Here is a 72089-nt window from a genome sequence, read left to right as displayed (position 1 = left end):
ACCGGTGCTAAAGGCTTTGCCTCGGCCCGTGGCGCTGGCCGGTGCTAAAGGGGACCCTTTAGCACTGGTTTGTAACACGAACCGGTGCTAAACGGTCCCTGCCCCGATAGCACCTGTCAGTAGCCGTTGGGCAGGACCTTTTAGCACCGGTTCGTGTTACGAACCGGTGTTAAAGGGGCCTTTAACCCCGGGCCACAAAAAGGCCGAGGTTTTTGGCTATTTTGGGCATCGACCAATGCCTCATTCTGTAGTAGTGTGTTGGGAAAGTGGTAACCTGAACAATCTATCATCTTCATTGTCTAGGAAGAAAGTGATTGAGCACTTGGGCTTTCTAGCAAAAGAATAGATCAGGTGGCGGAATTTATCTTTTAGGACTTGTCCATCCCACAGGTCTGACCAAAACATGACTGTGTTGCCTCTGTTACTGTTAGGATAACAAACAGGTAGTTCGTGGTACTTGCTAAATAGTTTTAAGACATCCTTTCACCGGAAGGATATGATCCAGCTGGGTTTCCAGCATGTGGAGGGGTTTGAATGTTGGAGTAGAGTTTATTCCAAGTAAGACCGACCCATGGTCAGTGGCGGAGCTCGCTTGAAAATGTAGGTGGGGCGAACTATGAACAATTTTTTTAATAATGTTGCCCGGTGCCTGGAAATCAGTGGCGCTGCCTCATCCATGTGCTCACCTGCAGCCTACAGGCTAGCGCGGTGATGCCGCCACAGTGAGCTGGCAGTGGCAAGCGGGAGCTACAACGAGAACTAGGGGCGCAGGCACCCTTTGGGCTGCAGATAGGGCTGCCGGCGGCAATGACGTGCTATGACCGGCAGCGGAGCAAAATGGTGGACATCAGTGGTTCTCGTGCGACGGCGGTGATGCAGATTCGTGGGTTTGGGAGCGACCACAAAAGCTAGCTATTGAGTGCTTGCCACTTGAGCTACCCAATTGATGGGCTATTGGGCCTTAGCCTTGGCTCAGGCCTTGCTCAAGCCCTATCTTTATTTCTTCTCCACATGAACACGTTCCCTGGCTCTATGGTTCGGCCGCGCCGTCGGACACCGTGGCTTGGAGATGCCGGAGGTGATGAAGAACAGAGGAGTACTAGAGGCTCTCGGCTAGCAGTAGGTGGGGCAGCTGCCCCACCCTATCGTCTGGGGAGCTCTGCCTCTGCCCATGGTACATCTGTATTGTTGACAAAATTATCGAGAAAAATCATCAGTAAAGCATCATTTTGTCTTTGGATGTCTACCATTCCTAATCCTCCATGATCTTTGGGTTTACAAGAAATCTCCCAAGCAGCTAGGCACTCTCCTTTTCTGTGGATATCACCTTTACTCCACAAGCAATGTTTTCTGAACACATAATTTGTTTTATAATCTGTGTGGGGATTTTCAAGTTACACATGAAGGAAGACATAATATGTCAGAAAAGATAAATTTGATACTTTGATATTTATATGAGGGACCTCCATTTTTAGTTTCTCTCTGGGTCAAAGGACTGACCTGGTCCACTAATATCCTCAACAAATGAAAAAAAAGGCTTCGATGATAAAGAAAAATATGGCCCACAAAAGGCCCACTGCAACGAACTACGACGTGATCGTAACAGAACTTAAAAGCCCGCAGCTCTTATTAACAACATAAACGTATTTTTCAGCTAACACAAGCAGCAGAGGTCATAAAAGACATCCTATCTTAAGAATCAGGTGAAGCTCTCTCTAAAGTCTAAGCACCCTGGCTATACTTTACCTTTCCCAACTTACAAAAGTTTAGCGTTCATGAACCGGTAACGCTCCTTCTCGAGCGTCCGTCCGGACGGACCGAAGCTATCGCTTCCGACTCCACGAACCAAATTCGATTGAAGCGACCGCTCCCACCTCTTTATCTATTCGTTCGCTATTTCGACCCTGTGAACCTTGCATCTACTTTCTACTGCTCGCTCGTTCCCCCTCTCCGCTCCTCCACGCCGTTGTGCTCGCCGCTGCTCTCCGAGATGGTTGCCACACTCATATCTAGCTCGCTGCCGCCTTGTCTGTTCGCGCTCCCTTTCTCCTTCCATCCCTCTCTCCCTTCTGTGACCTCCATGCCACTGGAGAGGAGGTCGACGGCGACGGGTTCCGGCGAGTCACTGCTACCTCACTCCCTACCTTCGTGACCTCCGTGCAGCCAGAGAGGAGGATGGCGATGGCAGCTTCCGGCGAGGTAGATCTAGATCTGAGCCGTCCCTCCCCCCCTCTTTCACCCCTTCATCTAGATCCGAGGTCGTGGCTAGAGTTTCGTCGAGCTATGTTTGGAGTAGACTTGTTTTTCTGTTTCAACAAGCAATATTATTTTGTTGCACTAGTTTTTTTGTGATGTTGCGTCTGGCATTTCTTTTTTGTTTTTGTTGTTGCAGTAGTGTTGTTTTCCTATTGCAACAAGTACTTTTCTTTGTTCCATTACTCTATATTTTGATGTTGCATCTCGCATTTGCCCTTTTGTTGTTGCAGTTTCTTTTTTTGCTGTTGCAATAAGTATTTTTTTTGTTGCATTAATCTTTTTTTTTGATGTTGTTCTCATTTTGCATTTGCTTTTTTGTTCTATTTTGTGTTGCACTAGTCTTTGTTATAGTGTTGCAACAAGCAATGTTCCTTTGTTGCATTAGTTTTTTTTCTCGCATCTTGTGTTGCAATAGCTTTTGTTCCGTTGTTATAGTCGTTTTTTCTGATTTTGTAGTAGAATTTGTTCCATTATGAGAATGCAATGCACCTAGTGGGGCACGGTGGGGGAATGGAGCAACGCGATGGAATGGCGTTCGATGGACGGCAGGGTGTGATGGTGGGATGGACGTGTGCTTGCCTTGTAAGTTAAACTATAAAAAAACCTATACTCTCCCTTTGTCTCCCTAGAACAGTTGACGTTTATTAAAAAGCAGAGTTCAAGGTGCTACAAAAATTGTATTGCAAGACAGCAGCTACTTGTGAAGAAGCAGCTTCTGATTCTTACCTGTTTGATTGATTTTCTACTTTTCTGCAACATAAGCTCTTTTCGGAAGCTAAACCAAACTAAATCTGATTATATTTGTACGCCTTAGCTCACTATTCGCGAGACTGTTCACTCATGGTCACTTATCTATGTTACACGGATACTCCAAGGGGGGTGACGTATCTGTATCCGATGAGTATCGGATACGCGGATACGGATACTCGGATACATCATTTTAGTGGGTTTTTTTTTGAGAAAGTGTGTATCCGCGTATCCGATACGTATTGTATCGGATACTCGTACCCGTACTCATGTAATGTAGTCACTTACTCCTTCCGTAATAAATTATAAATACTTTTAGTTTTATTCTAAGATAAACTTATCTAGTTCTAATTAAATTTATATAAAAATATATGAACAACTACAATATAAAATAAATTCAAGATATATCTAATGAATCTTGTTTGATATTATATGTTTATAATTTTTCTATAAACCTAATCAAAATTAGAGTGACATAACTTAGAACAAAACTAAATCAGCTGAACGGACAATTATATAATATATTCAACATCTGTCACTCACATTTCCAGTTTTTGAACCCTCTCGTAGTGTTATACACCCTCCATCAATTACAAGTCATTCAATATTTCTGGAGAGTCGAAACATGTCAAGTTTAACTAAATTTATGCAATAAAAATAATAGCATCTACAATATCAACTAAGTATTATTAGATTTTTTATTATATATATATTTATATAGTAGCGAACTAATCATAGATCAGCTAGTTGGGTTTCTTATGGTAGAACCTGCCCACCAATGTTGAACATGGGTGGTCGTATTTTTCTAGATTTATTGCATGATTTAATGGCGTATGCTTTTAGTGGTAGATGGCGTGCCCGTCGATAGCAAGACGCCTGTGGTGACTTCATCAATTTCAAGATTTATCGGTCCAAGTTAGTTCTTCGGAGGTGCTCATAGAGATAGGATGTGTGCGCGTGTGTTTATTGGAGTGAGTATGCGCTTATATATGTGAGCGTCCGCGTTTGTAACCGAATCTCGCAAAAAAAATATATTTATGTAGTATACTTATTTGATGTGATAAATCGTTGTAATTTTCTTTATAACCTGCGAAAATGAATTTTCTCTATAACCTACGTAAATGAAATACTTATAATTAGAATGGAGGAAGTTCTTTTGTACTTGTTCGTGAAAGAATTAGAACCTGTCGGCACCTGGCACTGGCAGCTAGTGAGTTTATTTACACATGCTTCGTTTCAATGGTATTGGACTCGAAGTAAGCCGCTCACATTGAGATGCTTTCTCTGCATCCCTCCCGGATGTTTATTCTTTTCCCTCACTAAGGTCTTGTTTAGATGCAAAATGTTTTTAGATTTTGACACTGTAGCATTTTCGTTTTTATTCGACAAATATTGTCTAATTATGGAGTAACTAGGCTTAAAAGATTCGTCTCGTGATTTACAGATAAACTGTGCAGTTAGTTATTCTTTTTATCTATATTTAATACCTCATACATGTGCCGCAAGATTCGATGTGACAAGGAATCTTGTAAAGTTTTGAGTTTTTGAGTGTATCTAAACAAGGCGTGGATCGTCGTCGGGAGCCCCTTGAAGTAACAAATTGTAGTATGGTACAGAAGCGACGTCGTGTTTGGACAAACAGCAGGTTTTCTGAAATCTATTACCAATCCTTACTTCAGCAAAATCATTTCAGATATGTTTCGGCGTAATGATATCACATCGACCTTCTTAGCTGGTTGATGTGTGTCTCTATAGTGACCAATATCATAATCCTCTGTAGTTTGGTCCATGAACTGTCATCGCTTGCACGCAGTGGTTGACATCAAACTAACTACTACTACTACTATGAAGCTAAGCAATATCATAAGCAGGCGAGTATAGACCCTTTAGTTGGCACACAAGTATTATATATATATACATATACATCCTGCTCTAGATCACACGAAAACTACAAAACTGCCTGCCCGGATAAGCAACTCTCCAAGGTCTCGAATGCGGCCTGTCTAGTTGCAGCTGCCTGATGCCTACGCTGTCCAAGAATTGGACGGCGTTATCCGCTATTCCAGCAGACAGCTTAAAATCCCTCGCAGATGGCGCCAATACTCGTCGCGCACGCGCCTCACGAAAGCCGCCAGCCAGACAAGCGAGCTGAGAGATGTCGTCGGCGGCGGCAGCGGAGTACCCGTGGCGCTCGCAGGTCCTCGGCGAAGCCGTGGCGGCGCAGCGCAGCCGCAGCCGCAGCGCGCTGGTGCTGGCGTCGTATCCGCTGCTGCTGCTCCTCGTCATCCTGGCCGCGTTCGTCAGGTACCTGTGGGTCGCGCTCACCATGTACTGCGCGCTCCTCTTCGCGCTCTCGTGCGCCGCTCGCAGCCTCTCCGTCCGGTCTGCCGCCGCCTCGGCGGCGAGGGTCAGCCGCGGCGGGCTCTCGGCCACGGCCATCGCCGCGGTCGCGCCGGCGTTCCCGTACAAGGACGACGCCGCCGCGGCGCAGTGCGCTGTGTGCCTCGAGGGGATGAAAGACGGGGAGGCGGCGCGGCGGCTGCCGGCGTGCTCGCACGCGTTCCACGCCGGCTGCATCGACATGTGGCTCGACTCGCACGCGACGTGCCCGGTGTGCAGGTCCCACGTAGTGCCGCTGCCGCGCAAGGCCGGCAAACAACCGCCGCCCGAACTGCTGCTCGTGCATCCGTCGCCGGAGCCGCCACTGCCGCCGGTTTAGTTCAATAGTTCCGCGTGGATTCCGGCCAGGGTGCGTCATGTACCGGCTGCAGTGTAGTTTCGACTTACGTTTACACTGTTTTTTTGGTATATTAGTATGTATATGTATGGAAATATCTATAGTTGTGCCAGGATGTTTTCTACTGGTTGTATATATGCAATGCAGCGTAGTTATCAATGATTGTCTGCTAGAAACGTTGCAGCCTGTCAAATCATCGCGTGTTTTTCTACAAAGTGAATTGCGATTGGAAACAACCTCTGAACTGTGATTCAGGTCGCCGGACGATAACAGCAGTAGTGACTGAGACAAGTTGTAAATATCTACCGACGGACACTGACAGCACAAATCGGCTTTGATTTAGCCTGCAGTTGCTTTCGGTATACTCCCTACGTTTCAAGAATACTTCTAACACCTCATTCCAAAATAACTACTGAGTCAAAGCTTTTAAATTTAACTAATAAGTTTATAAAAGTATCAATTTATTACTAGATTTGTCATTAAATATAGTCCATCTATTTCGGTGTAATAAAGTTTTGTCTTTTCTGGATGTAGGTATAGTATATATACCAATTCAAACATGGTCATACAATTGGCGATTCAACTTCAAGCACCTGTTTTCTACGTTCCGTCCAAGTCTCTCAACAGATTGCTTTCTTCTACGGTATAATAAATTCATGCACCAAGACGCCACCGCACCTGGAACCGTTCCTGCCCTAAATCCTTGTGCAATTTACATAGCAAATTTTGACCAGGAATCAGTGGCGAAGTCAGAAACTTTCGGAAGCCCGCGCATTTTTTATTGTACACAAATATTTATCTAAAAATATATAATATTTCTCTATAAATAAAGATAATTTTCCTTTGCGCTTTGCCGATGAGCCCGGCCGGCTGAACGGGGTCGCCGGGCGGTGGCTCCGCCGGTGCCAGGAATGATTCCTGATAGAAATCGGCACTAATTAAGGCGTTGTTCGGTTACCATATTCCCGGCCTGGTTTGACCAGGAATAGTTCGAGCGCTATTCAAAATCCTGAAGAAAAGACAGGCCAGGATGATTCTGGGGCTGGATCGGTGATAACCGAACTAGGCCTAAACGAACGCAGCCTTAATGTTTTTGCATAAATACTCTAGAATTAGGGAAATGGCTTGTTCAAATTCTATAGCTAGCATAACTTAACTTATACTCGATCTGCTCACTCGTTTACTCCCGTATCTCACCTAGTGCATCTATATATGAACTTAGTGGTGCTCAAACATTACAATTTGCACGCTATAAATTGCTTTTTAGTGGTGAAGGACAGAATAAAATTCAGATATGGCAAAGTAGATAAACAATGAGAGCAAAGAAAGATATATTAAAACTAAAGTAGTTTACAGATATGCAAAATGCAGTGATCACCAACTCATCAAAGTGTGTACAAGAACACAAATGACAAATAATTTTACTCCTCTGTCAAGAAATGTAAGGATAGTTGTCCGAAGCAAAACAATCCTAACTTTGACAAAGCCTGTAAGGAAGAGTATGAATAACATCTACCATATCAAATAGTAAGTTATTGAAACATATTTGATAGTTTAACGATCATTTTATATATAAGAACATATTATATTCCTTTCTATGATCTTGGTCAAACTTATGATCATTTGACTTAAAGCTAACTGAAAAACATTAAATTTCAAGACAGAGGGAGTACTTCAAAATTGTTATGTAGAGAACTGCAATATATACCTCACTGAGCCCATCCATGAAAATTAATCAATTAAGCAACCAAAAATAAAGTGTTCAATATATATACAACAAATGACCTTCGCAGTTTGGACATTTGACCTTGACTGATAGATTTGACACTGGCACGACATACAGGTACATAGAGTCTTTATTTCAGTACCAGATTAGTCCGGGCACTTGGTAAAGCCCTAAATGCACTTGGCAAGAGCTTTGCCGAGTGCCACTCTCGACAAAGAGCATTTGGCACGACATACAGGTACATAGAGTCTTTATTTCAGTACCAGATTAGTCCGGGCACTTGGTAAAGCCCTAAATGCACTTGGCAAGAGCTTTGCCGAGTGCCACTCTCGACAAAGAGCATTCGCCAAAGATTTTTTAATCGAGTGTTTTTTATCGGACACTCAGCTAAATGATAATCAGCAAAAAAATACTAGCAACTTCACCATCTCCGTTAGTCATAAGTTCTGCCATTTTACTGGTGGTGAGATTTGAACTTGTGATCTCCCTCTCGCTTGTCTCCCATCCAACCACTATACCATACTATCCATTATGTTTATATTCTGTTTTGGTTCCCCACATATTATACCAAGTCAAGTATAAATTGATTGTTTGAGGCCTTGGACGAATTCAAATCAAAAGGTTGTCAACTATAAAGTTTCATAACTTTTTGAGATCTACATTTTTTGTTTAGTAAGTTTCTCCATCCAAGGTCTTTTTTACAAGATTTGAGAAATTCAAACATAATTTTGCATGCAAGATGATCTCAAATAAAAAGTTATCAACTACAAAGTTTTATAACTTTTTGAGATCTACAATTTTTATTTAGGTTGTTTTTCCATCTAAAGTCATTTGAAAAATTCAAATTTTAAAATTCAAACGTAGTTTTGTATGACAAGATGAACTCCAATGAAAAAGTTATCAACTATACAGTTTCATAACTTTTTGAGATCTACAACTTTTTCTAGTTGTTTTCCATCCGAGGTTGTTTAAGAAATTCGAATTTTAAAATTTTGAAATTCAAATATAGTTTTGTATGACAAGATGAACTCAAACGATATAATTGCCAACTACAAAATTCTATAACTTCTTAAGATCTACAATGTTCAGTTTGGTTGTTTGGTCATTTGTTCATCTAACATGGAAGTTCTAATATTGTTCATAAATCGTATATATCTTTCTTGCAGTTTCATGAAACTTATGAGAGAGTTGTAGATTTTGTGAACAACATTACTATCATTTTGTCGTGTGTGAAGAAATAACCAAAACAAAAGTTGTAAATCTTAAAAATTTATACAACTTTATAGTAGAAAACTTTTTCATTTGAATTAATTTACACTTGAAAATATGCTTTGAAGCAGCTCTTTGCCGAGTGCAAAAAAACACTCGACAAAGCAGTTGTTTGTCGAGTGCAAAAAACACTCAGCAAACAAGCTCTTTGTCGAGTGCAAAAAAAACACTCGGCAAATAAGCAAGTTTGTCAAGTGCTAAAAAACACTCGACAAAGATTTTGAAGAGTGTTTTTTACACTTGAGCTTGCTTTCTGAGTGCTCGTAATATTGCACTCGGAGAAGACAAGATTTCCAGTAGTGTTTAGCACGTCTACGTCATTATCAAAGGTGACACTCACGTGAGGACGCTGCTGAATTAGGGGAGGGAAGGGCCAGGTGGTGAGTAGCGAGGTTGGTGAGATTTGAGGTGTTGAACGAGCCGGCAAGGTGGCAACAATGGGGATTTGGGTTTAAGGTTTCATGTTTTCAAGAGGATTCCATGGCGGCGACAACTGGTCAACAGTGGTAGTTGGTTGTGGGGCATGAGCAAGATAGCGGAGTGAGAGATCACTACCGAGGTAACCAATTGGGATTAGGGAAGGGCAAAGAGGAACTCGTGGGGGGGGTCGACCGATGAAGTTGCCAAGGGTGGTGAAGAAGACTCAAGGGTAAAAAAAAGGATCGAGGAAGTTTGAACGCCGCTATTCATGCACACGTCCAGCATGAGCTCCCTTCTAACTGCTTATTGCTACATTCGGATGCAAAATCCACATCAATGGTAGATATATAAGACAAAGGGAGGGTACCATGGAAAGTTGAATGTGCAGCACGCCATACCTAATCGTAACACGTCTTTCACCTCTGTTGCTTTTATATTTTGGCTAATGCCATGATCTCAACGTACAGAGTCCACAGGAGTATGTATATCCTCTTGTATCATCAACCTTATATTGTTCTTATTGATTGATGACTTTATTCGCATTTCTTGTATCAAATATGTCAATTACTTCTTATATATTATGTTGTCTGATTAACATTATAGCCTCAAGTTGTTGGCCCAAGCTTCGTATGGAAATGGAACACATGATCCACTAATAATGATCATGGTTCCATACATATCGCTAGTAACATGAGTAATTGAACATGTCTTTTTCTCATAACACTGTCTCAATAATTCTATAGGACATGCAATCTGAGCTTTGTATATCCAAAGTTGACACCCCCGACCTTGGATTGAGTAGTCCCTTCCATTGTTATGAGGGACACTGGACACTAGGCTTGGCAAGCTAGATCCACAAACCATTTGTATCTACCAAGAATAATGTTGTGTTATTTGTTTCTCATTACACGAACGTGTATAGCTTTTTCCATAATAGACATAAATTGATTATTATCATGTATTAGATCACATCTCCTTTGATTTGTATATTGTATTCCTATTTTTATCCATCATATTAAAGTATTTTTTTCTATTTTTATTATATTTCATATCATTTTAATGTAAACTTTTTTAATAGTAAATGCATTAAAGAGATATATGTGGTTGTCTTCATGTTTTTAAAAATAGTAGGGTGGTAATAGGATGTCACACCTAAGTTTAAGGACGAAATTGAATGCATAAACTCATGTGTGCCCAAGGATCAATCACACACATAAGTCACAAATTATATATCATCATTGCAGTGTTTAAAACCAACGTAGGCATAACATCACAGAGTCCGGTACAATAGTGGAATAAAAATGAGATAACTCCTTCGGGCCTTCACATAGGAAAGGTTGACTAGTGAAGCACAAGCCTAAAAGTTCTCCAGAAAGTCCTCATAGCTACCTTCATCTGTTACCTATTCGGGATTTTTATCCAAAAAGAAATATAAACAAGTGTGAGTATATGTCGTACTCCACAAGCATAACATGAGGATTCATGAGGCTCAAAAGGTTAGACTTGGTTTACTGCATCAGTATTTTAGTAAGTCAATGTTTTAGCATTAAGTAATGTTAAGATATACTTAAGCTCCCAAATAACCCATATGATCAGTTGTCAGAACCATAATGAATCAATAAGTCACATTCCAACATGATTATTATTCACCAAGTACATCATCATTTTAAGTAACCAGTTATTCTATGAGTTTTCCAGACCGCTCGTGACCGTGAGCACGGCTGTTATAACAGTTTTACACTCTTCAGAGGTGGTGCACTTTCACCGTGAGTCGTGTTGCCCATATGCCCGAGGTCCGTCGACCCCCTAACACTTCCAAGGTGAGCGGGCAAGGTACACTATGAAGCTGTTCATAGGCCTATTCTAACCAGTTAGGGCTGCGAGGTTTTCTCAGCAGGTAGATGTAGAAAACTCTCCTTTTCTATGGCACAAATACATCGCGGCTATACTCATAAAAATAGAGGCAGCCCTACACCCAAAGTTGCAAGCCCCTCTTGTGCCCTTTCGGGTAACCTCTAACGAGTTAGAAGAGATCCTATTACTGAGCCAAAGTCAGAGCCATATGACTCTCTCGGTTGCATAGTAAATCCTAGCTTTTGACGACAGATAAGTCATTAAGGAGGATTTGGGACAACATGACCAACAGTCATTTATGCCATAGCTCTAGGTTCCATTTATTATAATCATATTATATCAGTTAATCCATTGTTCCGTAACTGAAGTATAGATCATATATGTAAGCTTAGAGCACTAGCATTTCTACCGATATGCAATAAAACCCTTAGGTATCAAGATGTTATGTCATCAACAACTAAGATGTCCTTATAGTTGACAAAATTAGACACATGCAGTATGTAATGTTTAAAGTGAGTAGGACATCAAGGTAAGCCCATGCTATACTTGCCTTGGTTCACAAAGTCTTTCTGGTCCTACTAATCATCGTAGAACTCCGGATTCCCGTAATACTCATCACCGTCTGGACTTGATCAACACGTCACAACAACAGGCATTCCAATGACAGACATGCAAGGAAATATTACTAAAGTTAAAACAGTACACTAGAAGTAAATATATTTAAATAAAAGGTTTACCAAAATCATCTACGCGCTGCAATGATCACGTCGACGCAAAATTCACAGAAAACAGAGTTACCACACGAAAGTTACACAATAAACTAGATCTCAAAAGGGATCTACCGACTTGTAGTTTTCTAGGGAATCTAACAGAGGAAAACCTATACAAAAGTGGTATCAATGCGAAGCTTATGAAAATATGAAACTAACGCAAGTTGAACGGATCAAATCAGAGCTAAGATGACGATTTTATAAACAAAACTATGCAGTGGCAAATCTGTAATTTCTGCAGTGATTAATGGATTTTAAATAAATAAAGAATTCCTAGAATTTCCGTGGCCAGAGACCGCACGCGTGAATTACCGAAACCCGGGGGTCTCTTTAGCAAAAGGATCCCATGAAGGGGTATCGGGCGCTCTCAGTAGTTGGATCGACGATTGACGACGGAGATTAGAGATGGGGGAGAGTGACGCCGATGGTCGGAACTGAAGCTCCCGCGGTGGCTCGCCATTGCCGGTGGCAAGAAGGTCACCGGCGTGGGCAGATTGGGAGCTCTGACTCACTATTGGCCAAGACGAAACCACAGGAAGAGAGAGGGGGCAAAGACGAGTCTACCCCGGGGGTTTTCGCGGCCCAGAAGCTCGGTCCACGCGGTGCTCGGTGGTGGCACCATGGCCGGCCCCGTGAGAGCTCACAGGAAAGGCTCTAGAGGCCACTGTTTCGCATGGGAGAAGGCCAGAGAGAGAGGGGAGATGCTGAGCTCCCCAGCGTGAAGAGTGGGGGCGAAGGCGGCTCGGTTTGTTGGATTGAGCGTGGCGGATCACGGCGGCTCTAGCATCCGCTCGGCGGCGTTTTCCGAGCGCTGCGAGTGGGAGAAGGAGCGGGGAAAGGAGTGGATTGGTAGGCGGGACTACGGCTCAGGCTCGGGATCGCTTCAAATGTAGCCGAGACGTGGGGGAACGTGGGGGACGGGGAACATTGGGGAAGTGGGGAGCGGGGTTGTGGTCGGTAGTTCAGCGCCTACACGAGAGAGAGAGCAGGAGGGAACGGTTGCAGGGAGGAAGGTGAAACTGACTTGCAGGCCCGCGATGTCAGCGGTTGAGGGAGAAGGGGAGGGGCGGCAGCGGTTGCCCTAGGCTGGGCCTCTGGCGCTGGACCGGCCCAGAGAAAGTAGAGAGGGGCGCGCGGGCCTCGTGGAACTCTGGGCCAGGCCGAAATCCATGTTAAGAGGAGAATTCCTTTTTCTTTTTAAACTTCATTTTCCAAACTCCTTTTCAAATTGATTTTGAATCAATTTTGACTTTTGAATTTTGAATGATCACCACAATAAAAATGCACCAGCATGCATGCACCAGAATATTTATAAACTTATAGTAAATTTTAATTTCCCAAAAATTATTATTTTTGCTATATTTTAATGCTCACAAAATTGTTTAATAAATCAAATTCAATTATTTAAAAGAAGGGAAATTTTTAGGGTGTTACATAGGAAAACATGTATAATGTCATTTTAGGTTAATTTTTTTATGTAATGGAGTGGTGAGAAATTTACCATCAGTTTTATAGGATACTTTGATTTTTATTTTCTTTGATTAATGTGGTAAATTTTAAGCTTTTAGAGCTAGTAATTTCTAGGTTTGGAGATTTAATTTTGAGCCCCTCTTGTTAGCAAAATAATAATAACATAATAGATGCCATATGGGCGAGCAAACAACAAGTTGAGAGAGAGAAGAGAAGAAAGCATTTGGCACTCTAGGAGCGATGAAAATCTGGACAGTCCATAAACTGTTCTATATTTTTAGGCTCCATTTGGTATGGCTTCAAATTATTGCTACAATGCATAGAGGAGCCAAAGCTCATGAATTTCAAAATAGTGGCTTCATTAGCTCCAAATTTATTTTGACAAGAGAAATAAAAAATGAATCGTTTCAAAAGTCCATGAAGGAGCTAGAGTAGGGACCGGCCAAAGCTCCACCTAAGGGCACTCATAATGCAAGACTCTATCACAGAGTCTAAGACAATTAATTATATATTATTTATGATATTTTGCTGATGTGGCAGCATATTTATTGAAGAAAAAGGTAGAAAAAATAAGACTCCAAGTCTTATTTAGACTCTAAGTCCACATTGTTCGAGATAATAAATAACTTTAGACTCTATGATAGAGTCTGCATTGTGAGTGCACTAAGTGGCCTTAATAATTATGGTTGTAGAAAGTTAACAAAGATATCCATCAAGAAGGATATTATACAAATTGGCTTTAAATTAAATGTTACCGAGTGCCACCTCTATCAAAAAAATACACAATTCTTATTATCTTCTTAGTCAAACTACTTAAACATTGGACGGATTTACTCTGGAGGGTATTTGGGCTAAATATTTCATGTAGGGGCAACTTGGGAAATAGCCAAGTGCCTATATATATGGGATATGGCTGGTGGTGGATACTATGTCTTGGGGATTAGCCTCTTATTTGTTAGGTCGAGAGCTTTTGGTTAGGGCTAGAAAGAGAGGGAGAGAGGAGCACTACCACAAAACAAGGATATTGTATCACTTTCTTGTAACATATTCATCAATATGTTCTAGTAAAATTTCACAGTAACACAAAATAGTGTGTTACAGACTTTGGTTGTAACACAAAGTACTTTTTTATAGAAATGTGTTACTAGCAATAATTATAGTAACACAAAATTAATGTTACAAGCAAAATGCTACAAGAGTGTACTATGTTGTAACATATAAATGGAACATATAAAATGTGTCAAAAATATATACCTTGTAGTAACACCAATAATGTTACAGTCCAAGTATTACAAAGAAATATGTACACGTGGACCTTCATATTCATAGACAACACAAACATTGCACGAAGCTATCGTCAAGGATGTTCAGCAAGCACGTCGTGGTTATCACATGAGAACCAAGTAGCAATGAGTAAGGGGGTATTTGGCAGGGTTCCTCCTGAGGGGCTTCTTTGGAGAAGTCGGAGCCATTTTGAAGGAGCTTCTATAACCATTAGATGACATTTTCATTAATATAGTAACAATAGTTCTTCTGTCAATATTTCGTGACAAGACTAAACTTGCCACAACATATTGAATATGATATCGTAAGGTGTATGGTTACATGTGAAAGGTCCTAATATGGCTAGAGGGGGGGTGAATAGCCTATTTAAAAAAATCTACAAAGCACTAGAACAAAGGATTAATATAACAAACGGCGTAAAGCAATTTTGCTCTAGCTCTACAAGAGATGCAAGCCACCTATATAATAATTCTAGTTGCTATGATCTCTAGGCACAAGCAATGGCTATGTCACTACTCTTTACAACTAGCTACAACTAACTAAAACTAGTCTACTAGTTACAACTAATTTTGCAAGAAAGTAAAGAGGTGAGAGATAATTATACCAATGTGTAGAGGATGAACTAATAACAATGTATATCAATATATTCACCGGGAGAATACAAATCACAATATTGACACCAATATTTTTCTCTCGAGGTTCACGTGCTTGCCGGCACGCTAGTCCCCGTTGTGTCGACCAACACTTGGTGGTTCGGCGGCTAAGAGGTGTTTCACAAACCTAGCCCAACAAATGGGCGCCACAAGAACCTATCCATAAGTGAGGTAGCTCAATGACACGAGTAATTCACTAAAGTGGCTTTTGGCACTCCGCCGGGGAATAAGCCCAAGAACCCCTTACAAATATCACCTTGATTGGGGGCGGACACAATCATCAAATCCCCTCACCAATCAATAAATCCACAACCGTCTAGGTGACGGCAATCACCAAGAGTAATAAAAAATCCACAACCACAACAATCACCTAGTGCCACAAGAATATGCAGTTTCAAATGTACCTAGGGTTTCCCTCAATCCTCTCTCAGATGAGCACCAAGCTATGAGAGAGAGAGGAGAGGGAGGAGATGCTCACGAGCTCACTAGATCAATCACGCAGGCCTCTCAAAAATCTCTCATAGGATTAGCACTTGGGAGAGATGGAAGAGGAGAGCTCGAGTTCTCTGTTCTCTGGAAAGAAAGAAGTGAAGCGTTCTGTTCTTAAAGTGCAAGAGACTCAGAGGGAGGAAGTGGAGCGCTCGGCCTAAAATTACTTGGCCAGCCAGCTCTCCCAACGGGCAAAACAACAATACCGTATGCCACAACGGGCAGTAGCACAGATACTGAGAGGCTCTCTGAATTCTCTCAGCAACGGGTCCCATCAAATAAATGAGTGAGCAGCAAAGAGACGGAACTTCCTAGCAGTCCACGCGCATGCACTCCTGCTACTCTCCACTCTGAATGGACAAGCAGCACCTCAAAATAATTAAGTACCTCCTTGTACTTGAGTGGACCCCACGCTATAATTAGCATAGGTCAATAGCTGCCTCCCTTTCTCAAAGCGTGTTCACATTTGCATGCATGCAAATCATTTTTCTTTTTCTCTCTCTCATTTAATGTGGCAAGAGCTCCACAACATGTAACGCATGCAAGTATGGTCTCTACCATTTTCTTCTTACGCACGAGACAGACAGCAGCCAATATTTGTAAATTCTTTCAACTGGTTCCAACTGGCTGCAACTGCTTCCAACTTTCTTTCTCCTGCTTGCTGTTGGGCTGCACACCGGATTTAACTTGTTGCGACTGGTTGTGACTGCTTCCAGCTTCTTGCAGTTTCCTTCACTTCCTTGTTGTTGAGCTGTGCATTGATTTTAACTGGTTGCAACTAGCCGCAACTGCTTCCAGCTTCTTGCACAAGTCTTCACTTGCTTGCTGTTAAAACTGTGCACTGCTTTTAACTGATTCCGACTGCTTCCAACTCGTTTCAGCAGCTTGTAGTTCTTCAGTAGTTCAACTTCTGTGAATTTTCAGCACCTTTTCAAATAGCTAATTTTACCAAAATATTCCAAAATAAATTGGACATTTAAATTAGCTTTTCACAAATATTTTTATAGGCTTTCTCATGCAGCTCACCACGTCACTAAGCCCTAGGTATATGCAAATGAGAAACATACTTAGTGGCATTAGATAACCATTATAATTATTAAAGATTTTCCCTCTTTATAGTACGGTTATCTATCCTAAATCCACTCACATCCACTAGGTGTCTTGAGTGGCAGAAACAAAATGGTCCTATTAAAAATACCTTTGCCTTGAGCCCATTTTGTTTTTCTCTTTCTTCTTTTCCAAGTTAGAGCACTTGAATATCATCTTTTGGTCACCTCCATCACCATGACCATCATCTAGCTCCATCACATGGTGTGTACCAACCTATCTTTATATTTTACTCATGACAAAGGTTAGTACACATAGGTTTCATCAATTATCCAAAACCAAACTAGGACTTTCAACATAGCACATATGACATGGCAGAGGACGTGGCGAGTGACGTGGCATTTAACATTCGGCCCATATAGCATGGGCTTTTTCTTTATTAATTTATTTTACAATCTGCACATTTGGCCCAAAATTTCTTTTGGCCCAACTACAAATTAGCAATATTATAATCGAGTCCTATATTGTGGACTAACCCAATTCTCCCACATATTTTATCAGTTTTTCAGTATACCACCTAGTTCTTCCACGTGTTGTGTTCTTATTAGTCTAGATTTCAGCTTTTCTTTTTGTATTAGTCCACGTCGTAATGAACTGGAACAACCCAATAAAAATCCATACATATAATTCTAGTTTACAGGCACATAATCACTCAAGTTAACGGAACAACCCAATAAAAATCCATACATATAATTCAAGTTTATAGGCACATAACCACTCAAGTTACAAACATGATGAGATAATTTATCACGCCACAACCATGAGGAGCATCCTAGTACGAGTATAATCTTTTTTTTGAACTGAGCATTTTATTAGTTACCGCACACTCAAAAGTCATGAGCTACACCATCCCAAGTGTTACTAATGCCAATAAAAAATTTACACCCGGCAGCTGCTAAACCATGAGCCACCCTATGACAGTCACGTTTGCACACACTAAGATTACATGATCTAAGCTTTGCACTAATAAAAAAAATCATCTTCATGACTTATAGAGTCCCCCCAACTCTGGACAACCCGTAGTTGTCGCCGTCGCCTGAGAGAGCATCTCTGACAAGCATGGCGTCGGTCTCCACAATGATCTCCTGCACTCCATGCTGATTGACACCTGAAGTCCTACATAACAAGCCAACAGTTCTCTGCAGTTACTATGCCAAATGCAAGATAAAACTCAACAGCAGCAAACCACGGCTACACTTTGCTCTCTGCAGTTACTACAGCAGCAGGTGAAGGAAGCTTTTAGTGAAAGTCCCTACATTTGGTAGAATGAAACTTAAGAATTCCTCTAGGGGAGTCTATAGCTCTTGTGTCAGAAATATGGTAGTTCATATTTTTCAATTATATCTTAGCTCATGTTAGGAGTATCATGTTGCATAAGTCATCCATCAACAACTGTGACATGTAAGAACAGAACCATTTAAAAAAAGGAGAAGAAAATGCACATAGTAATTTGACTAGATGCAAAACTGTAAACAAGCACAACTGCTAAAGTTGCTAAGCAAGCATCAACATTCCAATAGAATGCGTAGTCATTCATCCTCAATCCATTACGGGCACAACTCACCTCCAACAAAAATCGACGCATATGGTAGTAGCCAAGACGACCTGCCCAACATCTCATTCACCCCTGTAACAGCATCAAGCCAAGAATCAGGAACTTCACTAAAAGTTAACCCCATAAAATTCCAGGGTCAAAAACTGAATTAGTGAAAATATGCACCTCATGAACTATGTTTTTCCTTTTTACTAGAATAAAGAAACATGTGAGTCTGAATATAGCGATGATGACAGTCTACTTTTCTCCACCACGAGTAGAACAACAAAGAAACAAAAGGTATCTATGAACCACACTTTGTTGTAATTATAGAAGAATTTTTGTCTTAATATTACATACTTCATTTTATATGTGTAAGGGTCATCACGAAGGGCTTAGAGAGACTACGACCATTGCACACCAAGAGGTGACTCATGACAAGGCTACATGCAACAAGCGCCAAACACCTAATCAAATTCCTGTATTGAAGGTAGATGAACATAAAACACTTTTTCTAATTGTATGATCATGATGTACAACTAAGGGATGTTGGTCACTAAAGAGATCATGTCAAAATGATGTAGGTTGGATCCATGGTGCTACTAATGACTTCAAAATATCCTAATAAGGCTAATGTGGCCTATGCAACTCTCTTGAGCACTGATCCAGAAGCCATTGTTGGTACAATTAAGACCGGAAGTGTCTCACTTGCTTGGCCTTCGATGTTTGTATGTTCATGACTAACTTTCTTAACTTACATCATAGTACATATGTGGCCTAATTTGTAATCTTACAACTAACATTTTCTTTGCAGGTACAAATGATTAATGGTTGAATTCCTACATTGATGCATACAAAAAATAATGGAAGAAGAAGAAGCAATGGACTTCATGAATCTTAGCTAGTTCTTGAATTTTTCTTTCTAGTATTGACTATGTGTGTTTGCTCTCTATAGAGCTATATCATTATGTACAAATTCTATAATTTATTCTATGCAAGCACAATGTTTGAAATCATCCTACGATATGTGGATCTTGTTTTGATTATTGAAATTTGTGTTTTATGTGATTTTGCAATGTGTCATGTTTGTGTGATTCTATAATAATCCGTGTGCCATATATATAGGTGAAATAAGTATTTATTTCGTAATCTCAATATGTTACAATAGATATAAAAAGTGTTACAACCCATATGTTCCTTTGTTCCATACTATGCTCCACCATAATGTAGAAGTGTTACTAGAACTAAAAAAGTGTTACAACAAATAATGCTTGTAACACTAGTCAAATGTTTCGATACATAAATAAATGTGTTACAAACTATGCATTCTACCATAATGTCAAGTGTTACTAGAGCAAAAAAAAGTGTTACGGCAAAAACTATTGTAACACTAGACAAATGTTCCAGTAGACAAGTAGATGTGTTACAATAAACCAGTCTATAGTAACACGGCCAATTGGAACACAAAAAAAGATGTGTTACTAAGAGAGCAAGTAACACTTTCTCCAACCTATAGTAACACAAGTTGGTGTTACTATTGTAACACTCCTAGTGTTAGCTTGCATGTTAATCATGAGCATTGCATCAACATGAGCATCATCATAATTCACTCATAAGCATCATACCATGATCACATGTCATTTTGTGTATACACTATGTGATTTGATTGCTTATATGGCTTGCTATGTGTGTAAGTAATGTATGACCAATGTATACAAGTTCACATTGTCTTCCAAAATACTTTATTCATGCTTAGAATATCATTTGGAGCAATGTTCATGTTGAAGGTTTCTTCCAAAAATACCCCTAAGTCATGGATAACCCTAGGTTGATCTAGTTGACCCCCTAAACCTCTTTTCAAAGGTCCTTTATGAAACCAGTGTTAGGGACCTTGCATGTAAATGTCATCTAAAGCAAAGTTGTAGTAAATGTTATAAGCTACAAAAGTTGTTTTGGTACCTTTTCATGAAAATGCTTGGAACACATTCAAAATTTGCTCACAAGGCAAAAATGAGGTCTATTTTACACTTAGCCAAATCTGCCTAAGTCAGAATCGACTCAGTTTGCTCTTAGGGTACTTGGGAGCTCTATAGTTTGAATTCTAGGCCAAACCAGACCTCGATCCTTAAAGCAAACCTGTAGAACTCGTTTAGCTCTACCCATTGGAACAAATCTGAGAAAAAACCACCAAGTGAATCGTGAGTAAAATGTTGATGAAAATCGAGTTTCAGTCGGCCATTGGGGACTCTGATCATCGCGATTCAGTTGGATAGAGTTTCACCGCCGCCGCGTGTCTGGCCACCTGTCGGCCGTATGTCGTCGACAACCCCTCCTGTCAGCCCAGACGGCATCCTCAAGTCACCACGGAGCGCCCCATGCCTCAGACGCGTCATTCACTCCACCAGAGCTCCACATTTCCTCCCCCATCGTTCTCAGCGAGCTCCGCCGCGCTTCGACGAGCTCTCCCGGCCACGCCACCGCGTCCCAAGCCAAGCTGCTTCGCCTAGAGCTCCGCCACGATGTCCTCTACCTTGTCGTCCACTCTATTGTCCCAGCCGAGCAACGGTGAGTCTGCATTGCCCACTCCGCCGCGAGCTCCACCTCGCCAGAGTTCGCAGAGGTCACCGGCAACGTGGCCAGGCTTCTCTGGTTCACCATTTGCCCCCATTCTTGTTCCTTTAGCTTCGCCTCACTTCACTCATGCTCGTCCTCAACCTCTACTGGGTCGCCATGGCCTCAGTTCGCCGGCGTATCGCCGCGCAGCGCCGCTGCTTCGCCATTCCCGACGACGAGCACCCTAGAGGCCAGTAGAGCGTGAGCCAAGTAGGTCAATAGGTCTGCCTCGATGTGAGGAACATGTTGGTACCCTCGCCCCCAGAGGCCTCGCCGTCGTAGAGATCTCCGGCGACCGAGCTCGCCTCTGCCCTTTGTGTCACTGACACGTGGGACCCCTCTGTCAGCCACTGTCCCTCTCTCCTCCTATTTCTGTTTTTGACAGATTTCAATGCTGTTTTGCAAAATTCATGTCTTGAGTTTAGCAAGTCCAATTTGTGTGATTCAAATTTTGTCATGCTCCTGAGTAGATCTAGTTTTAATAAAAATATGAAACATGCCGTGTTTTTGTAGAAATAAACAGTTATGATTTATCTCCTTTAATCTCTAATAAAAAGTGGGTAATTATATCTTGAGATCTGTAAGTCCTATGACCATGCAAATTTAGGAGGTTGTTACTTATGCTATGTATAGGCTCTGATAAATTTCTCATGATTTGTGGATGACTTTTGATGAAGTTATAAATATCCCTTGTTCAAATAGGAGTTTCTTGTGGTATTTTTAATAAATAGGTTATAACTCCTTTTGTGATGAAACTTGCTGGGTGATACAATCTTGTGAAGCTAAAGCTCAGAAAAATCTGAAATCTGTTGTTTGACACCTTTTGATAGGGTTTCACATTTATGCCTTTAATGCCATTGGTAGCTTGTCATTTTTGTACGCTACAATCTACATGTCCAAGGGCCATGAAACTTTTACAGTAACCTTCTGGTAGCATGGGTAGCTTGCTGTAATTTTTTTGGAATTTGTGGAGCGTTGGTACTATATGCCCATTAATTCACCTTAATAATCAAATAAATAAATAAGAGGATATTAAAAATGAGTTTTGACCATGCCATGATGTTTTATGGTGTTTCTTAGACATGTTCTAGATACTGGTACTTTTAGTCTGGACCAATGTTACTTTCTTAATGTGTGCCAAAATATTATTTTTCCAATTATGCCTTGTCTAGAGCATATTCTGTGTAGCTGATAGCATTTACTTAAGAACTGCTTGAAGATGAAGTTTGCTGGGAACCTTGTCTATAACAAACTTGTAGCTAACTTACTTATCTACCTTATGTCCAAATTTAATAGCATTTGACTGAATAAATTAAAAGTTATGGCTGTTACAAGTAGCTGCTGCGAAGTGCTTGTTCTCTGGATTTTCCAGAGCAGATCTGAGAACTTGTCTGTTTTGACCTATTTCTGTTGGGAATCATTCTGTGATGTCTAAAAGTGAATTGTAGACAATTTGTTAATCTTTCCAGAAAGTGCTCACTCACTTAGTTTGACCCATATATGTTTAAGTTATAGCTAAAACTTGTGACTGCCCAGTCTGTCCCTCAACTCAGTTGCTGGGTATAAGTAGTTAAGGTTGAATAGCTTGTCTAGTTAGCCTCTCTACCGGAGAAGAAGTATGCACTTACTTGTTAATCTGTTGTTTACTCAATCTTAGAAGCTTGTGATCATGTTTGCACCCTGTTACATGTTCTTTTGGCTCCTCATCATGACATATTGCATCCTATGTGCATTCTCTATGTTTATCACCTTGTCATACATACTTAGGTGTACCCAAAGGCGTGACGGTTTTGGAGTTCACACCGCCCGAACCAGAGGAGCAGCAAAGGGAGCCACCTCAAGAAGAAGGAGCTGAGGAGGAGGACTTACCAGAGTGTCCTGACCATCGTCCTTCTACTTACATCGAAGGCAAGCCCGGAGCACTCTAAGTCTCCTACCCTCTCTTTTTATAAAAGCACAAGAATATAACTTTGTATAATGCATTAGGTGATAGGAGTTGAATGAAACCGTTGGTGTATATTTCTTACCTTGTCCACTATATGTAACTACCCGAACCCTTACTAGTATAAGAAAGACGTTCTATGCTTAGCTATGCTTAGCTCGGTAGAAGCCAGGTGATTTCCTGTCACCTGCGAGACATAGGTGGATACCTGATCACGGTTGGCTATATTTGCTATCGTGGAAATAACCATGTGTTAATAATGAATGGAGACCGGGCGGGATGACGATAGTGAAACAACAAGGCATGGAGGTCTTAGGTGTGGATCTATCCCCATCTGTGTCGTTTAAGGACCAATACGTTGTACGTCCTCTCGTCATATTGAACGCATACCTAACACTTAGTTGGCCGGATAAGTCGTTCCGACCGCAAAGCCTATGAGTCAACTCAGGCCGGATACCCCGTTTTGTTTGAGTGCGCACCCCGGTTGGTAATAAGTATGTGCGGGGAGTCAAAGGCGTAAGACTGAGGTGTCAGGTTAGAGTCCCGACCCTGGCAGATTGTCGTCCCTGGGGGTGCGGCGCTGATCGGACCCGCGACTTAGTCCTGAGTTGTGCTAAAGGTGACCTAAAGCTGCCTTCGCGAGGTATGCTTGGGTGAGTGCTAGGAATACCCCTCCAGCTGGATAGGAATCGATTCGAATCGTCGTCTCTCCCAGATAGTGAGAACTTGACTTGAGCAGCGGCAATGTAGATACACTAAATGAAACTTAATGGTTATGATGATGATGATGGCTACATGATAAACTAGATATGGTTATTAATGTGATGCTTTTTAATCAAGTGATTGCTATAGAATAGGAGCAAAATATAGCTATGTTAGCTTAACTGAACTTGATGCTAAAATATTGATTAAAAGACTGAAAGTAAGGACTCATGATAGTAATGCTCTTTTTGGCAAAGTTATGCTATCCAACTAACTCCACCAAATAGCCTTGCATGTCCTTGAGAGTCTTTTATTTTTCTCTCCTGTCGGGTAAGTCTAGTTGAGTACATTCGAGTACTCAGGGTTTATTCCACCATTTTGTAGGTGAAGTTTTCAGTCTGCTAAAGATGGTGGCTAACCGCTGGTGGGCTCGGTGACTCTATAGAGTGTTCTCATCTACATGCTTTTATCATAGGATGTCACTTATGCTAGCAATGTATTTGGAACTTATGTTATTGTAATCATTTGAAAGCTATGTTGTTTTCTAATCAATTTGGAAAATTTAAACTTGTATTATTATTTGTGAACTCTTTGTAATATTATTTCCGCTGCAAATCTCTGTGTATGTGATGTGTATTTGCATAATCATGTGATCTTGGTTTAACGTTGATTTACCGAGGTCCTTCGTGACACTCGGCAGACTACCGGGTTTATATAAGTGAGAGTATGCGCGTGTCAACGTGTTAAATGGGGACAGTCGTACTTAAACTTGTATAAATTGGGTAGTTCTGTCACAACTATATCTCTACGTTGTAGTAGTGCAGTGCTTCTTTGATTAAGCTTTCGGTTATAAAAGCTTTAAGATCTGCTAGGAGTGGCTTGTAATTTGACATGGTAGTATTTAGGAGATCAAGTTCGTGCTTCACTTTTTATCCTCTCCCAAATATGAAATTAAATTTCTCAGTATCATTGATTTTCGTAGTTATTTTTGGGTGATTTCCCTGTTGCTTATTTTACTTATTGTTAGGCACATCTTTGGAAGTCTTTGAGATCCTTGCAACATATCTAAACCATGGCTTGAAGCTCAATATCTTGTTCCAAGGCCCAAAATCACTCTTTGTTGCCTCGTTTTAGTGAAAATAGTGGACATGCATGTGCGACATGCACGTGTATTAAAAATTGTATTTACAGTATAAGGATTATATACACACATTTATTGAAATTATTTTTCATGATAAAAGAAATTTTGTCTAAACACCGAATAAACGGAATTAGTAACAAACTTTAGCAAGGAAATTCAAGATGCTAAAAACTTATTTAATATTTATTCATAGTATTTAATAATTAAGCAAATATATCAATTCTTGTTCTTCGAGAATGGGCCAAATTAATGATTTGGGCATCTTATATCTCTTGTCAAGTGTGAACATTAGAGCTCTCAATTGAATTGAAACTCTTTTTGTTCAACAAACAAATCATCAGTTCTTAAACTTTTAGCATTCTAAATTTATTTCCTCTAGGTCAACCTTATGTTAAAGAAGGCGACATTGCTACTTGGATTTATTATGGTCAACTTCCATCAGCAATAAATGATCCTTGATTCTTGCTATGAAAACACCACCTTAAGTACAACAAAAGAAACACCACCTTGAGTACAACAAAAGCAACACCGGTTGTAATTGAATTACCTATGGATTTGGTGTTCTCATTCCACCGCCATCTTATATACAAAAGAGAACTAAGGTCGAATCAGTTGGTCTTCTTTGATGAATCATCCTCCAAGAAAGTAGCATCGTTATTTTTGTTTTCTTTGTTGTTGTCACTGTTGTTTCAAGGTTCAGGAACTACTGTTGTAGACGGTTCCACATTAGATAGCTAAGATGTACTTATAACTTACTCTGAGAGCTCCTCACATGTGTTTGCCCCAAGTACTTGGGTAATAGAAAATAAATAGTCAAAAGTGAGGTCCGCATATACATAGATAGGAGAAAACCTCCCATTCATTAGTAGAGATGGCGATAAATTTTTTGATACTAGATAGAGTATGGGCTATTCTTAGCAACACTGAATAGAATTTTGTAGTTTTTAAAGAAATAGAAACTATCAAGGTCACCTAAACAAAAGAGTCTCTTAATTTTAAAAAGAGGCACCAACATGTACTAGGAAATCCATATCAACTACTAATGTGTGACAACACCAAACATCAAGCCCAAAACTCTGTTTGCTACTGCATAAGAACCAATATCAACGTCCACCTACAAAACACTATAGCCTCAAATGCATTGCCTTATTCACGAATGACATTTTTCACTTGTTCCATTCGCGAACATGCAGGATAAGGGCACATCATTGTATTAATAAGTTGTTGATGCAAAAGCTAATCTGCAAACACAAAGGGCTAATACCCGATTCAAATGTTAAGGCGTGCCAACCGATTTGACCTTACAATCGACAAAGGTGGTAACTCGAACACTTTGGTCCCGACAACAGCGATGCGCCCGGATGTCACGGCCAAGAGGTGCTCACGCGGAACTTGAGAACACGCCGAGTTTGACTCGACGAATTCCTAAGAACTCTTAGTAAAAGGAAAAATATGACGAAGTCGTCGAAAAAGTAGATGCTAGAATATGTGTAAAAACTTGTGTTTGATTGATTGATAGATGTCCCTTTACATTGCCACAGGGTCTAAATTTATACCCTGTCCCAAAGAGCTACAACTAGACACGACTAGAACTCGAATTCCAAATTAAACGGAATCCGTATACAAAACAAACTCTAATAACTAAGGAAAATATTAAACTATTCTTCGCAACCGATCGGCACATGGCTACGAGTCAATCGGCAACCCCTGCGCTTTTCTTCAGAGTTATCGGCAGACCGCCTGTTACAGTCATCGGCAAACATCAGCATCGATCATCGACACGAACACATCACCACTCCTGGACTTGGTCATATCCGGCCGTTTCCCCATCGGCACCAACCTTCATCGGCAACTCCCTCTGTAGACTGGCCACAATTACTTCACCTGCCGATCCACACTTTATTAACCCTAGGTGCGTATCAAAGATACGTGTCCAAAAACGGTGTCAACACATGCCCCCCAATTTTGGAGTATAAAATCATTAATGCTCCAAAATTCTCCTTAGTAATGACGCCTTTCCACAATTACTTCTCCCAATTTGGTAACCAATCACGAAATCTAAATAACCTCAGCCCAACTCTCCTGCAGATTTCTCGAATTTCTCAACTTATCGAACTGAATCTCCCCAGAATGTGCTCATCGGCAATCAGTGGCGAAGCTAGAGCGTAACAGAGGGGGGTGCGACTACGAAGAAGTAACAAAAAAATTGGCTATAAAAACAATATCGATATGATCAAAACTATTACGATAGGCAAAATACATTATGTTACCTTTAATTGTCATCAAATCTACGTTCTCGCATTTTCATGAAACGGCGAATCACGGCCTCATTTGTGATTTTCATCATTTCTTCTTTCTCGATGTAGCAAATAAGACAATTGCTCATAAATTGATCACCGATGCGGTTGCGCAAATCCGTTTTCACAATCTTCATGCCAGAGAAAATAATCTCAACTGTAGCAGTAGCAACTGGCAATACTAGAACAAGCCTCATAAGTCGATAAACCAATGGGTAACGATCATGTTTTCTAGTCTGCACCATTTTCTGAGAAAGCTCGGCAATAGTTTCTATGCTGGAGAACCTATCATCATCTCTCACATCAGATATGTAGAGGCCAAGTTCGTTGCTAAGGTCTCTGAGATCCCCAGAATCAAAATCATGTGGATAAAGCTTTGCTAGGCTCAACAACTTGTCCACACTAAAATCACAAAACGAGTCTCTTGGACTAAAAGAGGCTGAGCATACAAGCAATTGAGAGCTTGTGTCGTTGAAGCGGCTGTCAAGCTCTTGAAGTAGCCAATCAATAATATTATTGAAACAATCTACTTGATAGTAATGCTTGTTTGTGATTCCAGATTTGTGCCTCCTCTTTTTTGGATCAATATATTCATCTTCCATTTCCAATTTGGAAATATCTTTCTTCTCACAAAACCCATACACATCATCTATTAGTTTTTCCCTTTTTTCTCTTCTAAGCTCATCCAATTGGCATCTCGTGGCTCTCACACAGTTCATAGCATTCACTATGTCCTGATCCTTGCGCTGTAGTGCTAGGCACAAGGTATTTGTGATTCCTAATATAGTCAACATGAGATGCAAATAGAAAATAGAGTCAAAAGACTGGAAATACTCTAGAAGATTTGATACTTGATCTCTAATTTTCCATTCCTTATCATGTTCTACAATCTGCAGTACCTTGACTATGGTAGAAAACATGTCAACTATACTTTTGAGAGATTTATAATGAGAACTCCAACGAGTATCTCCAGGACTTTGAATACTTTGCTCTTGATTTAACCCTGTCCCAGTTTGAAGCAGCCCACAACCAAGTGCCTTACTCATTTCTTTAAGGTTAATATCTCTAATCATTTCCCTTCTCTTAGCTGATCCACCAACAACATTTAGTAACATGGAAACCTTGGTAAAAAAATCACTGACCCCTCTATGCTTTCTCACAATAGCCACAAGGACTAATTGGAGTTGGTGAGCAAAACAATGAACATAATAAGCTGAACTATTTTCTCTCATGATTAATGATTGCAAGCCATTGAACTCACCTCTCATATTGCTCGCACCATCATATCCTTGGCCTCTGACTTGCTTGAAACTTAAGTTAAGCTCAGCAAATAATGCATCAATAGCAGACTTGAGATGGGCTGAAGATGTTTCATTCACATGAACAAGTCCAACAAATCTTTCTTTCACAACTCCACATTTATCTACATATCTCAAGACCACAGCCATTTGTTCTTTCCAAGAAACATCTCTTGACTCATCAACTAGCAAGCAAAAAAAATCATTCCCAATATCATCTAAAATAGCCTGTAGCACCTCCTTTGCAAAACAGTGCACTATATCCCTTTGTATTTCAGGAGAAACCAAAAGACTATTTTCTGATTTTCCTTTACTTGTTGCCTTTCCTAAGATTGGATTTTGTTCCGCTGCAAAATCACGAAATTCCCTGAAATTTCCTCTATTTAAAGAATCCTTCGACTCATCATGGCCACGGAAAGGCAAGCCTTGCTTTGCTAACATTCTAGCAACATCAATAGACCCATTCAGTCTAATCATGTAGTCCCTCTTAGCACTTTCATTTACACCACGGAAAGCCACATCAATGTGTTGTCTTGTTTGCATCAAATCGTCACACTTCTTCATTGCTAGATAGTGTGAGCCACCAACATCACCCACATGATCTTTGAGCCTTTGTTTTCTATGAAAACCATTCCAACCATTTTTCACAAAAGCTTCATAGCCACCATCCTTCTTTTCTCTAAATAGGAAACAAAAAAAACAGTATGCCCTGTCCTTAGATTCACTGTATTCAAGCCAGTTTCCAAACTCATCAAACCACTCTGGAATAAATCTTCTTGGCCCTCCTCCAATATTTTTCACAGGAAAACTAAATGTGCGAGGTTGACAAGTCCCTTTTTCCAAGTACTTCCTTCTCACCAGTTCTCTAAGATTAGGATGGTACTCATCAATTTGTTTCCGCAGCCCTGGATCATACTTGATCTCATCTTCCCAGTTGATGTCATCCAAACACAAATTGCGAGCATTGTTGGCACTATCTGGCTCTGGTGCCTTTCTTTTGAAATATTTTTCCATGGATTAATGAATTAATCTGCAGTATATACAATACAGTATCTAGTAAATAACTTGAGAAAGAAATAGAGACAATTATCTACAAGAAATAGAGTAGTACTACTTACGTGCCTTATAAGTAGCTTTCTGAACTTTAGGAGAAAGAAATTGACAACAGCAGTTTTCTGAACTTCGGCCTTCAGGCTTCAGGCTTCAGGAGTTCAGGCAGGCAGGCAGCGATGTTGCAAACTCAGGCACTCGTCGGCTACTCAGCTAGATCGGCAAACTCAGGCACTCGTCGGCTACTCGCGATGGCCGATGGATTGTAGAGGCGACGGGAAGAGAGACCGCCGCGGCGTCGCGATGGATGCGGCACGAGGGAAAGCAGTAGAGTTTACGTGCTGTGCTTTTCATCTTCCTGTGATGGGCTCAAGTTCATTGGGCTTCCTGCTCTCGGCTGGGCTGTGGGGGGTGCAGCATATTGGCCCAAGGGGGGTGCATACATGGCCAAAATCTGATGCTAATTACTTGTTTTTGATTTTTTGGGGGGTGCATCCGCATCCACCACCAACTACGTGGCTTCGCCACTGTCGGCAATATTACCGTTAGAGAGGACTGCCGATGGATCGACCAAGCGATCTTGCACAGTAAGATATCTTCACCGCCCACTGTCAAATCACCTGCACAATCTCTTGATTATCGTGCGAACAGTTACCATATCCACCTGAACACCCTCGGATTTCACGGATGCGGCAAAGAGATAAGTCAAATTTGCCCTTGACCTTTTGTCCTATAAATACCTCCTTCTCCGGTACTCTTTCTCCATCTTGTCATTCTACAGCCTCAAATCCACCTTCCTGGTGGCGGCACTCTTCAAGAACCTCAAGAACTCCGGCGATTTCCTTCAGCAATCCTTCCGAGTCTTCGATCTCTTCCCTCTTCCGGGAAGAAATGGCCATCAACTTCGTCGTCCCTGAGGTCAACTTATCATCCATTTCTTTTATACTTTTGCTGTACTCCTATTCATCTACGAATCTTTTTACTAAGTACTTTTTTTGTTTCTTTTTTGTTCCTTCATCCTTAAAAACTCTTTAGGAGTTATCCGATAAGATCGTGATTCCTACCGATCAACCTCACTTCCAGTGCCTTGGTCCATTGGGAAACCCAGATCCCACCGATCTGATAAATGCAGAGACAAATAGGATCCCTTTCAAAGCCAAAAATTTCTCCTTAGATCTGTGGAAAGATGCTTTCCGTTCCTGGCCTAGCCCCACCAAGGGATGGAAAGACTGGATCCTGAGAATCGGCAATTCAAACGAAGTCCAATGGGGAGAACGAAAATTGGACCAGTGCATTAGACTATCCATTGCCTATATGGAGAGGAATGAGTCGCTGCTGATAGCTGCCTCATACTTTTGGTCAGACACTCTTAATGCTTTCATGTTCGGCCATGGTCCTACTTCTCCTACTCTTGCCGATGTACTCATGCTCACCGGCTTAGATATATCAACTGCCGATAACAGTCACCTGTTTGATAATAAGCCGAGTTCCAAAGTGGAAACTCACAGCATCGGCGGTTGGTCTGGGTACATTCAGAAGTACCAAAAAACAGGGCATGTTGGGGAAAGGGAACATGCCATTTTTCTGAATATGTGGCTAGATAAGTTTGTATTCTGCGGTCGATCGGCAGGACCAACCTCTGTTTACTTATCGGCAGCAGAAAGATTGGCCACTGGTGGCCGATTTCCTCTTGGCCGATACTTGCTCGGCTCTGTCTATCACCTCCTTCACCAAGTAGCTAAGAAACTCCTGCTAGGCCAACCCATCGGCAACTTAGGGGGACCTTGGTGGTTCATCAACATGTGGCTTAGTGTCCATATGCATAAGCGCCTTGGATTCTACCTCTTTTCACAACGCTTCCCCAGAGACATAGCCGAAGATCATGAGCTGAATGAGGAAGAATCGGCAACTCGCTCCCCTCTGAACTATGGTGAAGCTGCCATAGTTTTACCTGGTACCGGTGGCAATGAGGACCAGGTCAGCCGATTCTTCCAGACTCTATATGAGGGTCTGGCCAAAGACCAGCAGGCATGGATGCCTTACGAGGACCCGGCAACCAGATTCCCGCTCACTTTCCACCCTTTTGATGATGCCCTCAACAAGGACCAAGATCTGATGATGGCAATTATCACCCCGAGAGCCATACCAGTGAACTTCTTTGGCAGTGGGAAAACCTCCAATCTCACCTATGAGTTCTACAATCCATCGGCACTAGCCCGTCAACTGGCCTTTGGACAGCTGCCGATTGCACTTTGCTACGCCGATGTGGTAAAGCCAAGGGAAGTGATAACCAGTGGTCTTGAGTGGATCAGAATAGCTCAACTCCCACCAAATGCCGATACAGATGTTGATTTATCGGCTTGGATCCCAGCTCTTTTCATTACTCAAGCATACAAACAGTGGTGGGAGGAGTGGAAAGAGCACCTGTTCTGCAGATCGGCCCTCTCATACCGCGGCATGATCGACCCCAAGTACAAAATCCCCGAGAACACTGTAAGTCTTTAACCGATACTCCAATCCTTTCATTACTTTTACTCCTATAGGTAACTCACTTTTCTCTTTTTAAACAGGTCGACGATACACCATCGACAGTCAGCAGGAGCGGAAAGCCGATTGAACTCCTTCCATCAGGCTCAATCTCCCTCATTGGTAACAAAGCACCAACCCTGGCAGCTCTGATGCACCGGAATGTGCGTTTTAAGAAGATAACCACCAAACGAGCAAAGACATCTCCATCGGTCGCTGCTGCCACCTTAGCACAAGCTTTCAAGGTGAATCCCTTGACTTCTTCAATTCATACCGATCCCACTCTATACTTACATAGTCTTTTCATTATACATCGGCTGCCATGGGAACTTCATCGATAACTTTCACTGTTTCAACTAGAATTTCATCAATACTCTGTTACATTTGTACTCATGAAACTTTTGTTGTATCAACAAACTGGCAAGTCGGCAAAGACCAGAAGTACCAAAACAAGTGCCGATGCCCCCAGTCTAGTCAAGCTAAGAGGAAGGCCCCCAAGAGCACCAAGACACAGCCAAAATGCCAGAAGACAGCACCACCTTCTTCTCCTCCCCCAGTATCGCTGATTCACGTGGAATCGTCCCCTTCTTCACTAGAAGCTCAGATTCAGCAAGCACCGTCTCCACCTCATCTGCAAGAAGTACCTCAGCCAGAAGAGACATCGGCCGACGTACTTGAGTAGACTACCGATCCAGTAGATTCAATCATATCATCGATAGTTTCCTCAATTCAGACAAGCATCGTACCCCCTCAAGGTAAAGTACTATCTATAAGATTATCGCCAATGGATCTTTTTTTCCAACTTGTAACAATCATTGTTATATATTTTTCAGCTGATATTATTCCATCGGCAACTCCGACCGGTCATCTTGTGGTACCATCGGCCTCAACCAGCCAGAGGCAAGAGATAGCCCTGAAACAAGTAAGCCGCCTAACTTCTATCCTTTATATCATGTATACTCGATCATCAAATAACCTGTTTTGTTTTTTTAGGAACAAGACTCTCCGGACAGCTTGTTTTCTTTTGCTATTGAGATTTCTGATGATGAAGGTGAGGAAGCAAGCTCCACCCAGGCAGTAGGGATCTCATCGGCAGAAATCAGAACAAAGCTAGAAGATCTGTTGGCCTTGCTTCATCAGGATATAGCTCAATTAGTCGACGACTCTGATCCAGCAAAAGCTCTTTTCAAAGCTCTCAGAGGTCAAATCCCTGCCGATGCCGAAGAGACTCTTTTTCAGGCTGCACACTTGGAGAGCCGCCAGCTTTAGTATCAAAAGGCTGCCCAACGTCTTGCCGATAGAGCCACTCATGCCCAGCTCTCGGAGGAGGTAATGAAAGTGAAACACCTTGCCGATGAGACACACAAGATCATCGGCACTCTAAAATCCTCAGGAGAGACGTTGAGACAAAAGATCTCTGACCTATCGGCAAAAAGGGAAGCCCTGTTGGCAGAGCTTAAGCAAGTAGAAGAGGCTCTGTCCCAAGCTCAACAGGAAGAAAGTCAGCTGCCCGAAATGATCAAGACCCTCGAACAAGAGCGAAACATTCAAGCTCGCAAGGCACTGTAGATGAAGAAGAAGCTGAGGCCAGTGGAGGGCTCTGCCGATGAAGACATCACGAAGATTGAAGAAGCCGATCAAAACCGTCTGCGCGCCATATCGGCTATCCAAACCCTGCTGAATATATAAGCTTTTCATCGGTAGCATGTCTTGTTCTGTCTTTAGGAATTGCTGACTATTTTGGTCTAGCCGATAGGACTGTTATCGGCATCTTTTTAAAACATCATACTTAGTCCTAGATACATTTTGATCCAGCCGATAGGAATGTTATCGGCACTCAAACTTTCATGCATCGACCCATATACTTGGGTAATACTTCTTCAAATATATTCCATTTAATGCTCTGGGAAATTCAACTCCTTTGAGAGTTTCCAAAATATAAGCATTACCAGGAGCAGACCGATTTATCCGATAAGGACCTTCCCAATTAGGAGACCATTTGCCAAACTTCGAACTTTTAGTTCCAATCGGTAATACTAGTTTCCACACCAAATCTCCATTGGCAAACTCCTTACCTTTTACCTTTTTATCATACCATCTAGCAACTCTCTTTTTATTTTCTTCTATACTTATCAAAGCCCTCAGTCGATGCCCTACTAAATCATCCAACTCATCCTTCATCAAGGCAACGTAGTCATTGGCAGCCAGTTGATCTTGAAAAGATAGTCGCCTAGACCCAGTCTTAATCTCCCATGGTAGCACTGCATCGTGTCCATACACCAACTGATAAGGTGAAACTTTAGTCGACCCATGACATGCCATCCGATACGACCATAAAGCTTCACTCAACAATGTATGCCACCTCCTAGGATTTTCTTCAATCTTTCGTTTAATGAGTTTAATAATTCCTTTGTTAGACGCTTCGGCCTGCCCGTTGGCTTGAGCATAATAAGGGGAAGAATTCAACACTTTAATCCCCATACTGATTGCAAATTCATCAAACTCCCCTGATGTAAACATGGTACCCTGATCGGTAGTAATTGTTTGAGGAATACCAAATCGGTAAATAATATGCTCTCTCATAAAATCAATCATATTGGCCGATGTTACTTTCTTCAAAGGAATAGCTTCAACCCACTTAGTGAAATAATTAGTGGCGACTAAGATGAACTTATGCCCTTTGCTTGATGGTGGGTAAATCTGGCCGATTAGATCAATAGCCTATCCCCGGAACGGCCAAGGTTTAATAATGGGATTCATAGCCGATGTGGGTGCTCTTTGAATGTTGCCAAATTTCTGACATCCTTGACATCCTTTAAAATATTTAAAGCAATCTTCAAGTATGGTCGGCCAATAATACTCATTCCTCCTAATCATCCATTTCATCTTAAAAGCCGACTGATGCGCTCCACACACTCCTTCATGGATTTCACCCATTAAACTTTTAGCTTCATCATCACCCAAACACTTGAGGAGAACCACATCTATTGTTCGGAAATAAAGCTCACCCCCAAGGAGTACATACTTGGTAGCTTGGAACCTGACACGTCTCTCAACCCTTTTAGATGGATCTTTTAAGTAATCAATAATCTCCTTTCTCCAATCATCGGCACCATTTGCCGATAACGTGTTAAGGATGGGTTGATATCCCGAGGCATGCTGAGCCAACCAATTGGCCTCCTCATTATGCATTCGAGGGACATGCTCTAATCGGAAATCCTTGAATTCCTTTAATAGCTGCATACTTTGTTCATAATAGGTTATCAAGACTTCGCTTCGGCATTCATAAATCCCAGTCAGCTGATTTATAACAAGCATAGAATCGCCGAAGATTTCAACAGCATCAGCATGAACCTCTTTTAATAATTCCAATCCTTTGGTCAAAGCTTGATATTCAGCTTGATTATTTGTTGACGTAGCAACAATCGGCAAAGAGAACTCATACTTCCTCCCCTGAGGGGAAATTAGTACTATGCTGATTCCTGCCCCCCGGTCACACGTAGATCCATCAAACAAGAGTGTCCAAGGAACAATTTCCAAAGTTTCTACTATGCCGCGATGCTGAGTCATGAAATCGGCCATAATCTGCCCTTTGACTGCCTTAGCCGATTCATAACGTAGATCAAATTCCGACAGTGCCAAAATCCATTTGCCGATTCTACCGCTCATAATCGGCATAGATAGCATGTATCGAACTACATCATCTTTGCATATAACAGTGCATTCGGCCGATACGAAATAGTGTCTCAACTTAATGCATGTAAAATATAGGCATAAACATAATTTTTCTATTGCCGAATACCTGGTCTCAACATCAATCAGTCTTCTACTTAAATAATAAATCACACGCTTCTTCCCTTCAAATTCTTGAATCAAAGCCGAACCGATGACCATTCCATCGGTAGACAAATATAATCTGAAGGGCTTTCCTTGTTGAGGTGGAATTAGAACTGGAGGATTTGTCAAATAATTCTTGACTTCATCCAAGGCTGACTGTTGCTCTTTTCCCCATACAAACTCTTGATCGGCTTTCAATTTAAGTAAAGGACTGAAAGCACGAATTTTACCAGACAAATTAGATATAAACTACCTGATAAAATTTACCTTGCCGATCAAAGACTGGAGTTCAGTTTTGTTGGTAGGAGAAACTATCTTATTGATGGCATCAATAGATCTCCTACTAATTTCGATTCCTCTTTGATGTACCATAAAACCAAGAAATTGCCCTGCCGATACAGCAAATGCACACTTGTTTGGATTCATCTTTAAACCATGTTTTCTTGTGCACTCCAACACCTTTCGCAAATCGGCAAGATGCTTTATGAAATCCCCAGACTTAACCACCACATCATCAATGTAAATTTCTACTAGCTTGCCGATAAACTCATGAAAGATAAAATTCATAGCCCTCTGATAAGTAGCACCAGCATTTTTCAAACCAAAGGTCATGACTATCTATTCAAACAACCCAACATGACCAGGACATCTAAATGCGGTCTTTAGAATATCTTCTTCAGCCATGAATATCTGATTATATCCTGCATTGCCATCTATAAAGCTAATAATCCAAGGTCCGGCTGCAGCATCAACTAGCAAATCGGCAATTGGCATCGGGTAGCCATCCATCGGCGTAGCCTTGTTAAGATTCCTGAAATCGATGCAAACCCGAAGCTTCCCATTTTTCTTGTAAACAGGAACGACATTGGAATCCACTCGGCATACCGACACTGCCGAATAAATTTAGCTTCAACAAGTTTGGTTATTTTGGCCTTAATATCAGGAAGAACATTAGGATTACATCGGCGGGCTGGCTGCTGATGTGGCCGAAATCTAGATTTGATAGGCAACCGATGTTCAACAATAGATCGGTTCAAACCAGGGATCTCAGTATAGTCCCAAGCAAAGCAATCTTTATATTCCTTTAACAAATCAGTTAACTGCTGCTTACACAAAGAATTTAACTTGGCACTAATAAAAGTAGGCCTTGGCTTATCACCACTACCTATATCTATTTCTACTAAATCATCGGCCGATGTAAACCCCTGGCCTAATTTTCCATCATCGGCGAACCTATCCATTAAAACTCTTCATCAGAACCGACTGCTTGGATCGGTGGAATCTCATAATCGGCAACCTTGAGAAAATCCTTTTCCCAAATCTCCCCTGAAATGCATCTGGTCCTTTCATAAGTTTCCGCCTCTGCCGATGCTATAACATATGAAGAATCTCCTGGGACAATCTCAATCTTGTCGCCTACCCACTGAACCAAGCATTGGTGCATTGTAGACGGGATGCAACAATTGGCATGGATCCAATCTCTCCCTAGTAGCAGATTATAAGCACCCTTTTCACTGATAACGAAGAAAGTAGTCGGCATGGTTTTGCTGCCGATGGTCAACTCGACACATATTGCTCCCTTAACCGGAGACACATTCCCTTCAAAATCCTTCAGCATCATATCGGTCTTGGTCAAGTCTTGATCTCCCTTCCCAAGCTTCCGATAAACTGCATACGGCATAATATTGATAGCAGCCCCACCATCAACAAGTATCTTGGTCATCGGCTACCCATCAACCCTACCTTTGACAAATAGAGCTTTAAGATGTTGTCTTTCATTGTCGGCAGGCTTTTCAAAAATAGCCGTCATTGGGTCCAGAGCCAACTGAGCTATCTGGTCGAAAAAATCCAACTCCTCATCATCACTGGACGGCGCAAGGAACTCCATCGGCAACATAAATACCATGTTAACATCTGCCGATGGCCCTTTTCCTTTAGGATCCGGCTGCTGCTGATCTTCAGACTTAGCAGAGTTCTCTCCTTTGCTCAGCTCTTCCCGCCTTTCACGCTGCACCCTTCTTTTCTGTGTTCTGGTCAGCCCCTCTGGACACCATGAAGGAAGTTGAGGCTGCCTTACCGATGGGTAGCGATTTTTCTTTGACTCCACTCGATAAGTATTAGCATCCCTGCAAAATATGAACTCATCGGGAATTCATGCATTTCCGATCTCCTCAAGTTCCTCTTGGTTCCTGGGAAAGTATTCGACATGGTCACCAAGTCTATCATGCACACTGAGCCTGCCCCCCAGCCGATTGTTGATATTTGGGAACGCAATAAGGAATTGATCCGCAAGCGCACGGATATCGGTGAGCACTTCACCCGGGAAATTATCCAGAGTATCGCAAGCGCAGGGGGGCGGGCGCCCTGGGCCTCGCCCAGCTTCGCCTCCGCTTCGGTCTCGTGGCTTCTGGAGTCTTCTAGATGATGTAAAATTGCGCGGTGCGTTGATATCTCTATGTAATCCCGACATCTGGGCCTTTCTTCCTTATTTCCTGATAACCCCCTACAGAAATAGATAAACAACAAAACTCGTGGAATTCTGTCAGATCAAACCCTAATTCTAGGTGATGGTTGCATATTGGTCCTTTCTCATGTTTATTTGATAATTAAAATTGACACTTAAGAACCGTCAACAAATACCCCCATACTTAGGCTTTTACTCGTCCTCAAGAAAAAGATGGTTGAGAACAATATCTGGGGTAAACATTTAAAATATTCTCTATATAATTTGCAGGGTGTTAAAATTCCACTGTGTACTGTAGTCAGGGAAGTATATGGTTAAGAGTAAAGATCCTTTCTTCTCAATCCTACCACTTGGAGTTTTTGTATATTTTTGAAAGAAAGTTAGCATACCTTTGATCCTCATAGGTTCTCTCAGATCACTCATTATCTTTTATATATCTCACTGAGGTTGTTTTATTTTGCAAAAATTCTCAAGCATTCTTACTTTGCATTTATTGTCTGATCAAAACGGGATCCGAGGAGGGGAATGTCATACTCTTAGATCAAAGACTTTGGAAATTAAAAACTTTGTCAACTCTTACTGGCATATTGCTTATTAGAGGGACCATGGGCTATCATTTTTTTTCTTTTCTCTCTTCTCTTTTTTTAAGTGGATACCGAGGTACCCCTAATTCTACTATCGGTCACTTGTCCATTTTTTCTGCGAGGTTGTCGAGCACTTGCTCCTTTTTATTTCCTCGAAATATTTTTATTTTTGCATAGCCCATGCCTCTAATGCAATAATACTTCGGAAGAGTGAATCTTACTGAAATAATGTCTTGATCTTGGGAGCATGATAAATCTCTCAACATGGGTCTAACTCATTTTGAACAAACTCAATACAGAGCATATAGCTTTTATAATCATAATTAATATTTTCAGTCTTATCAGGCATATAAAACACTGAGGATGGTAGCTAGAAATTTGAATATTTTGAAATAAATTCTCCAAGCAACAATGATATCAAGAATAAGAGACTCATACTCTACCATCACATATTCCATATTGACTTAAGTAACACAGGGTTTTAAAATGATTTTATAATAATTTGCAAGTTTTCAGGAAATATCACAGATTGAGATTAATCATGATTAGAAATATTTTAATCTTTTTATTTTATCATGTTGGAAACAGTAATCTGCATAATCCAAAATAGATGTATGAAGTAAAGTGTGCAGAGTGTGTACCTGAGTGGTGGAGTGGTGTAGTTGGAGTGTGTTTGGCATGTCGAGGGATCTCCCCCATACTTGTTTTCTGCTTTTCTTGCACAAAAGTAAAGTAGAGACACACAAGACATAATAATAATAATAATACTCTTTATTGATCTTGAGGCATTTATTACAAAAGACTGATAGCAAACTGATAATAGCAAACTTATAATAGCAAACTTAAACCGAATTTAAAGATAGATAACTAAGATGCATTGCCTCATGGTCTAATCTAGATAACTTAGCGGCGCTCTAATTCCTTGATCTTCTTGTTGGCACTGGCAAGATCCTGCCTAAGGCCTAGTATAACGGTGTTGTGGTTAGAGAGCTGCCTAGTGAGGGAATTAATCGAGGATTGGAGGTCTATAATAATTCTATCTAGCCTGCGAACTTCCTCATCAATATCCATTATAGTCTTGCGACGCTTGGGAGGTGTCTCCAAAGCATTGAGAGAGTGCTTCGGGGCTGCCTTTGGAGGGATGAAACGGACTTTGGCTGCTCTAATCCCTTCAAAGTAAGGCCTTTCCTCCTCCGTAGTGTAGTGAATACTGCTGATCTCGCCGCTTCGGTTGGTCTTGACTCCAACGACCCTCTCATTGGGTCTAGGTGGAAGGACTCTTGTGCCGATTGGCACCTTAATAGTGGTCTTCGTCTTGGATGATGGTCCTTTGAGGAGTAGGGGTTGTGGTGGTGCGGTGAGAACTGGTTGAGCATGGTAAGATTGGGCGGAGCTGCGTTGGTGTAATGGCATGGCTTCTAGCTGACGCTCTGTGTTGGCCGGGACAAGAGCACGGGCATCGGGGTCTTCCACTGGCTCCATGTTAAGGTTGAAGGGGACGACTTCCCAATCGTCGTGGTACTTGTCGGCCATTGGAGTAGCAAGGAACTAATAAAATTTTAATTTGAAGGGGAGCTAATTAAGCTCTAATTGAAGGAGAGAAAGCTTGATGGCTTGGTGTTTGAAAACTGAGGTCAGGGGTCTGTTTATATAGGGGTCAAAAGGATGCCTCTATGGGTTGTTCGGGTTGCTCCCGTTGATGTGCGTGCGAAACTTTCCATCCGAGGGATTATTCGGATTACCCTAAGTGCATTTTCCATAACAGAGAAAGTCGGGACCGAGAGGGAACAGGGGCTGGGCGCCCGCCCTCTCTCTGGCCCCTCTGTGGGCCCACTTCTCCGAGCGTGTTTCTAGATGCGAAATTATTTAGAAAAATATATATATGACCCAAAACCATCAGACCAAAAGTATCGGGCTCTAATTCTCCATGGGAAGGTAAAAATGGACTACGTCTATTTCTTCAAATTCCTCATTGGGCACTAAAAATAATTTAAGACGTTGACCATTTACCTTGAATAACGTACCTTCGCTATTTTGAAGTGTGATAGCTCCGTGGGATGATGAATTGATTACCTTGAATGGTCCTTCCCATTTGCTCCGGAGTTTTCCATGCCCGAAAAGCTTCACCCTGGAATTAAAAAGTAATACCTTATCTCCGGGTGTGAACTCCTTCTTCTTGATTCTCTTGTCATGCCACCTCTTGACTCTTTCTTTGTAGATCTTTGAATTGTGATATGCTTTCTCTCGCCATTCTTCCAATTCTGATAGTTGCATTCTTCTATAATCTCCAGCAACATCTAGGTCCATATTCCATCTCTTTATGGCCCAGTGTGCTTTGAACTCTAGTTCAACAGGTAGATGACAAGTCTTCCCGTACACCAATTGGTATGGAGACATTCCAATTGGGGTCTTGTATGCTGTCCGGTATGCCCAGAGTGCATCGGGTAACTTGTCTTTCCACGCCGTTCCCATTTCATTTACTGTCTTCTGAAGAATATTCTTGATTTGTTTGTTAGAAGTCTCTGCTTGGCCACTTGTCTGAGGATGATAGGGGGTAGCGACGTTGTGACGGATTCCATGTCTTGATAGGTATTGCTTGAAGCGTTTGTCGATGAAGTGTGCTCCTCCATCACTTATCACTACTCTGGGAACTCCAAATCTTGGAAATATAATTTCTTCAAACATCCTCTTTGAACTGACGTTGTCGGCATGCTTGCAAGGTAATGCTTCTACCCACTTGGAGACATAGTCAACCGCTACCAAGATGTACTCGCACTTCTTTGATGGAGGAAATGGACCCATGTAGTCTATTCCCCAGACATCAAAGAGCTCAATCTGAAGGTTGTTGGTGAGTGGCATTGCATCCCTTGTATTTATGTTTCCGTGCCTTTGACATGGCCCACATCTTCTGATATATTGCTTTGTGTCTTCATACATTGTAGGCCAGTAGAATCCACACTGCCAGATCTTTGAATGTGTACGGAATGCTCCATAGTGACCTCCATATGGTGATGAATGACATCTGTCGATGATCTTCCATCCTTCCTCAGTGGTCACACATCTCCTGAGTAAGCCATCAGAGCATACTCGGAAGAGGTATGGCTCATCCCATATATGTGAACGACTTTCTTGAGTAAGCTTCTTTTTGTTTGCTCCTGGTGGTACATACCCTGAAACCATAAAATTAACAATATCTGCATACCAGGGGTCAGACCTGTTAATCCCGTAGAGCATGTCGTCCCGGAGTGAATTATTGATTGGGGTTTCCTGTGGACTCTTAAAATACATTCTAGACAAGTGATCAGCAACAGAATTTTCTACTCCCTTTTTATCTTTTATTTCTAAGTCAAATTCTTGGAGTAATAAGATCCATCTAGTCAGGCGAGGTTTAGCATCTTTTTTAGTGAGCAAATATTTTAGTGCAGCATGATCAGTGTAAACAATTATTTTAGCTCCAACTAAATAAGATCTAAATTTATCTATGGCAAAGACAACAGCCAGAAGCTCTTTTTCAGTGGTTGCATAATTAAGTTGAGCTCCTGTCAAAGTTTTACTGGCATAAGCAATTGCATGATGCTTCTTATCTTTAGTTTGTCCCAATACTGCCCCCACAGCATAATCACTAGCATCACACATAATTTCAAAAGGTAACGACCAATCAGGGGGTTGAATGATTGGTGCAGAGATGAGTGCTTTCTTTAATAAATTGAAAGATGTTAGACATGCATCATTAAATTCGAAAGGAGCATCCTTGGCTAGCAAAAGAGTAAGTGGTCTAGCAATAAATGAAAAATCTTTTATGAATCTACGATAAAAACCAGCATGGCCAAGAAAACTTTGAATTCCTTTTATATTCACAGGTGGAGGTAGTTGTTCAATTACTTCAATTTTAGCTTTGTCTACCTCAATACCTCTTTCAGACACTAAGTGTCCTAGCACTATTCCTTCCCTAACCATAAAATGACATTTTTCCCAATTAAGGATTAAGTGCTTTTCTTTACATCTTTGCAAAACCTTGTCTAAGTTTTCAAGACAACTATCAAAAGTTTTTCCATAAACAGAGAAATCATCCATGAAAACTTCCATAATCTCTTCAATCATATCAGAAAATATAGACATCATGCATCTTTGAAAAGAAGCTGGTGCATTACATAACCCGAAAGACATTCTACGGTAAGCATAAGTTCCATAAGGGCATGTAAAAGTGGTTTTGCTTTGATCATCAGGATGGATCGGGATTTGGTGATATCCTGAATATCCATCTAAGAAACAGAAGAACGAATGGTTTGCTAACCGCTCTAGCATCTCATCTATAAAAGGTAAAGGAAAGTGATCCTTTCTTGTGGCTTTGTTTAGTTTTCTATAGTCTATACACATCCGCCATCCTGTGACGGTGCGTTGCGGAATTAGCTCATTCTTTTCATTCATAATAACAGTCATGCCTCCCTTTTTGGGCACAACTTGCACTGGGCTCACCCACTCACTGTGCGGCACAGGATATATAATCCCTGCATGCAGCAACTTTATAACTTCCTTTTTAACTACCTCTCTCATAGTGTTGTTAAGTCTACGTTGGGGTTCTCGAGAGGGTGTAACAGAAGGATCTGTTGGAATACGATGGGTACAGATCATAGGACTGATTCCTGTAAGATCTTGAAGTGAGTAGCCAAAAACTGAGTGATGTTTCTCAAGAATGGTCATTAATCGCAGAGTTTGATCCTGAGTGAGTTTATCGCTAATGATCACAGGGAACTCTAGATTATTGTTTAGGAAAGCATAGGTAAGACCGGGTGGTAAAGTTTTAAGCTCTATGGGAGGTCTAGGTGTTTCTGCAAACTCATCTAAGGGTTCAGGCTCAAAAGGTTCGTCTTCTTCTTCTGTGAAGAAAGGAGTTTCGTCTTCTAAGTCTGGTTCATCTAAAAGCTCCAGAGATGCAGCCTTTACCTCCTCCATAGGATCAGGCAAAAGATATGACTCGGCCTTATTATTTAAGAAGTGTGAAATTATTATTGGGAATTGAAAAGTTTTTCCAAAAGAAATGTGTAGCTTTCCAGTATGACCTTCATAAAGGAGTCTTCTAAAAGGTTGTCCTATCAACAGGTCGAAGTCCCATGTATCAAAGATATAGAAGTTTAAATGAACCATGGAGCCTTCTACCGTAAGAGGTAGGACATTAATAATTCCAAGACTGGGGACTAATCGTCCCGAAGATTCCTTTATGACCTTTGTTGTGGGGGTTAAGACAAGATTTTTAAATAGTTTAAGTGCAAAAGATTCAAACATGATGTTGATCCCCACAACAGGATTATAAAGAGCATTAAATCGATCAGAATTATAAGCACAGCGTATAGTTATAGAGGGTGTGTCCAAACGGATCACATCAGAGGAAAGCTCTGATTCCTCCAACCATTCGCTACTCATGACCGAGATAAGTTCTCTCAATTGATATTCACTTGGCAAATAAATGCTAAACTGGCCGTTTTGGGGTTTGTCAATAGAATGGTAGTTTGAAATATTTCCAAAATCGGCAAAAAGATCAGATTCTATATCCAGCATGAAGTCCGGTAGTGGAATTTCTTCCTCTTGAGGCTCAGAACTTGGGATAGCTAAAGTAGATGAAGAATTTGGCAGAGTGTCTACTTCGGCTTCGTAGGTTTCATCATGAAGGGTATTATCCATCTCAGCTTCTAGGATTCTATCTAGGATCACTCTTGCTTCATCAGCAGGGATGCGAAAGAAAGAACCTCTAGACATTGTGTGTAGCATTTGTTTGTGATTTTTCTGAAGACCTCAAAAGAAGTGAAATAAAAGAACAGGGTCTTCAAGATTAAGGTTTGGACCAGATTCTAAAAGATCAGAAAAACGTTTCCAGGATTTTCCCAAAGTTTCATTATCTTTTTGTTTAAAAGATAGGACTTCGAGTCTAAGGTCGGCTATACGGTCAAGGGAATAGAAATCTAGACAAAAGTTGGCTCGTAAAACTCCCCATTCACCTTGTTGTTGACTTACCTTCTGACTGTACCATTGTCTAGCTTCTCCCCTTAGAGAAAAAGGAAAAAGCTTCCAACGTAAAGTCTTATCAGAAATGCCTTCAATGCGAAGACAATCACATGTTTGCTCAAAATCTCTAATATGAAGGTAAGGGTTTTCGTCTTCCTTTCCCGAAAAAGATAGGTTTTGAATCATGGCAATCAACCTAGAACTTAACTTATACTGGGATGTTTGGATAGGCTGTGATGATTCCCATGGTAAAAGGTTAGTTGCTAAAGGGATTGCAGACTCATGGATCGATTTAGAATTTTGGTTTTCCATAAGGTAAGAATAAAGAAAAATAAATAAAGGATATAAAAGATAAGAAAAGATAAAAGTATAGATACAAGCTAGTAGCAAGACACAGGTTATCTCAGCAACCGTCTTTCTCCCCGGCAACGGCGCCAGAAATGCTTGTTGATATTTGGGAACGCAATAAGGAATTGATCCGCAAGCGCACGGATATCGGTGAGCACTTCACCCGGGAAATTATCCAGAGTATCGTATTTATTTTTTTACCACTAGGAGAAAGAGTGCATCTGACTAACCGGTCTATTACTACTAACCTTTAGGCACAAAGAATGTCTTTCGATGTGAGTGATAAATAGAGAAGACTGCAACCGTAGTCTCCTTCTAACCTTGGTAAGGATGATCTACTGTTCTAATGGGGAGGCTAACGGAATCTAGACACCACAAAGGATGTTCGACCCGCACCTATAAACCCTATCCTTCCTGCTAACGAGATGTGATCTACAAAGGTAGCTTGGAAATGTCACGTTCCTCACTACTACCACGGTCCAGCCAGTCAGGGAATATCTATGAGTACCCCAGCCTAAACACCACGTTTACGCCAGCAATGATTACTCTAAACTCTACGCGAAGAGATTAAAGTAAACTCATAAACCATAAGAACAATAAAACAAGAACTTACTAGAATTTAGAAGTCGAATTACTGAAGAATCCTAGGAGCAAGCTTCGGGTTAGGAGAACTTGATCCCGCAGGTACAAGCTTGGAGTAGACACCGACAGGCCGGTCTTCCTCCACTCTACACCTCCACTCTATCTCTCTCAATCTAGTAGAAACTAGAAGATCTATTTCTACCTTACATTGATTGCTAAGCCTAAAAAGAAATATTAATTAGAGAAGAGGTTTTCCTTCGAGGGCACCCCTCAGTCTCTATGATAATTTCTTCATGTCCTCTCCAGGGGCCAGGGGGCCTTGCTTATATAGTCCTCCCCTTCTATGCGTTTTTGGGTCGATAGCCGAGGTGGTACTATGTTTTTCTTGATCCAATAGGTCGGTGGAATATCCCGAGCGAAGGAGTCCTGAATTGACTCCAGCAGGGGGGCGGGCGCCCAGGCTGCCAGGGCGGGCACCCTGGGCCTGGCCCAGCTTCGCCTCCGCTTCGGTCTCGTGGCTTCTGGAGTCTTCTAGATGATGTAAAATTGCGCGGTGCGTTGATATCTCTATGTAATCCCGACATGTGGGCCTTTCTTCCTTATTTCCTGATAACCCCCTGCAGAAATAGATAAACAACAAAACTCGTGGAATTCTGTCAGATCAAACCCTAATTCTAGGTGATGGTTGCATATTGGTCCTTTCTCATGTTTATTTGATAATTAAAATTGATACTTAAGAACCGTCAACACCGATCATGAACCGAAGCTCTCCCCCTAATCGGCCCATTAAATCGCCGATCATTGTTTTGATACTGCCGATTAGGTCTATCATACCGATCATAACCATTGCACTCAGGGCAGTCTCTAACAGTGGGCAATTTGATGTTTTGCTCCCAACAATGGATAAAGAACGGGCAGTTCCAGTGATCCTTGTGCCGATTCCACTCTTGTCGGCGTCTTTCTTCTTCTCGACGACGATCCTCCTGTTGGCGTCGATACCGATCTTCTCGTTGCTGCCAGGTCTCCCGATGCCTCCTATGAGTTATCACAATACCAGATCGGGGAGGCCTCCCTGAGCTGGTTCCTTCCTGGATCAAACCTTTGCCTTTGGCATCATCGGTAGTAATCTGGTGCTGAGGATCTACCGATACACTTCTTTCAGCTGCCTCTGATGTCAAGACCTTAGTTTTTCCCTTGGCATCCAACATATTTGTAGGGAAAGGATGTTGATCGATCTTCATCGGCTTCTGAGCTTTAGAATTATCGAACTTGGTTCTCCCAGATTCTATAGCCGATTGCAGCTGTTGCCTGAAAACCTTGCACTCATTTGTGCTGTGAGACGTTGCATTGTGCCACTTGCAATATTTCATCTTCTTTAATTCCTCAGCCGATGGAATCACATGATTGGGTGACAACTTGATTTGCCCTTCCTGAAGTAGAAAGTCAAATATCCTATCGGCTTTGGTGATATCAAATGCAAATTTCTCTGGCTCTTTATGCCCAAAAGGGCAAGAGATCGGCTTCTTATTTTTTACCCACTCTGCCAAGCCGATGACTGGTTCTTCATCGGAGTCTGAGCTTGCTGCCTCATCGACAAATGACACCTTTTTATTCCATGCTCTCTTGGGCTCAAAAGGTTTGATATCTTGGTCAGAAATCCTCTGCACTAGATGACTTAGACTCTCGAACTCTTGAGAAGCATACTTGTCTCTGGTATGTGGCAACAATCCCTGGAAAGCCAAATCAGCTAGCTGCCGATCATCCAGAACCAGACTATAGCACTTATTCTTAACCTCTCGCAACCTCTGCACAAAGCTTTCAACCGATTCATCATTGCGTTGCTTCAGCCTGACTAAATCGATGATCTTCTCATGAACTCCAGAAAAGAAGTATTTATGAAATTGTTTCTCTAGATCGGCCCAAGTGATTACTGAATTAGGAGGTAATGAAATAAACCAAGTAAAGGCCCATCCAGACAAAGATGATGAGAATAAGCGAACCCTTAACTCATCTCTATTAGCAGCTTCTCCACACTGGATGATGAACCTATTAACATGTTCCATAGTTGATGTATCATCCTGCCCAGAAAACTTGGTGAAATCTGGTACCTTGTACCGATTTGGAAGTGGAATTAAATCATATGCAGGATAAGGTGTCCGATAAGAGTAGGTGTTGACTTTGGGTTTTATCCCAAATTGGTCTCTCATCACTTCAGCTATCTTATCGGCCCAATAAGCATCGGCATCCTGCCGATGAGGTGGTTGTGGATCTGGCACCTGCTGATAAGCTTCCACGTGTCTCTGAGGTGCACGATCTCCATGGAACATTAGGTTAATCATCGCCTGCTGACCACCAAGCTGCTGACCAAGATTCATCGGCTAGTTGATCAACCCTTGATTCTGAAACCCTGGTTGGACTGGTCCTTGTTGAAACCCTACAGCCTGATGATTCTGCTGAGGCATCTGTGAAAAAACAAACTGCCCTGTCCATCCACTGTTAGCATTCATCGGTATAGGACCTGCCGATGACTGGTAATTGGGCAGCATCATCGAATTGACATACCCTGGTTGTGTCATAAACCTCTGTTGCGTCGGCATTGGATCTGCCGATGCGTTAGGCATCTGGAACGTTGGTGCTTGAGAATTCCCAGTGTAAGGTCTTGCAGTAGTAGTTGTAGAGTATTAGGGATTCTGATTCATCGACGGATTTGGAGGTGTCGATGTCATAGGAGCCTTGCCTGTCACGTCAGTTACTTGAGATGTTCCAGGAGTTTTTACTATCAATTCTAGGGGCATCCCATAACCCCACCAGTTGGGAGGAACAGTCCCTAACATCGCCGATGCCAATAGATCTGTGGCAAGTTTGATCTGCCCATCTGATGTTGATGGATTAGTCGTCATTGGTGTAGATTGCGCATTAGTGATCCCTAATGTGCTTGGAGGAGAAGTAGCTTCTGTACCCGCAATGGCTATAGTAGCCGATGGAGCCGTGACCAATGATGACCCTGGCTGATGATAGGCAGGACCCACATAAGATGGTGGTACTTATCCTTCTTTGAAAGTTCTAGCCACAGCATTGAAAACCGTGTTGGACAGCACACCAGCTTGATTGATCAAGGCACGGTTAATAGCACTGTCAACCATGTCTTGAAGTTTACCAGGATTGGCTTCAAAAGTAATTTGCCGAGGCATCGGCAATGCTTCCTTCTGGATCACCTCGCCACTCCTATTGATACTGAAGGATTTCAAGCATAGCTACTTGTAGTCCTCCATGGCTTTTGCCATAGCTTGCTTCTGCTCATCCCTGAGTTTGGTTTCCGTCACGGGGATAACGTTCTCCAAGTCAAACTCGGTGTTCGACATGTTCTTGATCTTGAATCTGTCCCACTGGGCGTGCCAAAAGATGTGTTGATGCAAAAGCTAATCTGCAAACACAAAGGGCTAATACCCGATTCAAACGTTAAGGCGTGCCAGCCGATTTGACCTTACAATCGACAAATGTGGTAACTCGAACACTTTGGTCCCGACAATAGCGATGCGCCCGGATGTCACGGCCAAGAGGTGCTCACGCGGAACTTGAGAACACGCCGAGTTTGACTCGATGAATTCCTAAGAACTCGTAGTAAAAGGAAAAATATGACGAAGTCGTCGAAAAAGTAGATGCTAGAATATATGTAAAAACTTGTGTTTGATTGATTGATAGATGTCCCTTTACATTGCCACGGGGTCTAAATTTATACCCTGTCCCAAAGAGCTACAACTAGACACGACTAGAACTCGAATTCCAAACTAAACGGAATCCGTATACAAAACAAACTCTAATAACTAAGGAAAATATTAAACTATTCTTCGCAACCGATCGGCACACGGTTACGAGTCAATCGGCAACCCCTGCGCTTTTCTTCAGAGTTATCGGCAGACCGCCAGTTACAGTCATCGGCAAACATCAGCATCGGTCATCGACACGAACACATCACCACTCCTGGACTTGGTCATATCCGGCCGTTTCCCCATCGGCACCAACCTTCATCGGCAACTTCCTCTGTAGACTGGCCACAATTACTTCACCTGCCGATCCACACTTTATTAACCCCAGGTGCGTATCAAAGATACATGTCCAAAAACGGTGTCAACATAAGTAGAGAAAAAAGGTCCTATTACAAGGCATGAAGACAGCGGAATTAGACATTTTTCACTTCTATCCCGCACTAATTATAATATCCAATCAAATTGTATAGCCAAAACATATCATCTCAAGATAAATCATTTTTTACACAGTACAAGGTTGAAATCATAAGGGATGTGTTTGAAATATTTCAAGCACAACATTACTGGACTCACCTCCAAATACCCAGGATTTCATACGTAGCTACAATCCACAGCCTTTCCCAACCAGCATGGGGTGCTGCCAATACTTTGCCGCACTATTTAAAAGTCTAGGTGTTTATTTTAGGTTAAAGTGAAGTGAAGAACAAAAAATTGTTGTCACACCGTATATATATTGGGTGAAATAAGACCTTTGAAATGTGTGGTATGAGCTTTAGTTTGTTGTTGCGGAAGTCATCACGTCATCAAAGAAGCGCTGCAGTAATGATCCCTTTTTCAAGGAACATGTGACGAAATAAATATATGACCATACTACAATGAGTTGATCTTAGAATCTATGAGAGTATAGATTCATCAAAACAATCAAATGTATAGATAAAGGTTTAAAATAGTTTTATGGATCGGTGACTGTCGACGAAATATGGCTGGCAGTCTACCGAGGGGTATGCTCACGGTAGTGAGGGAATTGGATGGTGACACGAAACATAAGAGACAACGATTAGGCAGAGGGGTAGGGTTACAAGGAAAGTTTCCTAGTCGGTTACATGGTAAGTATTTTCTTTAGATTACAATTTCCATAAGAATCCTGAAAGCCTTGTGGTGTATGCCGACTTGTGTCGTGCGACGCAAGTCTTGATCTTGTGGGTTGGACCACGGCCCATGTCTTGTCCTGTGGCAAGAAATGTATGCATCCCTTTTTTAGCAGCAAACCTTAATAGAGGTAAAAGAAAGAGGCATGAATAAAATGTAAAGTTTTTTTGCTTGTCCTAGCTCCTTGATGAAAGCAATGTCATCTACTATTCTGTTGTAGTTGAATCATAATTGTAGAGAAATAGTGCAAATTTAAGGCTAAACAAATAACAAATGCAATATAGGAACAAGAGAAACAATTGGGCTAGCGTTTTGGTTACCTGAGCAGCACAATTCTTTTGCCTGCCAACATTATCCATACACTTGGTGTCCTTAAGGCAAGCAATGGCTGCAAGCTTAAACCTTAAGCGGGCTAGGGCGACGACCCAGCGCAAGCGGCGGTGGCGGCGTGGTGCGACTGTGCGAGAGCCGAGAGGAGAGGGGGAGGTCGGGCGTTGGAGGTTTTTTTTTTTTGCTAGAGGTGGGGGGGCAGCATATTATTGGACGCGAATTGGGGGTGACGTGGCTGAACCGTGTCCACGGGAAGGGAATTTCGGGCGACGTGGCCGCCTCTCTGAATTCCGGGTGACGTGGCCAGGGGAAGAGGCCACGGTTCAACATATAATTGTTATAGTTAATTAATTTGCAGCAAGTAACAGTAACTTGGATATTAGTGTGTTAGATTCTTTACATTATCTGACTTGGTTCACAAGCAATAAAAGGCAAATTGGAAGATTTAGACCTTTGATTTGTCATTTACGAAATTCTTGCTACAAACTTTGAAAAGCTTACTATCAGTTGGGGCTTTTCTCATCCGGGTCATGATGAAGTATCCCAGAAAAGCAAGATAAATCTTTTTTTAGGCTCATATGTCATATTAACAAAAGCACTTTTGTTACAGGAAAAGAGAACACCTTCCCTAGAACTTGATGACAACAAATATGAGAATACAGGAATATAGAATAAAGAAGATAAACCCATGTGTTTAGGTTCATTGTCAGATTTGTTAGAATTATTTTATATTGCGAATATTAATATTTGATATATAAATTTTGAACGAATTTAAATTGACTGACTCAAATATGCTAGAATTGTATTATTTTTGGATAAATTAGAGAGTTGATGTTGTTTGCATGATGGGTCAACATCGTTGTTTTTTTTGTTGTATTGTACTCTTCATCCTATACTAGCAAAACATGTCCGTACGTTGCAACGGGGTATAGAATTTCTTATTTGATAATTGTACACTTTTTGTAAAATTTAAATGAGTTTAGTCCAACCTTGAATCAAATAAATATAACCCCACCAAAACAAACAAAACTACCAAACTAATATCGGAAATCACCTCGAGAAGAAATAGAAAAAAATCATGTCCCATAAAAAAATCAGAAATCTTCATGTACTGTGGAGGAAAAAGAGTAAAAAAATGATATAAAAAATATATATAGGAATTAAAAGGTAAATAATATTACGTAAAGAAAGCATAAAAGCATCACATGAGGGAACAATTCCATCAAACAGCACGTCAGATCAGTCCACTTTTATTGTCGCTCAGTGCAATCCAAAGCAAAACCAGCGGCGCAGTTAGTGACAAAAGCCCACAGCCACAGCCGCCACATAATAATACAATTAATAGGTAACAGTTCTCAACATCCTTTCATCACAGCATTTGTTTGAGACATACATGAACAAAGCATATGTAATTCCGTATGATTAAGAGGAAGTACCTTGTGGCCAGCATTGATGCATCACAAGAGAAGGAACAGCCGATGAGAGGGCGATCATCTCCAATCTCGCTACACTCCAGGACAAACTCCCCAGCCTGCTTCACGACGAGTTCGGCCTCCGCCTCTGGGTCCTCCTCATCGAAATCCTCGTGGCAGCGCTTGGCCATCTCAATCCTGGCCTTGGCACGGGGCAGCGAGTACTGTGCAATGTCGACACGCGCCTTGAGAAGCTCCTGCGTGCCCTTGGTGAAGAAGGGGTACTGGATCTGCTCCTCCTCGCCGGTGCGTGCAGCGTGGTCGTCCTCCTGCGCGCGGAGGAGACGGTCGACCTGGCCATCGGCCTCGAACCGGACCATGAGGGCTCGGAGGCAGTCGTAGCGCTCCATTTCGCGCTCGCCGAGGCGGCGGAGGCAGGTCCGCACGGCTATGGTGTAGGCGCGGCGCCGCTAGAGGAGTTCCTGCACCGATTGCTCGTGACGCTCCGACGCGGCGTGGTGGTCGTCGAAGACCTCGTAGTCGGCCTCGCCTCCGCCCCCGGCGGAGGAAGTGGCGGCGGCGGGACGGGGATGGGAGCGATTGGCGGGTGGACGGGGACGGGGAGCGGAGCCATGGGAGGAGTGGGGGCCGGGGGCCACAATTTTTTTTTTAAAACAAAATTGCTTTTCCTCAATTTGGTAATATTGCAATGGAAGAAAAACATCAAATAACCCTAGAAAGTGATGACATAATGTTACATATCTATTTATATTTATCATTTTTATAAAATTTAAAGTCCATAATTTATTTTATTTTACCATAACATATATGGTATTAGATAGTTAATATTTACAATAATATGTAGCTTAAAGACATATTTATTTAATAATAATAATAGAAAATAGTTAAATCTTATCTCACTCTAATATTACCTCTTAATATGCCTCAATATTATATTAAAACATAAGAAGTTTGATGCTAGCATTATTTTTTTAATTTAGATTAAGATTGCTATGAAATATGAATCAAGCATCACATTAAATAGGCTACCATTAAATTTTTATAATAATTGGAGCAAGATAACTACAATTTTAATTTTACAGTAAAAAGCATAGGCAAGCATTTCCAAAAAAAAAAGTGTACTAAAATTCGTGATATTTTTTATTTACTGCATGGATCTACATATGTGGAGCTGAACAAAATTTGTTTTATAATTTTTAAATTTTTCTATAAATTACTATGCATTTATTAATTTTCAGCCGATTTAAAAAATAGAAGAAAAGTAAATTGGAGATTTTACATTGGGAACCCTACAAAAATTTTTATTCTTTTTTCTCTCTTCCAATAATTGGAGCAAGATAACTACAATTTTAATTTTACAGTAAAAAGCATAGGCAAACATTTCCAAAAAAAATGTACTAAAATTTGTGATATTTTTTGTTTACTGCATGGATCTACATATGTGGAGCTGAACAAAATTTGTTTTATAATTTTTAGATTTTTCTATGAATTACTATGCATTTATTAAGTTTCAGCCGATTTAAAAAATAAAAGAAAAGTAAATTAGAGATTTTACATTGGGAATCCTAAAAAAAATTTTATTCTTTTTTCTCTCTTCCATCGTACCGATTCCGATTGGGCTGATTGGGCCTACAGAGGCGAGCGACGGGAGCGGAGTAATATGAGGTTTTGCATTAGGAACCCTAGAATGTTTTTTATTTTGTTTTTGCCCTTCTAGAAACGTTGGACCGAGGAGGCGATCGGTAAACCAAACACGGACAGGATCAGGCAGAAGAAAATATTTGGCAGACTGAAATTTTGGCTCTTTTATATCTGGTATAGATTGTAGTTATTTTAGTGGAACCTGTACCGTAGTTGTGGCCTTGTTGTTCTCTGGGCGTACCTTGTGCATTATGTGTTCAGGTTCCATGTAGTTCGGCCTGCTATTTGTTTTGTTCTCCCACTGTATTTTTGGGCCCGCTTGCTTTTGCTTGACGCGGTTTTATTGCGCAGCTATGTCACTCCTCAGTCGGCTGCATCCCCAAAGCGGCGAAGAGCCTGGCCCGTTTCAATGCACTGTTTTCAAAACAAATCCGCTGATAGGACATCAATGAAACGAATAATGAAACAACCTCTACAATACATGAGTTTTACTTTGACGTTTTCTAGGCTGGACAAAGCATTTAATTACTGCAAAATGATTGGATCACATGCAAGATGGTGAAACGATTTAGCCCTTAGTGGGGATTTCATCCCGTTTCACCGCGTGGGAAACAACGCCCGCGGAGTTTCACCATGGTAAAACTACTTCATTCTCTCTCCTCTTCGTTTTATGCAAAAAGTGCAGTTTTGCTGATCTGGCGCTCTAATAAATGTGCATGACATCCTGGTGAAACCCATACTGAGACTGGCCTAACAGCCCTACTGTTTACCAATGGTCTTGTTCGCTTGTCTGAAAAGTTATGGCTAAAAGTACTATTCGTTGATTTGTTGTAAGAGAAAAATGTTGCTGGATAGCTAGTAGATTCACCAGACAAACTCAAGGCCAACAGTTGTTACTAGTTTTTGTTGTAGGCCTGTAACTGTTGATGCCTAGTTGTTGCAGCTACTGACACCTCTTCCAAGCAGCCTTATTATTTCTCGCTCTCTTATATTGCCGTTTTTTGAAGAAAAAAATAATCAAACTGAACCACTAGAGAATCTAGCATATTAAGATATTTTTCTTGAAATAGCGGTAAAAGTTTTACAGTAAATTTTATTATTAGGACAGAAAAAACAAAACAAATGCGCTAAAGCTATTGAGTATTTTAAGCCAAAATTGAACCAAAAACAACCACAAACCTTAGGGTGATGTGTCACACAGGGCCAACCAACGAAGCCCTCAACCATGGCTCACCAAACTGTGAGCAAACTTAATCGACCACCACCCAAATAGCAGATCAACTCGAACAATTCCCTCCAAGCATTTTAGGGGGAAAAGGCGACAAAAACCCCAAATATTTGGATTTTTCAGATGTCGCCGTTTTCAATCTAGGGTTGCCATCCTCCTCTACCACATAAAGCAAGTGATACAAAAAGAACCGGTCTAATAATTCTCAGCAGGCTACTCCACTCATCCGGTCAGGTAGCGTACTAGCGTCCAACCGATCAACAGCATATATAGTACCATATATTGCCATGAAAGGATGATGTTTCAGCTCAACAGAACTTATCCCAACGGCTTAAAAGCTCCAGTTGCCTGAGAAACACGGCGGGGTATTTGTTCTTTGTTACACTCCAAAGTGTCATTGGCCGACCGGTAAGGCCTTGTTAGTTGGCAAAATTTTTTGATTTTGGTTACTAGGCATTTTCATTTATTGTCCAACCATAGAGTTACTAGGCTCAAAAGATTCATCTCGCAAATTACAAATAAACTATATAATTAGTTATTTATTATATATATTTAATACTCTATGTATATGTCGCAAGATTCAATGTGGTAGGAAATCTTGAAAATTTTTAGAACACGCCTAAGTGCAGGGCAGCAACATTCGGACCCTCATGGTGCATACCGGGTCGGAGTAGCCCTCTGTCCCAAAAAGACCGCAATCCAGCAGTTCAAAATTTGTCTCCAAAATTTGCACTTTTGCACTAGAACACCAGTTAGGATGTGGATGTCAGTACACAGGGCCCACTTAGCCCTCATGCAGAACGTGGCACCTTCTTGTCCACTCATTTCCTCCCAAAGACTTCTCCATAGGCCTCAACCTGACATTCCCCGGCCCCAGAACTCTCACGCAGAACTTGTAGGTTTTTTTTGAGGATTACGCCCCCTACTGAAATTTATTAAAAAAGAAAGAAAAGTGTACAGTACATGAGAAGTTCAGAGAAAAAGACAAACAGCTAACAACTAAAAAAAAGAAACAGAGGAAAATTAAGAGACAAAGAAAGAGATCAAGAAGATGAGCAGAATTATACAAAATGCAGAACTTGTAGGTTGTGTAGAGGTATTATATTTAAGTAATTTCGTTAGAGGTATTGGTACCTTCCACAAATAAATACGTGTCTAATCCTTTTAAGTATGATCAAATATATATAAAAATATACTAATATTTATCATATGTAATATATATTATTGAAGTGAGTATAAAATATTCTTTTATATTGATATTATTTTATATATATTTCTTGTCAATTTTAAAAAGTTTAACGTATATTTAGGTCTTGTGTAGTTCTAAATTTTTACAAAATGAACACTGTAGCACTTTCGTTTGTATTTGACAAATAATGTCTAATTATAGACTAATTAGGCTTAAAAGATTCGTCCCGCAAATTACAGACAAACTGTGTAATTAGTTATTATTTTTATCTATATTAATTGTTTCATGCATAAGTCGTAGGATTTAATATGACAGAGAATCTGAAACTTTTTAAAATTTTTTGAGAATTAAACGAGGCCTGAAACTTTTTTAAATTTTTTTGAGAATTAAACGAGGCCTTATTTGTGGATAGAGGGACAGAGGAAGTACGTACAAAAGCTGGAATTGACGTGATAGACAGGATTGTCTGTCTGGTAGCGGCTGATTTGAAGCGTGTCAGGTTCTAGACTCCCTAGTCCGTACAATCTGGTACCAGTCCCCATCGGCTAGATGCTCCTTATCTTTTTCATGACTAGTAGAAGCGTCGGCTGGAAACACTCGAGTTCATGCCTTCTGACACACGTCTGTTGCGCGCCTTTGAAACCAAACCGAGTTTGTTTCGGACATGTCTCATTAACCTCTACTTATAATTAACAAAATGTACACATATATAAGTGCAGTGCAGTATCCCCAATATCAGTGAACTATCGTCAATCTAGTCTTGAAATATGTTCTACCTGGTGTTAGAAATGTACAGTGTGGTCCAGTACAAATACAATACAATTTACGAATGCACCGGCGAACTTTCGATGAACCGATCGATGACCGGCGAGTGACGACGCTCACACCGGCGGCAACGCATCCACCGATGACTCCGCGACGGCTGCCGGCGCCTTAGCGTGGACGTTCCCGGGGGAGAGGTGGCAGCGGCACAGCGGGCACGTCCGGTGAGCGCGGAGCCAGGCGTCGACGCAGTCGACGTGGAACAGGTGGCGGCACGCCGGCAGCTGCCGCACCATCTCGCCCGCCCGCACGTCCTCCAGGCACACCGCGCACAGCACGGAAGTACTGCCGCGCGGCTTGCCGTCGTCGCCGCCCTTCTCCGCCGCCGCCGCCGCGGGCGGCTCGTACGCGAACGTCGGCATGAGCGCGGCGATCGCGGCGTCCGCTAGGCCGCCGCACACGCACTGGTGGCGCACGGCAGCCTGGCGCTCGTGCTGCTGCTGCTGCGCCGCACCGCCACCGGCGGCTCCGTCGTTCCCCGTGGGCGCGAGCCAGCCGACGAGCCCGAGCAGGAGCACGACGGCGCCGGCGATGGCGCAGGCCCTTGAGACGCTGACCGCGGCGGCCAGCACGATGAAGAGCAGCAGCGAGACGCAGGACGCCACGAAGCAGTAGAAGGCGCAGCTCTCGCAGTGGTCCTCGCCGCCGGCGTCCACGGCGCTCGCCACCGGCGGCCTGGCGTGCAGCGTCGTCAGCATGTCTCGTCGTCTGCTTTCGGAACAGCCTTGTTCAAGAGCCGAGCGGAGAATCCAGCTTGAAATAGGCGTGCCGCGTGCGTGCGCGGCTTATGGTTTTCGAGTGATGTCCGGGCACCTTTCGGGGTGTGGAAATTAAAATGCAGCGATTCGGTTTTTTTTTTTTTTTTTTTGGTAGCATGGCGCGGTTTTTGTTAAGCAGGGGCAAATGCAGAGATTCTGGACGTGCGTGTTTATCTATGGCTTCGGCGATTTTGCATCGAATTTTTTTTTCTCGGCTATGAAGAAAAATCAGTGGAAATGTATCAATACGACTCGTGTGTATACAGCCAAATTTGTTTGCCACCTGTATGCTTTGGCTCGGCTCTTTGCCACAGCTTCCTAAGGCTCTGGCTTCGGCACACGTACGACGCTTGGCCTTCCTGGTGTGCCTGCTGTTGGATGATACGTGGCAATTATTTATGGCATGTATGATGGAGACACGGTGGATATAGTTTGTACCGGTTTTTTTCTGGATCAGAAGAATATTAAGGGTTTGTTTGGTTTTTTTTACTAAATTTTAGCTAGTTAAAATTATTTTAGCTACTTTTATGTGATTAATGGGATTAAACTATTTTAGCTTCTTTTAGTCAATGTGTTTAAGTGGAAATTGTATCCATACGACTCGTGTGAATACATCCATCCGCTATTTGCCACGTGTATGCTTTGGCTAAGTACTTTACCACGGCTTTGTATAAAATTGTAAGGCTCCCACTTCGGCACACGATCCTTGGTCTCCGTCGCCGCTGCTATCCTTGGTGTATGTCGTTGGATCGTGAGACGTCGGTCCAGGTACATGCTACATTTGATATTTATAGCGTCCGGACGTTCGGCGTCAGCAGTGCGTTCAAACGACGAGCTCTCCACCCGCACTATACGGAGAAAAAACTCGTCCGCCCCCAACTAACTCGCCCCGTACAAAAGACCACCTTCGTTCGCTCCCCGCACAAGGAGCCCATCCCCAATCCCACGAGTATGGGATCCGCCCCTCACCTCGTCTCACTCTAGCATATCCGTCTGCTGCCAACTCGTCTCCACTGAAAACGACTCCTGCCCACTCCCGCACAGAGAAGAAAGGCGACCTCACGTGCACAGATCTATCCGCTCACAACCTCGCCAACCCAGCACCTCTGACCCAACCACCAGCTCACCACCATAGTCTGTCCTCTAGCTACAACTATTGCAAACATCAAAGAACATCTAAAATGCAACAAAAAGAAAAAAACACTACTAAAACAAACGGAAAAAGCTATTGAAATATTGGAAACCATCTAATGCAACAAACAAAAATATAAACTTCAACATAAAAAAAAGTCTACTGCAGCATCGAGGAAAATCTGCTGAAACATTGATAAAAAAGCTATTACAACATCTCAAGTACTACTAATGCAACATAAAAAAACATCTGTTGCAACAAAAAATCTACTGCAACATCGGGAGAGAATCTGCTGCAACAATGAGAAAAACTATTACAACATTTCAATCACTACTGAAAAAACGCCTGTTGCAACAAAAAAATCTACTGCGACATCGAGGGAGAATCTGGTGCAACAACGAAAAAAACAAAATAAAACATCTCAAGAACTGCTCTGCAACATCAGAGAAACGCCTGTTGCAACAAACAAAAAAAAGTATCGTTGCAACATTCCACATCATCTGTTGCAACATTGAAAATGAATCATTGCAAAACAGCGACGAGATCTGACTCACTGGAACACTAGCTACCACCAAATCCTTAGATCTAGAAGGAGAAGAAGAGGAGGTGGAGGAGGTGTAGGAGGAGGGACCAGATCTAGATCCAGTGGGAGAAGGAGGGAGAGAGAGACTCCAGATCTGGATCCTCCCTATCTACCTCGTCGGAGCCACGCCGTCGTCTTTGTCTCCACATGCATGGAGGTCAAACGCACGAGGATGAGAGAGCTGGGAGGGAGGGGAGGCGCGTGGGCTCACCGGAAGCTGCTCAACATCGCCTACTCCGGTGGCCATGGACATCGCGGGACAGAGAGATTGGGAGCGAGGGAGGGAGCGAGGGACAACTCGTCGACGGTGCGGCATGAGGGCGGGCATGTGGATGATAGTAGCAGAACGAGCGGAGAGAGTGGAGATGGAAAAGGCTGCGGCGCGACAGGAGGGCAGACGTGTGAGCATGAGCAGTAGGAGCGGCGGGGGCATCGAGTGAGTGGGCGCGGGGGTCACGGGTCGGGGTGGGAACGGATAAGGAGCTGAGGGCGCGTGCTCGTGGCTCAGTCGAGTCGTGCGGATCTGTCCGATCTATCCGAACGCCCTGGAAGGAGCATTACCGTATCTAAATCCATCGATCCTTAGATATATGTTACATTAGCTCCAAGCCTCCAAGAAGCCAGTCCTCTGGGCCTACAAAACTCATGTGGATAACCAATGTTATTAAATCAGACAAAATAACAAAAGATTTATGGTGATTTAGTAAATTTCTTTTTCTAAAAAAATGGAAACATTCAGAACTTCTCAGGAATTGGCTGCACTCACTAATTCATGGTCGGTACAAAATGAAAACTTCATTCTCAATTCTATGGCAATTTTTATGAAAGTTTTTCATTTACTTATCTTTTAGAGTTAGTTTGGATCCTTTATTTTTGGAAAATTGGAACGTACTTAATAGATTAGGCTACTATTTGTCTTGGAATTTTGATATGGTACAACTTTCCGAAGTTAACATATAAACCTATCTCAAATTTGTAGGATGGGAGATGAAAATTTATTGTATAAATAACCATTCTATGTTTCTACCTTGCAACTTATAATAAACTCTTTAACTCGCTCTACTACGATAGACTAGTATAGTGCCCGTGCTAACGCCAGGGTTTTATTTTAGAGATGCATATAAAAATATATAGGCCATGTATATAATCCAAAAAACACTTATGCATAACAAGGCATAATAAGTCATGTCTTGCATATTGCAAATAATTTATGAATTACTTAAGTAGGTCTCAGAGTTTTCTAAAAATATTGTCTTTACAATCATTTGCGTTGTTGCACATGATTATCATTTGCATTGTTATTTTCCTTGTCTCTGTGCTCCATGCTCCCAGCCGCCACCACTACTCGGTCAACCGACAGCTCAGGGAGCCATGCTATGCCGCGACGTCCACATGCACATGCTACCGTTGATCTTTATATCCTTTTATTATGGTCTTTGTTAATAGTTTGAGAACCCTTTCCTAGGCCCATCAAAAGAGTTCTTGCCTTCATACTCGACAAATATTTCTATGAGCAACAAACAAAAGTTCAACGAAGCTGAAGTCAAAGAAACATTGGGAAATTAAATATATGTAGATAAAACAACAATGTCATTCATAAGTTCGTTCTAGAGTTCTCAGTTCTCTGCAAGTTTCAAATAATTTCACATGCTTACTTTAGTCTAAGCTAGGATGCGATGAAAAGGATCGAACACTTTTTAAAAAAAAATTACAGCCCATTTACTTCTGAGATCAAAGCAAGCCTTTGTTATGAAACTATCCAAAGCAACCTTTGTTATCAACAAGTATATTTGCGCCCTAGAATATGTAATACCTACAGCGTCACGGAATGATCCAAGCATCCCAAGTAGTGACTGCATTGAGCCTCTAGGAACAAATTCCAGCAGAATATTTAGTGTGTTTTTCTCCTGCATGGTCCCAATATACCTCTGATCAAACAACACCGCATTGACCAAACACCACAGGCAAAGGAAAGGCTAACAATGTTTCCTTGGTTGTCACGTTGCTGCTTCCAATCATAACTTGCCACAAGAAAACAATATAACATCCATCAAATAAATCAAAAAGTTTCCTTGGTTTAAAGGTCCTAGCTTTGAGATGGAAGCATACCTGCTTCATAGCAAGGAGCTCACTATATTGTGGTCCATGCCGAGATACACCTACCCAAAATGTGCCACTCCCTATAAGGCCGGCCTTCCACCACCGGATCGGCAGGTTCTCCTCTCCACCGCCGTTTCCTTCCCCCCCCCCCCCCCCAACCCTACCACACCCATTGGAAGGTGAGGTCGCAGCCACGTGCGGGGGCAGGGGCGGCGACAGCGAAAGCGACAGCAGCGGCAGTGGCAGGAGGTGCAGATAATCTGGTCCATTAGCAGATTATCTGATCCATCGTCATCCATGGAATATCGCTCGAGTAAGGAGAAAATATGTGCTCAAAATGATATTGAATAGCTAGTAAAGATTTGACATTGTTTTTCTTTTACATGATGTATCATATCATAAAATCGACAATTTCTAGTAATGGTTCCAACCACTACTCCCTGCATGATGAAGAAGATTAACCTCACAAGCCACTGAATCAATAAGTTAACTAAAACCACTTTAGAATAAATGCTGATTCCTTTCCATAAGTTTTATCGCAAAGCATTATTACTATGTCTCTAATATGCACCCAGTTAATGAAACTGCATGAAGGAATATCACATACACAGATTTTGCATCTATTGATCCACTAATGAATCGACTCTCATTGGCTAGACTAAACTGGAAACAAGTAACTGCAATAGTAAATTTTGTTAACAAAATTGTGTGGTTAAATTCAGAAGCATATTCATAAAAACTTTTGAGGCAGTAATAAAGAGACTGGCCTACCAAAGTTGTGTGGAAAAACAATGATGCAGTTTGCATGTCTAATTCCCATAAGCAAACGGTCTTGTTTGTTGACACTGACAATAGTTGCTGCAAGGTAGCAAATTTCAATCATTGGAAAGAAAAAGGACAAAAGAAAAAAAATGCAATCAAACCTTACAAATGAGAGGGGAGCACTTCATTGGACAGACCTTGTTGTTAGACCATGATATGTTTAGTACATCACCAGAGTGACCACAGGATGAAGCAATGGTTCCTCTAAGATCTACACAACATTGTTGGGATCACAACACAAAGCAGAATCGGCGGATTGCTTTGTGCACTTGACTTTTTGTTTTGTCTCATTTTCAGCATTGACATGAGCTAACAAGTGCACTAATTTAATCCAAAAAGAAACGATACAAACTTATTGGGTTATTATATTATTTAATCCAAACAGAATCGAACTTATATTGTTGAATACAACAAGAATAATTCCTGCCAATTTGTTTATTTGTCAGGCTGTCAATTTTAAGCCTCGTGAGCAGAAAACCCTTCTTCACTGACGGGTCTCATAGGTACTGTATATGGTGTACCGTGAAATCTCATGCGAAATATTTACACACCTATTTTTTGGTTTTAATCACTGACTTGTGGCTTCTGCTCCTTCCCACGGCAACATAGAGTCCTTCAACTCAGAACACCTGCAAGCCACCGGGATCACGAAAATGATTCAGCATAAAAACCATCATTCAACAAACCCCTTCAAATTTCAAAGATATTAAACATAGGGAGAGCACAGACATAGCATAATGAATATTGTTTTTAGAACTACGTATCAATGCCTACTGCCTTGCTATATATCAGCAAAAGGTATATCTTAGATGTAACACTAAGATCTGGAAATACACAACACAAAGGCCCAACAAAATTTGGGGACTTGCACTGCACGGGTTGTAAAAATGGATAATGATAGTTCTATCACCAGTACTCTCTGTAATTTTAATAGTAAGACCATAAGCAAAATGAAGCCAGAATTACCTTGACTTGAAATTAGCAATCACAGCATCAATTGTATCAAAAGGATACTTCTTACTTTAGTTTCTTCCTAAGCTTAGAAACAGTGAAAGCTGTGCTCAGGAGTTAAGACATTTCGGTGTTCATTCTCAACAGTGACAAAGGATTATGCCAAAAAAAAGTAAAATCCAATGGCCTGAATGCATAGCACAGAAACTTTCATTAGACTATGGATGCTAAGACAAAGCCATGATGACAGAAAATAAGAAAACCCCGTGGATTAACTCGCTTGCAGCAATGAGAAGACATTCTCTAGGCGAGAATCATTGGTCAGTTTCTCACCTGCCTGCAAGCAATTCAATTCCAGCCTTCTCCACATCTCGCACCATGCTTTTGCTAATTTTGCACACTACATCTTATTTGACAGAAAAAAAAGAGTTGCCCAAAAAATTAACTGATTATTTATTAGTTAGTAAATTGTTTTATTGAAAATTATGTCAGAGGCACTACTTTGACTTGAGGCCACATCCGCTCCGCTAGGTTGCTTTTGGCTTGGCGCGTGCTGGCTTTGCTGGCAGTTGTCTGCACATGGCCTCTCACAATCGCAGCTGCCAATTGATCATGAACAAAAAGCAGGCTTTGTGTAGTTGTGAATACAAAATGACTAAAAAAATAAAACCAGCATTACTTGTGAATACATAAACTAAACGTACTTAGGGCTATGGAGAGCGAGATGTAGGCAGCGCCATGCCGCCATCCTGGTGGCTCTTCCTGTCGTTGTAGAAGTAGATCGCAGAGTCAAATCCCCCCACGTTGAAGGGCTTGGAGGCGATGAATTTTCCCCACCCCAATCCCCTTGGAGAGGGAGTAGCCCGCGATCTAGTGGTGGGAGTCGGGGGCCGCCTTGGCAGATTCGACGTGGATTGGATGGATCGGGGTAGGGCGCGCCAGGTTGAGAAAGGGGGTTGTGGGGATTCGGTGAGCGGAGGGAGGAGCTCCGCCCGTGGCAGCATGGTGCCCACGACCTACCCTGCGTCCCATCGCCCGTGAATGGTGGCATGAATGTTTGATCGTGAAAGAAAAAAATAAGTAGGAAAGATACGGAATTGACGTCACGTGATCGTGTAATAAAAATAAAAGGAAAACTACGTAATTTCATTTGTCGGTGATTGAAGCCATCGGTGCTCGATCCCACGACGTTGGGTGCCCACGACGTTGGGTGAGTGCGCGCGGGCGAGCGTGGGAGTGAGGAGAGTTGGAAGCGGCTTCTCACCTTTTAATCTCAGACGTTGGATTTCTAGTTGGTGTGTTGTGAGCCGTTGATCTTGAAGGAGGGAGGTGACTTCAAGAAGATTTCAATTATAGCAGAGATATGCAATACATAACTATCACTCTCATATGGCCTATAGTTATACAAATATATTAGCTTAACTCATCTATATCTAAATTATGATTGTTAAAATGAATTCAATTCAAGGATCCAAATGGGGCCTTATGGAAGTTTCATTTTCCCAAATGTATCTTGTTTTTTTTTTTGGAAAATTTCAAAAACATTTGATCGTTCACACACTGCAAATAAATAAACTAGTAAAAAGGTTCTATATAGGGGCCAGTCTCAAAATAAATAGATTGCTAGTAGTAGAACTTAATCTAGATAGACTTAAACTTAATAAATAAAGAAAAGGTCCATAGAATTTTTTTTCTTTTTTTGGGAACTAAATCAACCTAAGGCTTTTTATTACTAGCCGAAATAGTGTCCTTTTCAAAAAAAAGAAAAGATTGGATCCTGATACACGTTAAAATGTTATTCTCATTCGAATTATTCCTAGCTGAGTATGGTCCTTTTAGTTCATACCCTCCCTTCTACACCAAACAAGCATCTCAACCTGAGACACTTAAAATCTAATGCCAGGGAGAGTTACTTGTGTCAAACAAGTTTGTTTGGCTGTGGGAGCAAACCAAACATGCCCTAGTCTCTGTCAAGAGGGAACGAAGTGGACTCTATCATGTTTAATGGGGGAATTCTTTGAATTTGTTGTGCTCTTCTTTATCCTAGGTGCATCATGTTTTTTCTTAATATCTATACCATTAATCAAGACATGGAGCTCAGCCTTGCTTTTTATTGGTTCTTCCCTACTAATCTTAGCCTACCGTACCGTGGTCATCAATTAATCGGCGTAAATCAAACCCAAGAAGCTGATGACACTCGCAGAACAGGATTTTCAAAAAAAAAAAGAAACTTGGCAGAACAGGACATGGACCACGGTTATATGACATATATTTTATATTTTTTATGACCTTTTACAATGGTTGGAATCGCTTCCAATCGCCTCTCATCACCTTCGCTAAAAAACTTTTTTCTCGATTTAATTTGTGGAAGGGTAATAACGTCATTATATAAGGTTCTCTCAAACCCCAACCACTATCATCGGCGGCGACGGCTGACTGTGGTGGACACCGGCGGGTGGAACCCTAAGAAGATATTTAAAAACTTAAGAAGAGATTTTTATCTAACTAACTATAATACTTGAATCATAAACCCTAACTATGCTATTCAAAATATTATTTTTACAATTATAAATTTACCCTTTTACCCTTTATTAAAAATACAAAAAAAGGAATTATCATTCCTCTATTTAGGGTCCTAATCCTCATAATTTCAGAGATGATGAGAGGCGATATGACATCTATGGCTCACCAACCATAAACATACATATCGCCTCACATCGCCTTGCTTCCATCGTCTCTCATCACTTTTCATATTCTAGGTCCACCGACATAGACACACCAATCACTTCTCATCGTCTTTTCAACCATTGTAAAAATATTCTTTTATATATGTTGGCCTGAACTTGTTTTAGTGCTGCAGCAGACAAAATCCACTGTTGCTTGCAGCTGCAACGGCTGCAAATGAAAAGAAAAAAAAAACTTAACCTGCGGGGGGCATTATATACTTGAGAAGAAGACTTGAACCATTTGCTCTATGCATACACGGCAGAGACTAGGTCGGATTTTAGACATGTACTGTGACATGAGACAAGTGAGGAGATTTTCTTTACAATGCACAAAACTGTGCATATTGAGATGGAGAATCGAACTTTTTAACCTGGAACTGTCACCACCAGGAGATACCAACCGAGCTATGAGCTCGTCTACAGCAGCTGCAAATGAGTGAAACCAAACAGGCTCGTCAGAGAAGTTGCATGTGGTTCCAGAAATTAAACACGAAACACAAACGCACGATTCACTTGTCCTCGGTTCCTTGGGAAGTCCGGAAATTGGAATATTATATGCTTGAAGTTTTTTGAAAATCCTTTAGTTTGTCCACCCAAACGAAGCTTTTATAGAAATGGAAAAAAAAATGTCAAGCGGGACTAGACTAGAAACAGTTCGATTCTGATTTCTGCCACATAGCCGTGGCACCTTCTAGTGATCCAAATAAACTGCCATATAGAATGTTCAAACCAATCAAATCCGGTCGCACCCCCAAAGAAATTCAGGAATTGAAGAATTGTTGTACTACAACTTGACAGGCCAAGCAAGTGGCGCCGGAGCGGAAGTTAGTGACACTCTCAAACAGGCGGCAACGGCAGCGCTTCCGGCGTGACGGTGGTCACGGTCTGCTGAGCCTGAGCGGTTGCCTTCCGCCGCGGGAGCTCGCAGCGGCAGAGCGGGCAGGTCCGGTGCGAGCGCAGCCACACGTCGACGCAGTCGACGTGGAAGACGTGCCGGCACGCGGGGAGCTGCCGCACCATCTCGCCGGCCCGCACGTCCTCGAGGCACACCGCGCACAGCACGCCGCTCCCGCGCGGTGGCGCCTGCCGCTCCCCCTCGCCCTCGCCCTCGCCCTCGCTCGCCGGGGCCGGGGCCGGCGCCGGCTGAAACGGGAACGCCGGCAGCGCGGCGACGCTCGCGGCGTCGGAGAGCCCGCACGCGCAGAGGCGTCGCGCCAGGCGCGCGGGCGCCGGAGCCTGCGGCGGCGTGGCCAGAGCCCGGATCCCGTACGAGACGAGCCAGCAGAGGAAGACGAGCACGAGCATGATCGCCGTCGGGCCGACGATGACGTAGACCTTGGTGGGGAAGGCGCCGCCGTCGCCGCTGGCGCGGGAGAGCAGGGAGAGGACACCGCAGAGGAGCATCAGCGACAGGAACGACGCCAGCAGCACGGAGCAGAGGCGGACGTCGGCTTCGTCGGGCGCCGGCGCCGCGTGGCCCGCCGCCAGCAGCCTCGAACGGTGCACGCTCGGCATGCTTGCTCGGTGCATGTAGCTAGCTAGTGCCGCCGCGCTAGCTGCAGGATCGACGATCCAGTCGACGATGGCTATGAAGTGCCGATCGAGTGATCTTGCAGTTGCAGCTAGCTAGCAGAACTCAGTGTCTTGTTGGATGGGAACTGGAACTGTGCTGGTACTATGCGTGCTGTATTATAGACTGTAGCTAGCTAGCTAGTAGACGTTTTTGGCAGGTGTTCGTCTCTTGACAAAGTCTGTAATGGTAGAGGAAGACGCTATTTCGAGCGGAAGGACGACACACACTTTTGGCACGATCAACACAGACGGAGCTAGCAGCACGCAACGTTTCTGTTCTCGCTTGCAGCTCGTTCGACAAGGTAGTCCCGGACGCGATGCGGTGCGGTGCACCTCGCTGGCATGCCAAGGCATGCATGTACTCGTTCAACGGTCGTGACGAATCTTGTTTGTGATCCTGAGTACCCCAAAAGAATCACTTTGGTTAGCTTCCTACATCAGCACAACTGCACCAATATAATGTAGTAGTGTACAGCTAGCTCAGACCCTCGTATCTGCTCTGCACCCAGTGCTGTCGACGAAATAGGCAAGTTCATGCAATTTGCACCCTCCGTCCTGTGATACACTACATCCTAGTAGGAATTCTAAAACAAATTAAGAGAGAACATAAAAGACATATATACTCGCAAATTATTTTCTAATTGTGTTTTTAGTTTCGTGTGGCAGAACCTCCTGAATTAAGTGGCCCACATGCACACATCATTGTCCCAAAGACTTCTGATCGTCGTGCACGAGTTCCAAATGACTCAAGAAGTCTGTCGGGTGTCCTCGGGAAACCCGAATCATCCACGTAACATTCTTTTCAGGAATTCCCTCATCAAGCATCACAGTATTACAACATTTCATAGATAAAAGAAATCAGAGTAAAAACGGAAAGGTTACATAACATAGATTGAAACTTAAGTTCATAGTTTACAAACCATAAGTATTTGATACATAAAAGCTTCGGAACTTTATTATTACATAAACCATAGATTCACACAACAACTTTTACTTGCCCAAGGTCACACATCAGAAACCTCATCGTCACTTTCCTCCACAAGAGTAAAGTAACCATGACCATCAAAAGGATTATCAAGAGATTCACCTGCAACATGGGTTAATAAAACCCTGAGTACGAAAGTACTCAACAAGACTTAACCGACTATAAAAGAGGTGAAGACTCAAGTATGCAGGCTATGGGGATTCAAGGTAAAGCTTTAACAAGGTCAAGTATTTCTTTTGCATAAAAGCTTACTAAAATTAAAGCCTATTTTCAAGTTTTAACTCAAGATTATCACTTATAACTAGCCAAGATCATTATCCAACTTGCATAAGCAAATCATCTCTTTCTTATACCAAAGATTCACTTATTACTACGATGATGGTACGAGGATTGAGGCTCCATATCCGAGGAAACACGGCGATTCGAATCGATTAAACCCAGCTGGGGATTCAGTACCACACGACATATGTAGAACTTAATCTTGCATATGTCAACCTTTTCTATAGATCCTCCCATACAAGAACGGGTCCAGCGTCACCCGAGAGTACAGTACACCACCATCCTTCAGCCAATCTAGATGTTTCCCGGTCATCTCAGATCCGTAAGGTGGGTACACGCTACTCTCGCCATCTTTCCACTCCCAGTACGCGGTTAGCCGTTCTCAAATATCGGAATAGCTATAGGTAAGGCTTACCGCCGCATGTGGGCTGTACTCAAAGTTCTCAACCACAACAGGCCAACAACGGTACGGTCCTTAATCGACACAGTTGGAGACACTACTTTAAGACTCCATTCTTAAAGCAAGTCCACCGACCGGTCTCAAGTTTAAACATTATTAACCATAAAAGTATTCCACAACGACCCTTCAAACGTTCTCATTTGAAAACTTATCTAATAAGCAGGGCTAAGCATACTAAGCATTTTCATAAAGCAGGTATCAAGGTTAATATGGAAATCATCAAGGTAGATAATGCAACAAATAGGATTCACTCAACTCCTATTCACCTAATGCATCATATTAACTCAAGTGATATAAATAACTTTATGAAAATACAAGGATAGGGTTTAATGTCCGGGGCTTGCCTTGATCGGAGGGGACGTTCGGAAACTCAACTACTCTCGAAGGATCCACAAACTCGGAAGAAACCCACTGGGGATCAGATTCTTCCGAAGCGTATTCTATACGTAAAAGTGCATATGCATGATTATGATATATTCAAGGTATGATAAAGACAAATTACATGGTCTTGGATAGAAACAACAAACTATGATTATCTCGAGTACAATTTACCTTCACGGTATAGAAACAACTAACTTAACTACCCAAAAACATGGATTATTTCTAAACAAGTTTTATCATCTTTATTAAGCAATAAAGTGAATCTATCATATCATAAAGATTATTTATATGAAAATAAACCATAACCAGGGAGCATATCATGCTAAGTAACCATGGTTATCAAACAATCCAAAATATCATCCAAATCCTAAAGGGATTAATTATTTCTATTTCTTTTATAAGCATTTTAAATAGCTTTATCAAGAAACAGAGCATACTTGATCAAACAGAGCTGAAATTAATCATGAAGCTAAATAACATTAACACAAGCTCACATATTAAATTTCATGATTTTTGGATATATTCATAATTTACTAAAAATCATGGAAGATTTATTTATTATTAAACAGGGGCAATTTTCATATATATGCAAACTGCCAGAAAATGGAATCTAATATTTTTCATGTGTTCTACTCATTTTAAGGAAGCCATACAAAAATTTTCATAATTTTTGGATCAGCAGATAATTCATAGCATAAATTCAAACATCACTCATTTTTAAACAAAAAGAAAAAGAAAAGCAACACTGTGCTTCTGCAGCCAGGAGCTCGGCCCAAGCCCGCGTGAAACTTGGCCCAGCCGGCCCTCCCCCGCGTGCGCTGGTAGTTTTGCAGAAAAGCCCTCGGCTTTCTTAGCAACCAACCCGCAGACCAGGCTACTATTCACATGAGTCTACGGCTTTGCAAACGAACCCCTCCCTCTTCTCGTCTTTACAACAGCGAGGTCCCCGATGCACCCGGCCGTCCAGAGCGTGACATCCCGCGGCGGCGTGGCTTACGCCGGCCAACTCCGGTCACCCCGAGTCAAACTGAGGCGAGCACAAGCACCAGCAAGCAACCCGCAACCGAACAAGCTAGCAAACCCGTACTCTACTGCTCTAGCGAGCTCTGGCCACGAGCGACGGCGGACATGGCCGCGGCGGTGCTTACGCCGGTGGCTCTAGACTGGTAGAGAAAGAATGGAGAGGCCAGGAAGCATCGGCGTCTCACCCTGGGTGTGCTGACGCAGAGAGAAGGAGCGGAGAACAGTCGGGTGTTGCTTGTCCACGCGACCAGAGACTCCGGCGGCGAGCTCCGACGAAGAAGACGATGTTCCGGCGGCAGCTGTGAAGCAAAGAAGAAAAGAGCGAGCCGATGAGCATCACAAGGTCATGGCGAAGCAAAGACGAGAGAAAGAGAGAGCAGAAAGTTGCCCGGATGGGCTGACCACGACGAGCTTGACCACGGTGGCGCTCTGTCGCCGGCGGAAAGGAGAATGGTGAATTCCGGTGCTCTGGTGCGAAAGAGGGAAGAAGGGTGGGTTCTGGAGATGCGCAAGGAAGTGATGAAGATATGCCCGCGGTGAATTTGGATATGGATCAACCGTGGCGGTGAATTTTTGGATTGGAGTGGAGAGCTGTCCGTCGGTGCTCCGGTGGCAATCGACGTCGGTGAGCGCAGCAGAGAAGGGCACGTCGCGCCTCTGGTTGCCAGCAGCTGCTCCACATCGTCACGGACGTGAACACGCGCTTGGACGGGATGAAAAGGTGGTTCACGCGCTGTCAAACGCCGGCTCAAGCTCGGCGGTCCACCGCCATGAACAGAGGCCGAGTTTATCTCCCTCTTTCCCAAAGTACCCTTTCTGAAAACTTAAAATTACTCTGAGATTTTGAATAGAAGATGTAAATATGCCAAAATAAGAGTTGTGCAAAATTTTGAGAGCTACAAAACATCTTTTGGTGGCCAGAGCTAATTCTGAGTGGAAAATAGCTAAATTGGCCAAACAGTTTGAAATTCAAACTTAATTCCAAATTTTTGAATTGGGGCAAAACAGAATTTCCAAAATTACTTTTGATTTTGTAAAACAACTTGAAAAACTCCCAA

The 72089-nt window shown here is 42.1% G+C and overlaps 3 protein-coding genes and 1 pseudogene across 4 annotated transcripts; 1 reads left to right on the top strand and 3 right to left on the bottom strand.

Moving 5' to 3' along the window:
• Positions 4942-5933, top strand: LOC8072653 (RING-H2 finger protein ATL39). 2 transcript variants are annotated; one of them, XM_021450260.1, is made up of 2 exons: positions 4942-5671; positions 5699-5933. In XM_021450260.1, exons 1-2 carry the CDS (start codon positions 5159-5161, stop codon positions 5720-5722), a joined length of 537 nt encoding a protein of 178 aa, XP_021305935.1. In that variant the 5' UTR covers positions 4942-5158; the 3' UTR covers positions 5723-5933. The 2 variants fall into 2 exon arrangements, with proteins under 2 accessions (XP_021305935.1, XP_002438503.1); XM_002438458.2 differs by having other exon boundaries at positions 4944-5933.
• Positions 25323-52768, bottom strand: LOC8072651 (annotated as a pseudogene).
• On the bottom strand, positions 57078-58142 carry LOC8072649 (RING-H2 finger protein ATL80). Its single transcript, XM_002437039.2, has one exon. It carries the CDS (start codon positions 57955-57957, stop codon positions 57319-57321), a length of 639 nt encoding a protein of 212 aa, XP_002437084.1. The 5' UTR covers positions 57958-58142; the 3' UTR covers positions 57078-57318.
• Positions 66725-68199, bottom strand: LOC8072648 (E3 ubiquitin-protein ligase EL5). Its single transcript, XM_002437038.2, has one exon. It carries the CDS (start codon positions 67859-67861, stop codon positions 67169-67171), a length of 693 nt encoding a protein of 230 aa, XP_002437083.2. The 5' UTR covers positions 67862-68199; the 3' UTR covers positions 66725-67168.

Source organism: Sorghum bicolor, chromosome 10 (assembly GCF_000003195.3).
Source record: "Sorghum bicolor cultivar BTx623 chromosome 10, Sorghum_bicolor_NCBIv3, whole genome shotgun sequence".
Classification (NCBI taxonomy): Eukaryota; Viridiplantae; Streptophyta; class Magnoliopsida; order Poales; family Poaceae; genus Sorghum; species Sorghum bicolor.
This window is presented reverse-complemented; position numbering and strand designations above follow the sequence as displayed.

Coding starts and splice junctions, on each gene's coding strand:
- LOC8072653 (XM_002438458.2), top strand. CDS start 5,159: ATGTCGTCGGCGGCGGCAGCGGAGTACCCGTGGCGCTCGCAGGTCCTC.
- LOC8072649 (XM_002437039.2), bottom strand. CDS start 57,957: ATGCTGACGACGCTGCACGCCAGGCCGCCGGTGGCGAGCGCCGTGGAC.
- LOC8072648 (XM_002437038.2), bottom strand. CDS start 67,861: ATGCACCGAGCAAGCATGCCGAGCGTGCACCGTTCGAGGCTGCTGGCG.